Raw genomic sequence first — 72089 nt, 5'->3', positions numbered from 1 at the left:
CTTTATGTTATGTTTCCCGCAGTGCTTTTTGGATGATTTGTGCTTGTTGGTAGAGTTAATATCAAGGAGAGATTGAGTCGGCTAGGCGTTATTTTGCCAACTGATAATATCTGTGTACTCTGTAAGAAAGAGGTAGAATCAGTCAAACATTTATTTCTTCTCTGTGACCTTACATGGCAGGTGTGGTGCAGTTGGTTGCGGTCCTTTGATGAAGATTGGGTTATTCCTGGTATCATTAGAGAACTGTTTGAGAGTTGGATTGGTTGGCATAAGCGAAAACAAAAACAGAAGAGGTGGCTGACTGGATTCTTCGCAGTGATTTAAAATATTTGGGTGGAACGAAATGCTAAGATCTTTAATGATAAGGAAACAGGTGTTGACTTCGTAATAAAGAGAACAATCCAGAGTTACAATGAATAGACTGCTAGTGATTCTGCAGGTTGTTGATGGCATTGTTGACTTAGACTAAAATATTATATTTTTCCATGTAGTTTTGTTGTTTAACTTGTTTGCTCCACTTTACAGTATTGAGCTTTCTTTGTTTAAAAAAAAAATGTTATGTTTCCCGCACCATAGTAATGAACAGTTTTTTGCATCACTTGTTCTCATGCTTACACAGCACAGCAGCAACAACATCACCAGCAGCAGGGATGACATTTCTTCGAGAGAGATTTACAAAATATCAAAGTTTACATCATTTTCTAATTTAATTCAATTGTTTCCAAAATCTAAGAGTTTCTTGACTTTTTCTTCCCAAGGATTTTGACCAAGTCTCGTGGATATTTGTATGACCCTCCCTGGGCGTCAATTTAATTTAATTACATTAATCATCATAACTTCAAATATTTAATTTAATTAGAATAAATATCAAATTATTTTAAATTTTGTTTGATTCATTAAACTAAATTAATTATAACTAATTTATTATTTAATTTGATTGAGATAAATATTAAATTATTTAATAAATAATATATAAAACAAAAAAATAAATAAAATTAATTAATTCAATTTATTATCTTATTATTTTATATATCCCTTTTCTCTTTTTATTTTGTACTTCAGATAATTTGTAATTTTTTTTTATCTTAATTTTGTTAATATTTTTTATGATTTTATTTTATATTAATTTTTTTATTTATTTTGATTAATAATTTTTAAGAATATTATTATTTTATTTAAAGATAATTTAAATTTTTTGTAATATTTTTATAAAAGTTGATTAATAGGTTCTTTTTTAAAATATTTTTTTGAAATTTTTTTAATAAGATCGTATTTTTATTTTTTCTCTTTCATCCTTTGTATTAATTAATTATATTAATATTTTATTATAATACATTTTTTATCTACTCTACACATTATCTTTTCTATCTTCTTTTATTTTTTTTAATTATTCTTTTTACTTTATTTTTAATTGTTTATTTTACTTTTACTTCTCATATATAGATTTATTATAATTCATCACAGGTTCATTTTGAATTTAAGTGATTTTTTACGTTATATTTTACTATTGATGCTTTTATTTTATTTAGTGTGTTTTTTTAGTCTGTGTTTAATATAATAATCTGTAAATATCTATTCTATTATATAAAAATTAAATTTATGCACTTAATGATAAAACTGTCGTGGCATCACTGACATGTTTCTCATGGTGTTTTTCGATTTATTTTTTTAACTCATTAAATTTAATTTATTATAATAAATTAATTATATCAACTAATTAATTTGGTTAATTATTTAAACATCATACAATTTATTATAATTTCCATCAATCAATTAATTGTAATTTAAATTGAATAATTATTTTGTTACGAAATTATTATTTTCTAATTTATTTTTGGGCAATACATATATTAATATATCACAAATTAAGCTATTTTACATTAAATAACTTATATAATGGTCATCTCATTTATTATCATAAATATTGAATTAAATAAGTCATTATTACTTTTGATTTAGAATTATATGAGAATAAAACCAGAGATACTATTTTATTTGACCTTTAGGGTTTAATGGGTGTCACACTCAGATATAAATAGTGACTTCCGAATTTTGGTTTCCAACATACCAAAGCCACATTCGTAACTCCTTTTCCATAAAAGAAATTGCGATGCAACTCTATCAGAGATACATAAGGTTTTCAAAGAACAAGGGAATGATCTGAATTTGCACGAATTCTAAATGTTCGAACTTACGATGTTGTTTCAGTTGGTTATTGTTACGAGAATGAATCTAATCTATACGTGTCTAAGGACTAGAATAGATTAAATATTATTTAAGTAATTTATTTCTAATATTAGTATTTGATTAAATTAGTTTTAGAGAAATTTAAATTATTCACTCAGTTTATATATTGCGACTATTATTTTTGAATATATTATTTTTACATTTTTTAATATAAAATTTCTTTTTTTGTCTGATTTTTAAGTTTATTTTCTTTCTTGGATATATGTATCACATTTTTTTCTCATTTATATTTCAGATTAGTAATGTAATTCATAAGAAAAATATATTTAAAAAAAAGGGAAAAAATATTAAAACATCACTATTTAAAAAAAAAGAAAGATACGTGAAAAAAAGGAAAACGAAAAATTAAAACATCACTATTAGAAAAAAACTATTAATATGCGTATAAATGAGGTCGGAATTGAGGAATATATATGGATATAAAAAATAAAAAATTATTACACGATTGAAGAATAAAAAATAATTATATATATATAACGAAATAATTATAACAAAAAATAATTAATTAATATATGTGATTTAAATATTTTTAATAACCGGTAACATAGAGTTTAACAAAATATAATTCATATATTTTTTATTTATGTATATATATATATAGAATTATTTATGTATATGTATATATATTAGGAAAAACTACCAATTATTTAACAAAATTAATATATAAGGTTATGGAAACTCCCATTAAAATATTACAAGAACAAGACGACTTATATAAAAATGATTCTCATGAATAATAAAGTAAGTTGATTATTTTTCATTATTCTTTCAAGTGATGCTAGGTCCATTTTATAAATATTTTTTTGTTCATATTTTAAGTTTATTTGATAAGTAAACCTTTGCACGAATCAAAGACAGGGTGATTTTATAGATTTATAAGTACTAATAGTCTTTATATTTAATTTGTTTTATAGTGTGATAATAGCCAATATATTTGTTGATAGATTTAACTATTATTATATTATTTATGATCACATTCAGTATATATATATCTGATTTATTGAAAAAAATATATTATTAAAACTGATTAATAACTATTTTAAAATTAATCTAATTAATACTAGATTAAAAAAAATAATGCATAACATGTTATTTTTTTATTAATCAAATTATTATAATTTAAATTAATTTTAAAAAATAATTTAAAATTATAATTTCAATCTTATCACGTGTAACACCTTAACTTCTAGCACGTCATGATCGTACTAAGGGTAAGGCGTTACGACTCTAGTTTCCTTTTATTAGCTATTTAATATTGAGCCTCTACACGTTAACTGATCGATAGATTTTAAGAAAAACGAAATTCCTTTTAAATTGTATATACTTCAGCTCAACTATGTCAGATAAACATATACTCACATAATTAATATTAACTCATAATAATTATTCATACAAGACTTAAATACAAACCTACCCCTCTATAAAAATATAACACTTTACAACATCAAGGGCGAGGGAAATAAACCCGAAAGCAACTAGCCAAACAAGCCTTCTATTCGTCCGTAGCTTTTCAATTAGCCATCCTGTCTGTACCTCTGAAAATGTTTTTTTAAAAAACTTTGGGGTGAGAACAAAGCCACACGTTCTCAGTAGGGAACGTGAATGCCGCAATAAACAGAGTAAATACAAATAGCTAGTTCATATCACAAAAACAATTTCACTTAAAACAGTTTTAAATTCCTTTCTTTAAATCACGTTACTTACACAAAAATCCAGTCACATTAACAGTTCCTTATCCATAAACAACATTCCTAAATACATTATTAAGACTACAACACAAGTAAAATATTCATCAAACACACAAGCAAATCACCAAAACAACAGCTCAATCACAAATGAACAATAAAGCAAACGCAATCAAATGTAAATGCGCAAACAAGATGATGCATGCCTGTTCCTAGCGCAGGCCATGAGCTCATGCGTCGGTTGTCTACCCGCAACCCGACGTACTCGGAGTGAACCCCGAATATGGTCCCTTTACTGTGTCAATTAGACATATTGGCATCACGGTTACCCGTGTCAATTAGGCCTCATTATAATAACAGTTCAATGTGTATCACAGTAAGGAACAGTGCTATCAATTAGGCGAACATTCCCGCATTAGCAATCTCAGGCTATCAGTTAGGCGGGCCCTTTCGCATTAGCAGTTTGGCACAAAAGCCCATTCAATATAATTCTCAACTTTTATTTCATTCCTTGTTCCTCATTCTTTTTCTTTCCCTTTAAGTATCTTTTCCACCCTTTATTTCTTACTTTCTTTCCTTTCCATTATGCCTCCGCATCGTCTTACAACTAAACACACCTCCGCATCACCAAGTTGCTAAAAGTACCTCCACATCACCATGAAACTAGGTGTACCTCTGCATCACCATTTAACTTTAAACGTTTCCTAGGGATAACGTACACACCTTTGTTTAACTAAGTTCATACATTCTGCTAAATTTGGACATATCCTTTAGGTCTAAGCCAAGTTTCACCACGTTTGGATTAGAATTGAATTAAATAGCCAACTTAATAAAATCTGTTGCTGCACTAAAGGGAATTTAGAAAAAAATACAGCAAGCAGTTCTGTTTTTAATAAATCTGTAATAAATTCAATTCTAATCCATTACGGCTAAATTTTGGTGAGGATATACTTAACACTCATAAGTTTTAGGACAAATAAATTTCAGATCCATAGCATCTCGTATGGTTAATTAAAAGTCAGTTGAAAGTGCTGCCCTGTTTCTTTAAATTAGTTCTGAATTTCCTGCAAACAGCCCAACTTCCAAGAAACATAACTAACTCTACAAAATAGAAATGGATGTGAAATTTATACTCACTTAAAATAGACTGATATATCTTTAAAACCCTTTTGGAAGCAACTCAAAATTCCAAATAAATCAAAAGTTATAGCGTCTGGAAGTTGGTACTGCAAAACCAGAAAACCAGAAAATTCTGCAGCAACCACTAAACTTCAAAAATTCATATCTTCCAAACCACTTGGCCAAATTCCCTGAAATTTTTATGGAGAAATCTCGACTTCTTGAAGTTTGACAGAAAAATAATTTGGATAAAGAATTATGTCTAGATTGCTCCCAGTTTTTATTTTAAGCTGCTGCCAATTATGCAGAAAATTCTGCATTAAGTAATTTTAACAACCCTTCATACCATATTTTATATTCAAGCCTAAAATTCCTCTAAAACCATAATTCTAACTTTCTTTAAACTAACAAAATTTGCCCACGAATGCTTAATTCAATATTTCACCACTTCACATTATAGGTGCAACGTAATCATATTATCACAGCATCCATTCTTTAGCATCTCATCTATCACAACATATCTCAAGTTATGATTCATCAAATAAATTTCCAGCAACCATCTCAATATTCCATACTCAAAACCATCATCAACAAGTACTATCATCATGTATCACTTCAAAACACACAACATCATCAATAATTACTACATGAAATCATTAAACCAATCACCAATCACAGCTATGATTCAACTCAATTCCAACAATTATTCACACAAAGAAGCCATAAACTATTTGCAATTACTCATTTAATGTTATTGGCGTTCATACTTTAAAACCTTTATTTTTAAAACAAACCCCCTACCTTGATTTGTCGAACCCGTAGGAACTAACCGCGATAATCCCCTTTCTTTATCCCTTAATTTTCAACAGCGGCAGCAACCCTCAATGCAGCCAGAGCAGCGGCAGTAGCCTCAACTCCTTCAAGGCAGCAACAGCGACAACTGCACCAACTATGATTATCCCGGAAATGCATTAGCAATGACTAGAGCAAAACACATGCTACTGTAATTAGGGCAGGGATATAGCAGAAGGATAAATTGATCACAGATCAAGGAAGAAAGTTACAGGTTTCGGAAATCGAAAAAACTGGAATTAGAACAAGGAGCATGTTCGTCAAATCGAGAAATAGTGGCAGCAGCTAAACGGTGGCAAGAATGGTGACTCCATGGTGGCGTGCAACTCGCCAGCGGCCGTTGCAGTGGCGGAGGTCCCCCTTCTCTCCCGTCATGTCACTCCTTCTCTTTCTCCCCTGTTCATCCGCGACGGTGATGGCTAGGGCTTCTCCCAGCAATGGCTCCTCCGACGATAATGGTTCCATCGACGGCAGCGGCGGCGAGAAAGCACGATGGCGATGCGACAGCGTCACGGCTCCACGATGGAATGGCGAGCTCGACGGTGACGATGGTCTTCGCACAGCAACGGCGCGTCTTTCCTCTGGCTCTCCTCCGCGAACTCGCTCTCTCCTCCGGCGTCACCCTTCCTCTCCTCCCCTCTCTTCCCGCGGCTCTGGTTCCTCACTCTCAATCCCTCCTCGTTTCTTCCTTCTGATTTCTTCCTTTCTTTCTGTGTGGGTGTGGGTGGGATAAAAGGAAAAAGGAATGGTGATGGTGAGTGAGTAGCGGTGAGGAGTTAGTAACGAATTAGTAACGTGGCTCATTGAGTAGCAAACAGGTGTGAAAGGGAGATTACATGTGTAAGTAAGTTGGGTAAGAAAGGTTAGGGTTAGTGAAATTAGGGTCTGGAATTGGAAATTCAGGATTTGAGTAGAGTTTTAATTCAAAACCAGATTTAATTCAATATAATTAATTTTAAGAATATTTATTTATTATTTATTTTTTAAATTACAAATTATTTTTAATTAAATACTATAATTTACAATTTAAAGATAAATAAATACATTTTTTTTTAGTTCATAAAATTAATCAAAACCTTCAATTATGTAATTTAAATTATATATAAAACTCTTTTATCTTTAATTATTAGAACTTTGAATTTTAATTAAACAAAAATCATTAATCTCAGTAAATCAAAAATATCTAATTATAATTAAAATTTATATAAAACAAAATTAATTTAAAACTTGAAGTCTCATAATCTTTCTAAAAATAAAACCATATATATAAATATAAATAACTCATTATTTATTTTCTAAAAATCTGGGTCTTACATCACGTGCACGGTAATTACACTTGTAATAAACAATAATGGAGTGGGATACTAGAAACATGAATTATATATGTATGTTTTTGTTGATACATATTTCATTTTGAAATAACTATCCATTTTCTGAAAAATAATACATTAAAAATCAATGTATCTTGCTAATAGACTTTTTACGCCCATTAAATTTTTCGTATTACAATACTATTTTCTCTTCTAATAATAAACAATAATGGAGTGGGATACTAGAAACAACAACTAATTAATTAAATTAAAATAAACTAAAATATTAATATTCTAAGATATTTTTTAATTAATTAAATCAAAATATTTTAATATGACAATTAGTTAATTAAATTAAAATAATCCCAAATATTAATATTCTAACACATTTTTTAGCTACCTAAATCAAAATATTCTAATATGACAACTAATTAATTAAATTAAATTAATCTAAAATATTAATATTTTACTATATTTTTTAACTAACTAAATTAAAATATTTTAACATAACTAATTAATTAAATCAAAATAATCTAAAATATCTTCTAAACAAGATTACCCAAGATTTAGGAGTGATTCAAGAATTGGATTGATTTTTAACTGGAGTGGTATGAAAAGTTTGTATTTTCTTTAACTTGTCAAATAAAAATCACTTGATGATATCATCTAAATATAAATGCTAATTGGCTTGTATTACAGTTAGCTACATGGAGTAAATTGTATGTAGTGTTTATGTTAGCTTAGTTTGGTAGTTTGCCATCATATTTTCCAGCCGCTAGTGAGGCCTTTTTTTAGAACTCATTCTCCATCTATCTCTCTTTTTTAAACTCTGTTCCAACAATTAATTTTCTCTTTATGCAAGTATGGTGTTCTTACACCTTTATGGGAGTGTCAAATATCTATATGTAAACAACTGTATATCCAGACTTCAGTTTTCCCATCGAATCACACCATATATATTTGCACTATATAAGTTCCAAAAGTTTTTAGTGCCTTAAGATAGATTATTTTGGCTGTGAAAGGTTCACATTAATGTAAGTTATTTTTTAAAAATCAATTGTAATAAACTATTTTTAAAAATAAAAACTTGAAGGTTGAAAGTATAACAAGAATTCAGTGTCACAAAATCCACTCACCAATTACCCGTAAAACAAAAATCAGACTTTGACAAAGTCGTGCTGCAACTTGCAAGTTGCAACGTCAATTTCGGAGAGATAGATAAAGAGTGACAATGCCAACCAGGCAGAAAAAATTGAGATTTATGTGAAATAAAAAAAGTAAATTAAGTACATGTTAAAAAGTAAGATTTTAATAAGATTTAAATAGTAAAATTGTTAGACCTAGTATAAATTTTGTAAAATCGATTTACTCATTTAAAATCGTAATATCGAATAATTTTAAAAGTTAAATTGAAATTCTAACTACTATGCCAACCAGGTTTCATGAAAAAGAAAAAAGAAAATTACGATATAAGTAATGGTGGTACTAAAAGAAAAATTAAAGAAAAAATGTGATATATATTCGTTTGAACTCACTCTCTATTGTTCGTTTATTTTGATCATCACTCTCCCAAGTCCACTCACTCTCTTTGCAATGGATTCATCAAATATTCGTTTCACTAGTCACTATACACGTCTAATTCATGGGAACTTCCTTAAACAATAATGTTCTTTGCAAATTCTAGGCACTTAACTTATAATACTTTCATTAACTTGTAATGTTTACCTTTGTCCTATAGGAAAATTTTCTTTCAATATACTCGTATGATGTGCTCCAAGCACAAAAGATTGATATGAATATCAATCACTGTCCATTCACTAATTTTCCACAAGTAATGCGCGTAACTTTTTGTTTTCTTCTATTTTTTTTCCCTTTGCTTAGACGTGATGCTTTTTGTTTTTCAGCTAAACATAGCTATTCAAGTCGTGATCATGAAGAAGCTAAGAAGATGAAGACCATTTCTCCCTCATTCATTTAGCATAGTAATCAATTTTTGGATGGTGGCTTTTGATTGTTAATTAGTTTAATCAAGTTGTGGACTAAAGAGTGTAAAACCAATTTTTTATACATTAGTAGATAAGAGAATTCATCATCGTAATAGCATCTATATAGTTACCTTTATAATATCATAGAGAATAACATATATAAACTTAACTTTCATAATGACAATCTCATAATTTTTCACATCTATATATGAAGAATGAATAATCTTGATATAATTTTAATAGGTATAATTCCACAACATCCAGATCACACCAAACACTACTTAGCATATTGTCGAACACTTGGCATGCAAAAGCATAAACAACACAAAAATAGCACTAACAAGTATTCTTTGCAACACCAATTTAAAATTCAGCACCAATGACATGAAAAATCAGCAGCATTTCATAGTGACTCAGCAAAATATCAGTTAATCAATCCAAATAAATTGAAATTCAAACTCAAGAAGCTTTTAATAGCTTGTTTAACTATGTATAAACTAACATTAATTCTAATCAGAAAATCCTAATTCTAACCTAAACTCAACTAACAATAGCAAATAATCTTAACTAAATCAAATTAACACTAGAATCAACATATAACTAATCCTAAATTAACTAAAACATAGAAGAAAAGGTAATCTGAGAACCTGAGTCGAAGAATAGAGCAAGAGCTAGGAGAGAGGGATGCAGTGGCAATGACCAGCCGCTGCTGCGTCTGAACTCGCTAGAACTGGAGTGGCTCTGTTCTGATTCTGCGACTGAAAATGAGGGAGGCAGGGGCGAGCTAGAGAGCCACAGTGCAAGGTTGTAAGGAGGAGAAAAAGATGGTCGCGACGGCGCTGGATAGGAGCCAGTGGCGAGACAAAGAAGGCAGAAGACAGGAAAAGAAAGAGAGAAGGGTTTTCCCAGGGTTGTTCGGCGAAGGTGGAAGAAGAAGAAGAAAGAATGGGAGAAGAAGAAGAAGATGACAATGGTGGTTCTGTGGTTCTGACGGAGACATTGGGGATGATGATCGATGGTGGCGCTGTGTTGGTGGTCAAAGAGAAGCCAGGGTTGGAGAAGGGAGAGTCATTCAGATTTCAGAGCTGTGAAGTTGGTCGAGTGAGTGACGGGAGCCCTTAGGGCTTTTGGCTCTCTTGTTGATTTGATTGTGGCCATTGGAAAGAAAACTGCCGTTATTTTGGTTCTTTTTGTAGTTGAAACACAAACCGCGCCTATAACAGTCTAATCTTATCAATTTGTGGCAGTTTGATAAACAGCTACCAATTAATCGCCACTATCTTCAGCATTTGCTGTAGTGAATATATGGCCATATATACAAGAAAATAATAGTTATTCCATAATTCAAATGAGTAAAATATTATATTCATTTAAAAGATCTTAATAACAAAATGTTTGCTTTTTAGAAAAAAATAACAACTTTTTCAAAAATTTTTTTTTATCAAACTAAGCATTAATCTAAGCATTAAAAACACATATGTAATATGTTCTCCCCTATTAGCTGTCAAATCTAGCTAGGATTCAAAAGGAAAATTAAGTTTAAAAGGAACACATTGCTCTCATATTTTTTTGTTATATTTTTAAATAAATAAATAAACAATAAATACAAATACAAAGTTTCTCCTTCTTTCATCACTATATCAACATAATTGTTAACAGTTTATTACATTAAGGAATAGTAAAATATTTTTTGTTTCTTAGAAATGTAGAAGAAGAAAATTAGACAAAGAAATGTTGAACGACAACTAAAAAGAAAACTTATACAAAAAGAAAATTCTTGTGGTACTTCATAAGATTATAGAATAAGTAATCATCTATTTATAATTTATAAATTATAATTTATAAAAGTTGATATCAATTTTCTATACAATGAATTTTGGCTATTTTGTTTTTTTAATGGTGTCACATCTACACTTCTAAATACATAATAACTTATGAGAATTAGTCAATCATCTTAAAAAAATTTAAAAACTCTTACATATTATTATTTAATTGAAACATAAATTACTAATTAAATACAATAAATATATAAATAAAGTGTCATAATAATTATAATTATAAGAAGTTTAAGTTACAAATATTAAAATTTCACATTATTTAATTTTTATATATTGTATACGACTCTTATTACTATACTATTTAATCTATTTACAAATCATATTGCATATAGCTTTTATTACTATTATTACTTCATTTTTTAATCTCTCGTATATAAATTGTTAAAAATTACTTTTTTCTTTTTGTGACTGAAAATAACACAAAGAAAAAGGACCTAAGAGAAAGAGTAGGACTCCTCTCTAATAATAATGTCTAAACTATTAGAGGGCATCAACCACTTCAGGTACACCTGCTTGTTAAAAGCAGTAGTCTTAGCCATTAAATCAGCTGCTCTGTTTGTTGTGCGCTGTATGAGTACTACCGTAACTGTCCAATTATACTGGAGCATCTCTTTGATTTTGTCAAGCAGATCAAAGTCAGTCCTAATCATGCTGGTTATGTCTCGCGAAACAAGAAGAAACGCATCAAGATTATCAGTTTCACATATGACCTCTTTGCACTCGCAATCCCAAGCCATAACAAGCCCTCTTCAAATAGCATGAAGCTCACAGTAGAAAACACTAGAAAGAGGTCTACTGGCAGAACAACCTTTTATCCAAATTCCCATGTTGTCTCTAATAATACACCCAAAGCCAGCTAATTGCTCATTTTCAAAAATGCTTGCATCGCAGTTCACTTTACAGACATTCATCGGAGGTGGTTCCCAGTTTATATTGCAAAGAGGAAGGAGTAATATGTTTTCGGGTAGTAATGACATTGGAAAAATCTCGAGCAGCATGTTTAGCCAAGTGAACAATTTTCTCCCTACTCTATGGATCATCTTGATGGAGGATGTCATTGTTCCTATCCTCCAAATCCATCAAAAGGCCGCTGCAAAGAGGAACTCATTTTTGTTGAGGTTAGAACGAATCTAAGCCACAAAATCCAAACCAGAATCCACAGCGGTCATTAATCTAAATCTGACGAGCTTTTTTGCAAGTCCTAAAGCAATGGTTAATATCCTCTAGAGCAAGATAACATCTCTAACAAAAATTAGAAGTAGCAAGACCTCTTTGAAACCGGTAGCTAGATGTGGGAACTCCGTTGTTGAGGCAAAGTCAGAGCAGACACTTTATCTTCTCCGGTATTCTCAAGCGCCAAAGCCAAAGCCAATTTTCATTATCATTCCAGCCAAATTTCTTCTTCAATAGCTATTCATACCCGCTTTTAATCGAGTAGGTGAGAGTATTTGAGTTTGTTCAAAACCAACCTGTTTTATCCCCAGCTTGCTTGATAGGATCAAAGAGCATCAAATCAAGTTTAATTTCTTCCGGAATCATTGTGCAAAGAATATCCCACCGCCAATGTCCATGGTGCCAAACATCTTCTAGCTTCAAGAGAAAATCAGAAATGTGAACAAAAGGAACCAAAAGAGCTAGCGTTCCAGATGGTCCCAAGCATGATACTAAAAGAATTGAGACATCCTGCCTATACACCATTCAAAATCATCAGGAAACTTTTCTATTGTCTTATAAATTGCTCACCAAGTGCTTGAAACATTATTAGAAAAATTGGATGAAAAGCAAGAATCCCCAAATAAATATTTTACCAACATAATCCTTAACCAAAGCTTATCTTTATTATGCAGTAATTGCTAAACAAGTTTTTCTAATAAAGCAAAATTCACACATTGAGTATCTCTAATTCCCAAACCTTCATATTTTCTTGGAGTGACAACTTTGCTCCACTTGACCAAGCTTAAGCAATGCTCCCCCACTTTTTCCTTCCACAAGAATTGATGTCTAAACACAGAATCAATCTTTTGACAAATCGAAGTAGGAAAAAGAGTCACTTGCATCTGGTAAATAAGAAGAGAAGAAGCAATAGATTTAATTAAGCAAAGTCTGCCTGCTCTGTTAAGGAGTCGACCTTTTTAACTAGCCAGCCTATTCTTGATCTTCTCTAAAGAGTCTGAAAAAACAGACCTGGCAGCTCGAGGATGATTAAGGTTCACCCCCAAATATTTGCCTAAGTCACTAGTAAAATAAATATGAGAAACACCAAATAACATTTCCTTCCTTTTATTAGAGATTTTTCTAGAACAAATAGTTTTGGATTTTTCAATGTTAACCTTCATACCTGAAACTTTGCAGAATAACTCCAAGGTGTACACGACATTCTGAATTTGATTTTTCTCCGCTTTACAAAAAAAGAGGAGGTCATCTGCAAACATCAAGTGAGAAACTCTAGGTTCCCCTCTAGAAACAGCCACACCATCCCAAATGCCTTCGTCAACTTGTTTGGAAATGAAGCACGCCAATCTCTCTATGCACAAAACAAATAAATAAGGAGAAATTGGATCTCCTTGCCTGAGTCTTTTGCGAGGTTAGAAGCTATCCAATCTATTCCCATTCTAGAGGATGGAACAATTTGAGGCCTGAACATAATTCATTACAAGCTAAATAATTAGAGAAGGAAAGCCAAAAGATTCAAGAGTGTGCTCAAGAAAATTCCAATCAACTCTATCATAAGCCTTTTCTAAATCAATCTTAAAAGCCATAGCTCCTTTTCTAGACTTTGTCCGCTTAAGAAAGTGAAGAACTTCTTGGACGACAATAACATTATCAGGCGCTCCTCTACCATGAATAAACCCTCCCTGAGTTGGGCTAACAATCTCATCCAAAAAAGGTCGTAATCTATTAATCAGCACTTTAGTCACAAGCTTATAAATGACATTATAAAGGCTTATTGGCCGAAAATCTTTCAATCAAGTTGGAGGGTCGCACTTAGAGATAAGAACAATCAAAGTTTCCAACAAAGAATGACTTAACGTCTCCCCTAAGAATGCTTTCTGAACAGTACGCCACAACTCATGACCCACCACATCTCAATATTCCTTGAAGAAAAATACTTGAAAACCATCTGGCCCAAGAGCTTTGAACGAGCTCATATTATCCAGAGCTTTTTTAACCTCCAACATTGTCACTGGTTTAGACAAATTATTATAAGCATTTTGGCTAAGAGTTGGCATAGGAATTTCTCCCATGCAATTAACCTCAACAGGCTCAGTAGAGCAAAAAATATTTTTGAAGAAATGAACAACCTCTCTTTGCGAAACTTTTGGATCATCAGACCAGGACCAATCACTTACTAGCAACCCATGAACCTTGTTAGATTTTCTTCTAATGATGGTTTGCATATGGAAAAAACTAGTATTTCTATCACCATACCGAACCCATTGATCTCTTGACTTCTGGTAGTACCAAAGCAACTCTTCCTGAGCCAACATTAGATTATACTTAGTTCTCAATTCTTCCTCTTTATGTTTCGAAATTGAATCATCGTCAGCTTCTATTTTTCGTTGGATACAATTCAAATAAGCCTCCAATTCCCTCTTTTTAATAAAAATATTGCCAAAGACCATAGAGCTGAAATCCAACGAACCTTCTTGAACCCGTAGCAACTTTCTATGGATGCCAAAAGCTGTACTATCTCAAGATTTCTGAACAATGGCCTTGTAATCAGGATGCGTCGCCCATGCCGCTTGGAATCTAAAAGGTCAATTTCCTTTCTTGACAGGAACTCCTTGACATCAGATAAGCAGGGGACAATGATCAGAGTGAGAACGGTTGAGAACTTCAACAAATGCTTTTGGAAAAAGAAGGCGTCATTCTATAGTACTGACAAACCCCAACTTGAGGGTTTATCTTGTGCTGATTTCAGGGGTTTTATCAATGATTCCACACACTTTCTATATGAAAATACAAGATTTTGCATTCCTTTCCTAGTTTCGCCTCATGAATGAAAACATGCTTATTTCGCACTAAAATAGATACATTTCTAATCTTCTCTTGATGCCATTCGATGCCGTAACTTGTGTGTTAAGTGGTTTCAGGATATAGAGTGGGAATGGACCGAAAGAGAAAAGGAAGACGGGTACAAAGGAAGGAAGCATGAGGATTAAGCCTTGGAGGTTTTCGCATGGGCGCGTGCGCGCACCTTGCGCGCCCGCGCGGATAAGTGCAACGTGGAGCCAAAGCCAAGAGCCGGCTTGAGAAGCGGCTAAGCCAGGATCTTCATGGGCGCGCACGCGTACATCACGCCTCCGCGCACATTTCAAGACGTCTCAACGGCGCGTGCGCGCCGATTTGCGAATATGATTTTTTAAGAAGTCACGTGACTTAGGCATGGAGGCAGTTAAGGATCCCACTCTTAGAGAAACACCTTGGCGGGAAAAGCTTAAGAGGACCAAAGGAACAAGGGTTAAGGACACTTTTAGTTCATTTACTTCTAGATCTAGATATTTTCCTTCTCTTGGGGAGAAGAGAGAGTTAGTTACACTTTTTGGGAGAAGAAGAGGGAGATTCCAAGCTTCACTAGGGTTCATCCTCATCTAATTTCTGAATTCTCAATGACTTTTTGGTGAGATCCATTACAATTCTCACTCCACTTTGTTCATGTCATAGATTTTCTTCTCCAATTTCAAGTAGTAGATACAATTGATCAATTCTCATAGATCTAGAATTCAACTTTGTAGTTTTGGATTTCATCTCTATTTTGGATTTTCATTGCTACTCTTTGAGACTTGTTGTTAGATCTTTGTGTTGCAACACTTTCAATTTGACTTTTCTTCTCATTTTACTATGACTTTCCTTCTTGCTCATCACATGTTTGATAAAATGACAACACTAGCCATGGAGTAGAATTTTCACACTTGGCATAGGGTTTGGTCTTTGGAAGAAGTTGAATAGTTGTATCAATAGTTGATTTAGAATTAGGGATTGCTAGTTGGCTTGGAGTGCACTAAAGCTAGATTCCCATAAGGTGAAGCTAGGACTTGTGACTCAAGTTGATTACTTTCATTTGACCTCCCTCTACACCTAGGGGATAACTAAATGAAGCAAGGCCTAATTGTTATCAACATTGTATGGACTATAAGGATAGAATTTCCAATGCCAACCCTAAGCCAAGTCTTTTGATAATTGATTGTTCGTTTCTCATTACCTTGCTAAAACCCTCAAAGAATTCCAACAAAGCTTACTAAATCAATAAGATGTACACTTTGGCAATTCCAAGGGAGAACGACTCGGGAGACTAGTACTCTCGGATATAGATTGTAGATTTGTTTGATAAAGGATTTTGCGTCGGTTTAGACTATACTACGATTGATCATTTGATAATTTCTATACCGGCAAAAATCTATTTGTCAAAATGGCACCGTTGCCGGGGATTTTGCTTAGTGTGCCATGTTATTGTTTTGGATTAAGCATGTATATATGTACATAGTTGCACTTCATTGTAAATTGCTCAATTGACTAACTCCTCATCGTTACAATGAATTCCATTTCTCCTTCATTGCATGACGCGTTCACAACCGAATCCGAGCTTAATCCCTTTTGATCCGGAAATAGAACGAACTTTGTTTCATATTAGACAAGCTCGGAGGCGGCTAAGATTTGGAAAGGGTGAAGAGGTTTTCACCACCTCAACCACCTTACTAGAAGTGAACATTGAACCGTCACTCAAAGAAGGCATTAATCATACTCCCATCAAACTCACTAACAATTCTTCTTTTGTTTTAGGTACTAATACCATGGACGCTCCACGGAGAGTTACCATCAAGGAAGCGGGTGCACCGGATTATGTCCTTCAACCCCTTCATGTAACTCACCCCAATTTGAATGCGAATTTTGAATTGAAGACCGCTTTGATCAACCTCCTACCCAAGTTTCACGGGCTTCCCGCACAAGACCCTATTCGACATCTCAAGGACTTCCACCGCATATGCTCGACTACTAGACGGGAAGGGTCCGATGAAGTTGCTATATGGTTGTTTGCTTTCCCTTTCTCTCTTGAGGACAAGGCCAAAGAATGGTTCTACACTCTCTCTAGTGAAGTTACCTCCGATTGGGACCTACTTAGAAGGGGGTTCTTGGATAAATTCTTGCCCCCAGAAAAGATGGATAGGCTAAGGAAGGAAATGTCTTGTATTGTGCAAGGTGAGACGGAACCACTCTATGAGTATTGGGAACGGTTCCGCAAACTGCTAGATGCATGCCCTAATCACATGCTCGACACTCAAGTATTACTTGGATACATATGTCAAGGGATGCGAGAGCAAGATAGAACCCTCTTGGACACTTCTAGCAATGGTTCTTTGTCCAAATATAAAACCGCGGAGGAGGCATGGCAACTTATTATTGACTTAGCCGAATCCAATCAACATATGAGGCGAAGAGTCAACCGTCCAAGGACCGTGAACGAGGTATCAACTAGTAGTGAAGCCACCGCTCTAACTCAATCCTTGAATGAGATAACATCCGTCTTGAGGCAACTCCAATTGAACCAACAACAACCACAACAACCTCAATCATATCAACAACACCCTCCACCATCTCAACAACACAACCAACAACAATTGGTCCCTCAAAGAGTATGTGGCATTTGCTCTTGCTACTCTCACTACACGGATGAGTGCCCAAACCTTCAAGAAGACAACACTTTGGCGGCCACCCATAATTTCTATGACCGCCCTAATCAAGGGTACTACCAAGGAGGTAATCCTAACCAAGGGCACCCTTATCAAGGAGGAGGCTACAACCAAGGAAGTGGACACAATAATCAAAATTGGAAAGACAATCATCAACAAGGGAATAGGGATAACAACAACAATGGAGGAGGTCAAAGATGGAATAACAACTCGCAAAATTTCTCACAAAACCGACCATACAACTTCCAAAATCAACCATACAATCAACAAAACCCACAAAGAAACTACCAAACATATCAACCACCACATCAAAGACCACCACCCAACCAATCACAAACTCCTCAACTCACATATGCAACCACCCCCTCCAACCAATACGAAACACTCCGGACCATTATCCAAGGCCAAAAGGAATTACAAAACACACTTGCTTCCGGCCTCACCGGCCTCACCTCTACACTACAAGCTCTTCTTGCACGCATGGACACACCATCGACCCCCACTCCTCAACCCCCAATCCAAAGTGTCATTCCCTCTCAACCTCAACCAAACCCAAAAGGGGGCATCAACGCCATCACCCTTAGATCCGGTACACAACTAAAAGAGAAGGAAGCAAAGGACCCAAGTCCTATCACAACCACCCAAGGGGGAGAGAGAATAGATATAGAAGAGGTAGTGGAAGAGGAGACACCACAAGCCATAGTTGAAGATGAAGCCCAACCAACAAGGGAGACAACCAAGGCCAAAAGAACCTTGGAAGAAGAAATTGCTCAACCACTTCCATTTCCGACACTTGCAAAGAAAGCTAAGAAGCGCATGGAACTCGACCCCAAAATGGTAGAAATGTTCAAGAAAGTTGAGGTAACCATCCCCCTCTTTGATGCCATCCATCAAGTTCCTAGATATGCCAAATTCCTCAAAGATTTATGCATAAACAAGGATAGAATTCTTGAATTGGAAACCATCCCATTGGGGAGTTCTATCTCCGCTTTGATGGGAACATTACCGGAGAAGTGTGATGACCTGGGCCCTTGTATGGTCACTTGCACCGTCAATGGAGTTCAATTTAGAGATTGTATGTGTGACCTCGGAGCATGTGTTAGCATCATGCCGCTCTCCGTTTATCGGGTATTGAACTTGCCCCCACTAAAAAGGTCGACGGCAAGATTTGTCCTAGCGGATAAAAGCATAATAACCGTAGCGGGTGTTGCAGAAGATGTATTGGTGAATATAAAAGGGTTGGTGTTTCCGATTGACTTCTATGTCCTTGAAATGCCGTCAAGCGAAACCGAGAGAGCATCCTCTATCCTACTTGGAAGGCCCTTCTTGAGGACTTCTAGATTTAAGCTTGATGCTTACTCGGGGAACTACTCATTTGAAATAGATGGAAGAATTGTAAGCTTTAGCCTAGAGGAAGCAATGAAGCATCCACCGGAGAACCACTCTCTATTTCGGTGTGACCCAATCGATAACATAGTAGCCGAAGTGCATCTTGCAAGATTAGATGAGAAGTGCATGGTCAAAGAAGCAAATGAAGAGTCGAGCGAACTAAATACCACACACCATACAAACCACCCGAAAACTCAAACTTCAAGGAATGACAAGAAGATGGAATTGAAGCCACTACCACCTCACTTAAGGTACTCATACCTTGATGAAGCCCAAAAGCTACCCGTGATAATTGCACAAGAGTTAACTCCTCAACAAGAAGAAAAATTGCTGAATGTATTGAGGAAAAACAAAAGGGCAATTGGGTGGAGTTTGGCGGATCTAGTGGGAATAAGCTCCCAAGTATGCGAGCACCGCATATTTCTTGAAGAAGGAGCAAGACCGGTCTGACAACCTCAAAGGAGACTTAACCCAACCATTCTTGAGGTGGTGAAGAAAGAAGTCACTAAGCTACTTGAAGCTGACATCATCTATCCTATCTCGGATAGCGAATGGGTAAGCCCGGTCCAAGTAGTGCCAAAGAAGTCCGGAGTGACAACAATCAAGAACGAAAGTGGTGAACTAATAGCAACAAGAGTGCAGAATTCTTGGAGAGTATGCATAGACTACCGAAGATTGAATGCGGCCACAAGAAAAGACCATTTTCCACTACCATTTATCGATCAAATGCTTGATCGGTTAGCCGGTAAATCATACTATTGTTTTCTTGATGGCTACTCCGGATACTTCCAAATTCATATTGCTCTAGAAGACCAAGAAAAAACTACATTTACTTGCCCCTTTGGAACGTATGCTTACAAGCGTATGCCATTTGGCCTATGCAATGCACCGGCAACGTTTCAAAGATGCATGATGAGCCTATTTGCGGACTTTCTAGAGCAATCAATGGAAGTTTTCATGGATGATTTTAGTGTGTATGGTGAGTCATTTGAGCATTGCTTAGGTAACCCTGAAAAAGTCTTAGAAAGATGCACCAAAACAAACCTTGTCTTAAATTTTGAAAAATGTCATTTCATGGTCAAACAAGGCATTGTTTTGGGACACATAGTATCAAAGGAGGGCATCTCCGTAGATCCGGCAAAGATAAATGTCATATCCAGTTTACCTTACCCCTCCTCCGAGAGGGAAGTCCGTTCTTTTCTTGGACATGCAGGATTCTACCGGAGATTCATCAAGGACTTTAGCAAGGTAGCCTTACCTCTCTCTCGATTACTACAAAAAGACACCGAATTTGAGATGAGCAAGGTATGTATGGAAGCATATGACAAACTCAAGGTAGCATTGACACAAGCCCCTATTGTGCGAGGACCCAATTGGACTCAACCCTTTGAAATCATGTGTGATGCTTCGAATTATGCGATAGGAGCCGCGTTAGCACAACGCGAGGGTAAGATCCCCTATGTCATAGCTTATGCTTCCAAAACATTAGACGGAGCCCAATCCAACTACACTACTACCGAAAAGGAACTTCTAGCTATTGTTTTTGCTTTGGACAAGTTCCAAGCCTATCTTCTTGGTTCCAAGGTAGTAGTATATTCGGATCACGCGGCACTAAAGTACTTGTTGGCAAAAAAGGAATCAAAACCGAGATTAATTCGTTGGGTGCTCTTATTACAAGAATTTGACTTAGAAATCAAAGATAGGAGCGGTGCCCAAAACCTAGTGGCGGACCATTTAAGTCGCCTCGAACACACAAAAGGCGACACCACTCCTATCAATGATTCCTTTCCTTTAGATGCTTTGCATGCAATCTCGGAAGTGGTTCCTTGGTATGCCCCAATAGCAAACTATTTGGTTTCACGCACTTTTCCTCCCAATCTCAACAAACACAAAAAGGATAAGCTGAAAAGCGAATCCAAATACTATATTTGGGATGATCCCTATTTGTGGAGGTGTGGAGCGGACCAAATAGTGCGACGGTGCATACCTCAAACCGAATTCCAAGCAATCTTGGATGCTTGCCATGCTTCCGAAGGAGGTGGTCACTACGGGCCCCAAAGAACGGCAAGAAAAATCCTTGATTGCGGATTTTGGTGGCCAACTCTTCTCAAAGATGCTTCTCTCTATTGCAAATCTTGTCCCCAATGTAGTAGGTTTGGAGATATTTCCAAGAAGGACGAAATTCCCCAACAAAATATGCTTTTTTGCGAAATCTTTGACGTATGGGGAATCGACTTCATGGGACCATTTCCAAATTCCAATGGCTTTCTCTACATCTTGCTAGCCGTCGATTATGTGTCAAAATGGGTGGAGGCAATCCCCACCCGAACGGATGACGCTAATGTTGTGTATTCTTTTGTGAGGAACAATATCATTTGTCGCTTTGGTGCCCCAAGAGCAATCATAAGTGACCAAGGATCCCACTTTTGCAACAAAAGAATAGACGGCCTCATGAGAAAATATGGCATCATCCATAAAGTCGCCACGGCTTACCACCCTCAGACAAACGGCCAAGCCGAAGTCTCTAACCGGGAAATCAAGCATGTGTTAGAAAGGATTGTAAAGCCAAATAGGAAAGATTGGAGCATCAAACTCTCCGATGCACTGTGGGCCTATCGAACGGCTTACAAGACACCCATTGGCATGAGCCCCTTCCGGCTTGTATATGGTAAAGCATGTCACTTACCGGTAGAGATTGAACACAAAGCTTATTGGGCCGTAAAGGAGTGTAATATGAGCTTGGGTGGGGCCGAAGTAGAGAGAAAGCTTCAATTGGCAGAATTAGAATGTTTGAGATTGGAAGCTTACGACAACTCTAGACTTTATAAGGAAAAGTTGAAAGCCATCCATGACAAGAACATTAGGAGAAGAGAATTCGGACCCGGTGACCTAGTCCTTCTCTACAATTCAAGGTTGAGATTACTACCCGGAAAGCTTAGATCAAGGTGGGATGGGCCCTACCAAGTGGAGAAAGTAGAACCTTATGGAGTCTACCACTTGCGCCACCCATCAAGCCCGGACATCTTCAAGGTAAACGGGCACCGTCTCAAATTGTATCATGGTGAGCAAAGGAAGAACGCCAAGGAATTTGAAGTGTTCCTCTTGAGGGATGCAACTCTTGAATAAACACTATAAGCTACTGAAAGTCCAACTTAAGGACGTTAAACAAAAGTGCTAGGTGGGAGACACCCCACCATGGTAAGATCTTCCCTTGAGACTTGTACATAGACACTTGACTTCATGTTTGTTAGCTAGATTTTAATGACAACTCCCCTTCATTTGTTAACTTCATTTGCTATAGTGCTTAAGTGGCTGTATGGAGGGGGGTTTTGAAATGTCAAAAATGGTGCAAATTTAGAAAAAAAAACCCACCCCTCTGCGCGTGCGCGCACATGGCGCGTCCGCGCACATGAGCGAAATCCGCCAATCGACGCGCAAGCGCATGGTGCGCGTCCGCGCCGATTGCCTTGTTTCCCCCCTAGTACATTTTACAGAGAGTTAAGCCATTCTCAAGCCTACACTAAGCCACCAGCCCAGCACCTTTGCCGCGTGCGCGCACCTGGCGCGCACGCGTCCATACAAAGCGAGCACAGAATGCGCGCGCGCGCCACAGTCGCGCACGCGCCCTTTCACTCTGCACTCCTCTCTGGGCCATTTCACAGAGAGTTGAGCCCCCTCCAGGCCCCTCTCGTGCTTGGGGCACAACCACGTGGACGCGTACACGCACTGTGCGCGCGCGCGCCAACACACGCTAAAGCAATCTCTGGTACTTCGTCCAGAGAGTTATGCCACCCCTGTGCCTCTCCTGTGCCCCCAGCTCAAGCGCATGGACGCGCACGCGACATGTGCGCGCGCGCGCGCACCGCGCGCACGCGCCGGTGATCGACGCCACCTTTAAGAAGGCCACACTTACCCCTTCATTCTCATTCCACTCCTCTTCTTCTCCCATATCCTTCTCCATCTCACAAGGTATTATACTAGGCTCCCTCTTAGTCCATTAATCTCTTGTAGTTCTTATTCATTTAGTTGCACCATCTTGTAGGTAGCTTTCTTCTTCTTTTCTTTCTCTCTTCCTCCTTTTTCTAGTCACCTCCTTCTTTCTTCTTTGTTCTTCATGAGCACTTAGGTCCCAAACTCACTTACATGAATAGATGAATGGTGTTACTTGCTTTTCTTGCAATCAATATGCATTATAATCATTAATAATGGATTGTGGAAAGTTACATTGCTCTCATTTTCACATAATCACATATTACTTGAGGGATGCACACCAAGTGTTCGATGAAAGGCACACTTAAATTTTGGACTTATTGTGACTACCTTGCCTCTCAACCAATCACTTTTGAGTGCATCCCCACTTTCCACAAACCATTCATCCCCATTTATGGTCCCTAAGGGTGTGTGCTTCTCATGCCTCTTCCTTGCATGCTTAAACTACCCTTACACCACATGAAACTTATTTGCCTTGCTCTTCACACATTATCCTAGTTACGTGTTGCAGCTGTCATGTAACGAAGATACCCATATTCTATGGCATAACTTTCATTACATAGAGCTCATGTATCTCCACTTCTTTGGGTTTGATATTTTTCCTTTCTTGCTTCCACAGGATGGTCATCAAAAAGGACAACGGGAAAGGACCCAAGAAGCCAGCTTCCAATAAAGCGCGCCAAGAACTAACGGCCAGGCCCCTCCTGAAGAAGACCAAGGGCCCCGTTGACGTTCTAGAGAAGGACAACCCTCCTAAGGATTCAAACAAGTTTCCCAACCGTTACTGCGAACTTGTTTACTCCAGAATGATTGAAAGGAATTACCATCCGGAACTCCTCCTAGTCTTATCGGCTCACCTCAGTCCGATTGTGATGCCACAAATTGACCGGAGGCAATGGAGGTTCCTCTTGAGGCAACCAACGGAGGCCAATCTCTCTTGGGTGGTGGAATTCTACTCCAACTTTCACTCACCTCATCTCACATCCATATTTGTGCGCCGAAAACAAGTGTCGGTCACAGTGGAAGCCATCCGAGAAGTCCTTGGGATTGCACCGTCAACGGATGCATATGACGCCTACCAAGAAGTCTTGGCTACATGCGTTGACCGCGCATTCGATTGGAGCGCGATCCTCCGCGTCATTGCTTTACCCGACGCATTTTGGATTCGGGGGACCATAAAGCGAAGACCCAAGGGTTTAGATGTTCGCCACCTCACTCAAGAAGCCACGGCTTGGGCCCAAATTCTAGCTCACTACGTGCTCCCGAGCACACATGGGTCATCCATCACCGCCGAGCTTGCCTTATTGATATGGTGCATCTTGACCGAGAAACCGGTCAACGTTCCGCATGCCATCCGCCAATCCATGGGGCGCATTCATGCCAAGGGAAATCTACCATTCCCCGCTTTGGTGACGGCATTAGTTGCGAAAGCCGGCGTCAACCGGGAGACTAAAGATAGGCGAACCTCAATCCCGGTCGATGGTGATATCATTCCGACCAAGAGATGCCTCAAGCCTCCGGAAGTCACCAAGGACATTGAACTACCCACACCAACTGGCCACGCTACCACTTCATCTACATCACAAAAATCGGCCGCGCGCCCAACGCCTTGAAGACCTTCACAACAAATTAGACCGTTATGAGAGGCGTAACCAACGCCGCTATGCTCATGTCAAGAGGCTTCTAAGCATGATCACCCCACCAATGGAGGAACCCAATATCTCCACCTCCACCGCAACTTCAAGCGGAGATAGCAATGGCATTGGAGATGTGGCACACTCGGAGCTCAATCAACTAGCGCGCCTAACCTCTAGCACGGAGGACCGTGCTAAGTTTTAAGTGTGGGGAGGTCGGCCGACCGATCTCCGTAGGTAACATCTGAATAAATCTGAATAAATTAGGATAGGTTGCATGATTAGGTTTTAGTAGGATAGGTTGCATGATTAGGTCTTAGTTGGCACCATTCGCATGATAAGTCTGCTTGGTTGGAACAATGAAATTCTCTCTTAGGAAACCAACACTTTGGGACAACCATGGCATTGTAAATTTTAAATGCTTTGATGCCAAAGTTGCATGAAGAATTATATTTTGGAACATGGTTTTGAGCTAAGAACACAAGCTTGTGAGATTTGAGCCTAATGGTGTGGTTACATCTTATAACCCCTTATTTTTCCTTCTTGTGTGCATTATTCTCCTTCTATGATTGTGATCTTTGATTTGTTTGACTCTTTATGTCCATTATTCGGTGTATTCATGTATTTATATGATTGAGGCCATCATTTCATCAGCTCACTCACCCAAATGGCCTTACCTTCTATCTTCCTTTGTTAGCAAAATTTGAGCCTATGATTAACCCACTTTATTCTTAATTTAGCACATTACAAGCCTTAAAGCGGAAAACAATAAAAGTCCTTATTTGGATCTTTGATTAGCTTAGGCTAGTGTGTGTGAGTATCATTCAAGTGTGGGAACCTTGGGACATTGGGTGAATAAGAGGGTATTTTGTATTATTAGTGAAAATATTGGGAATTGGGTACATACGCATGTATTGATCAAATGAAAAACCTTATGCATTGACGCTCTTGTATATAGAAAAAAAAATGAGAAAAACAAAAGAACAAAAGAAAAAGAAGAACAATATGGAAAAGAAAAGAAAAATAGAAAAAAAAGAAAAAGAAAAAAAGAAAAAAAAAATAATAATAAATAAGGGACAAAATGCCCCAAAGTGAAGCTCAAGAGGAATCAATGCATAAGTATTGTGAAACGAAAAGAAAATGCATGAGTATGTGGAAAAGTGAGGAATGGGTAGTTAGGCTAGTACTTAATTGTATAGGTCATTATATAGGTTAGGAGGGAAAGTTTAAGTTAATCAAAGATTCAAATCCTAAGTCCACTAGCCATATATGATCCTACCTTGACCCTAACCCCATTACAACCTAAGGAAAAGACCTCATGATAATTGTGTGCATGCATTGAATAATTGTTGATTGTTAGATGCAAAACAATTTTTAGAAAGCATGATTAGGGGAGAATTGAGAGAATAAACCCCAAACACCGAGTGATTAGAGTGCAAACACCTCCGACGAGGGTTCAATGCTCAATCCTTTGATTCCCGGCTCTCGCGAGCATTCCTCATGCAAAGTTGCACATATTGCATTTGATGCTTAGAAAGTGGCAAGTCCTATGCTTTGACCATCATTATACCCCATGTGCTTGCATATGTCCTAAGAAGGTTAATTTGCTCCCAACCAAGTGGATAGTGGCACTAGTCATAGTTGCATGCATATAAGTAGGTTACACTTCATGAGTCTTATACTTTTGCAATCCCTCGGTCTTCTGTGTTTCTTTGTATTTCTCTAAGCATGAGGACATGCTAGGATCTAAGTGTGGGGAGGTTGACAAACCCCAACTTGAGGGTTTATCTTGTGCTGATTTCAGGGGTTTTATCAATGATTCCACACACTTTCTATATGAAAATACAAGATTTTGCATTCCTTTCCTAGTTTCGCCTCATGAATGAAAACATGCTTATTTCGCACTAAAATAGATACATTTCTAATCTTCTCTTGATGCCATTCGATGCCGTAACTTGTGTGTTAAGTGGTTTCAGGATATAGAGTGGGAATGGACCGAAAGAGAAAAGGAAGACGGGTACAAAGGAAGGAAGCATGAGGATTAAGCCTTGGAGGTTTCCGCACGGGCGCGTGCGCGCACCTTGCGCGCCCGCGCGGATAAGTGCAACGTGGAGCCAAAGCCAAGAGCCGGCTTGAGAAGCAGCTAAGCCAGGATCTTCATGGGCGCGCACGCGTACATCACGCCTCCGCGCACATTTCAAGACGTCTCAACGGCGCGTGCGCGTGCCTTGCGCGTGCGCGCCGATTTGCGAATATGATTTTTTAAGAAGTCACGTGACTTAGGCATGGAGGCAGTTAAGGATCCCACTCTTAGAGAAACACCTTGGCGGGAAAAGCTTAAGAGGACCAAAGGAACAAGGGTTAAGGACACTTTTAGTTCATTTACTTCTAGATCTAGATATTTTCCTTCTCTTGGGGAGAAGAGAGAGTTAGTTACACTTTTTGGGAGAAGAAGAGGGAGATTCCAAGCTTCACTAGGGTTCATCCTCATCTAATTTCTGAATTCTCAATGACTTTTTGGTGAGATCCATTACAATTCTCACTCCACTTTGTTCATGTCATAGATTTTCTTCTCCAATTTCAAGTAGTAGATACAATTGATCAATTCTCATAGATCTAGAATTCAACTTTGTAGTTTTGGATTTCATCTCTATTTTGGATTTTCATTGCTACTCTTTGAGACTTGTTGTTAGATCTTTGTGTTGCAACACTTTCAATTTGACTTTTCTTCTCATTTTACTATGACTTTCCTTCTTGCTCATCACATGTTTGATAAAATGACAACACTAGCCATGGAGTAGAATTTTCACACTTGGCATAGGGTTTGGTCTTTGGAAGAAGTTGAATAGTTGTATCAATAGTTGATTTGGAATTAGGGATTGTTAGTTGGCTTGGAGTGCACTAAAGCTAGATTCCCATAAGGTGAAGCTAGGACTTGTGACTCAAGTTGATTACTTTCATTTGACCTCCCTCTACACCTAGGGGATAACTAAATGAAGCAAGGCCTAATTGTTATCAACATTGTATGGACTATAAGGATAGAATTTCCAATGCCAACCCTAAGCCAAGTCTTTTGATAATTGATTGTTCGTTTCTCATTACCTTGCTAAAACCCTCAAAGAATTCCAACAAAGCTTACTAAATCAATAAGATGTACACTTTGGCAATTCCAAGGGAGAACGACTCGGGAGACTAGTACTCTCGGATATAGATTGTAGATTTGTTTGATAAAGGATTTTGCGTCGGTTTAGACTATACTACGATTGATCATTTGATAATTTCTATACCGGCAAAAATCTATTTGTCAAGTACAGCAAGCTCTATCCAATCTCTTTGCAATTTTTTTGTTTCCTTAAATTTTATGAAACCAAGTAAACCGTCTCCGAGAGGTTGCCAGATCAAAAAGACCACAGGAATCTAAAGTGCTTGCAAAGATACTACTGCGATTCGAATAGAAATTACCACCTTTCACCTCATGAACACTCAAAATATCATTAAAATCCCCTACTACCACCTACGGGTCCTGAATGCCCAAGCCAATATCAAGTAGATGACTCCATAAATCTGCTCTATTAGCGGCTTGAGGGCTACCATAAACCACACTGCAAATCCATCTTCTCCCACCACTATCAATTTCCAATGTTACAAATTGATTCATAGTCCAAAGAATTTTACAAGAAAATTTTAAATTAGCAGAGAGGAACCAAATTCCTCCCTTATACCCAATAGTATCTATAATCCTACAGGATAATAGCCTAATCTCCCCCAAAAATCTTTCATAGTTTCAAACCCAATATGAGTTTCCACCAAAATAAAAAAAGTTGGTTGAATTTATTGTCATCATATACATCAGAAATACTAATATACACAACATAGCCAAAGACATAAGCTAGCTAGATCCAGAGCATGCAACATTATATCAAAGTAGAGTCCAGACAGATTATTTCTATTCCTTTGAATCACTAACTGAAGAGATGTCACCAAAGGATAACTTTGAACTGTTATGAGTTGTAGTATCTTCAACATTCTCTTCTGTGAGTGCATCAAGTGGGTAGAAGTACGGTTTTGGAGGCATTTCTAAGTCATCATCTTGTTCTAGCATCTCCACAACTCTCTTCATTGAAGGTCGATCATTAGGCCTTGTTTGTATACACCACAATGCCACAATCATCATTCTTTTTGCCAACTTCATCTCTTCATCTGTGTCATTTTCTATTGTTATTTCCCTTCCATCCTGCAATTCATCATAAACCCAGAAGGGAAAATATATTTGGCTGGAATTTTCAGTCTGTGCATTCAAATTCTTCCTTCTACTAGCCATCTCCATTAACAACATCCCAAAGCTATAGACATCGGCTTTGTATGAGATTGCGCCAACATTTCTGTAGAAAAGCTCAGGAGCCATGTACCCTATGGTTCCTCTTGCTGCAGTCAGAGACACAATGCTTTTATCAGTGGGAGATAGCCTTGCAAGTCCAAAATCAGAGACTTTTGGGTTGAAGTTCTCATCCAAAAGAATATTGTGAGGCTTGATGTCAAAGTGCAGAATTTTCATGTCACACCCATTATGCAAGTATTCAATTCCACGTGCTACTCCAAGGGAAATGGTGTAGAGCTTTTCACAACTTAAGGAATCATTCTTCTGAGGGGAAAATATGTATTTTTCTAATGATCCATTTTCCATGAGCTCATATATGAGAGCACGCTTTGATCCCTCTACGCAGAAACCAATAAGTTGCACTATGTTGACATGGTGAATTCTACCAATAGTAGCAACTTCATTGATGAATTCTTGGCCATTGGATTTAGCCTTATTCAACAACTTGACGGCTACAAGGCGGCTACTTCGAAGTTTTCCTTGAAAGACAGAACCGTAGCCTCCATTCCCCAGTTTTGTTTTGAACACTCCTGTTATGTTCTTGATATCCCTGTAGGAATATCTAATTGGCATAATACTATTGTCGCTTTGAAGAAAATCTTCAATAGTCGGATACACAGATAAATGCCTCCGTCGCCATTTATATATGCATAAAAGAATGAGGAATGGAACTCCAAATAGTACAGATTTGGCAAGAACATACAGAGCTGCAACAGCTGTAGGAAGATAGAAAAAGAGCAAATAAATCATAAGGTGTCTCAGTTTGGCACTCTTAAATTTTTGTAATTTAATTCGTAAATTAGTGTTTCTTCTCAATTCTGCTGCTAAATTCTGGTGATGTTCATTTTCCCATGAGGTACTTGTAGAGGAAGAGAAGGACTTACTTGCTGCAGAGCGCAGAAGAAGTCCAATCGATTCTATTATACCTGCCAGGAACATACCGGGAAAAGAGAAATTATTACTGCCTGACATTAGGTTCGGATTATGTTAAAAACACATGATCTCATGTTAATTTAAATAAACATGTATCATTTTGAGATCGAAAAAAGGTAAATTAGAAAAGGCAAACATAGATGCTCAAAATAAGCAAATTAAATTAGCAGAGAGACGAAAGATGTAACTCGATTTGTAGAGTGCTGGAAACCAAGAAAGTTCAAAGCCATAAAGCAGCAGAGTACGGACGCCAGTGCATGAGTTGCTTTCACGTTCAGCAGGCCACGATGAGGGATACATCCACTCTATGCGGCACGAGTCTGCAACCGCGAAATCCCAGAGGCGTTTGTGAAAAACACTGACGAGGTAGAAAGCAGTCCCAAGTGCATCGGAATCATTCGTCATACAAGTAGCAGTAGCAGTTGCGATGACGTCATTTGGACACCTCAAATATACCACCACGAGAGTCGTCAATTCATGATAATCGTAGCTTAAGGGATACAGTTCATATCTATGATAATCGTAAGGTAAGGAATAATAAGGAGGGCGAGAAGTGTAATCGTGGCTAATATTGGCATCCAGGAGCCGGATCGTGTAGTTGTTGTAATTAATTGACTGAACATTGAACTTTCTTGATCTCCAATACAGGACCAACTGGTGATCCTCCTCGCAAGAGAGGGTGTACCTGTGGTCACCACATTGGCTTGGACTGTCTTCTAGCCTGAAAGGATCGCTTATGTTATGCTTCCCGCACCATTGAGATAGACACTTATTATGTGCTGCGCCGGCGGTGGTGGCGGTGGTGATGAACAAGCACAGGCACGATAACAACAACACAACAACGGATGACATTTCTTTGGTCATCAGTAGAGCAGAGCAGCTGGCCGTGACTAATCTCACTTGATAAAGGAGGACTAACCATGGAAACTTACATGCTCCTTCATCCAAATCAACTGTTGTTGACTATCACTATCACGGTTCACCCAGTCAACTCAATACTTAATTTTAAGCTACTTAATGCTAATTGAAGTTGTGGACTCAGTCAGTTTTTCAGATCCTTTTAAACTTGAGACATCTCTGAATCCGCATCGTGATTAGAGTTTAATTACATGGATAGTTATTTGATCTTAGTCTCCACTTTCCTCCTTTCTTGCTTTGGTGTAGTTCATGTTGGCTCTAATAGTGATACTACCTGTCCGGATTTCTTGTGCGGAAATCAAGAAATTCGATTCCCTTTTAGAATCAAAGGCCGTCAGTCACAAAGCTGTGGCTATCCGGGCTTTGATTTGGTTTGCTCAGGTACTAGTGATGATGAGAAACTGTTTCTTGAGCTCCCTGAATCAGTGACCTTCAATGTCAAACACATTGACTATATAAAACAAACAATTGAATTAACCCCTCCATCTTCCTGCCTTCCAAAGCAGCTCCATAACCTCAGTAATATCTCTGTCTTAGTTTTCCCTTTCCAGCGCATGCTAGTTGAGGAGGGTGATGACTATCACTTCTTCAACTGTTCACCAGTGGCAATGGACACATATATAAACAATGACATCATGATTCCATGCCTAAGCAGCTCAACCAGTCAAGTATATGCCATTTCATCTTGGAATTCTATCCATGACCTGACAACCCTGTTTCCTTGCACCAAAATGTTCAATATTTCATCCCTCCCAGATGCACTTGTTCCAGCTCTGAAAGATACTCTTGTTTTGTTTTGGTCTGAACCAAGCTGTCAACAATGTGAATCGGAGGGCAAAAGGTGCAGCTGGAACAACAGCACCAAGAATCAACTTGATTGTCTTGCTAATGTCATCCACAGGGGTACACATGCTTTTCATACTTCCATTCTTTCTTCAACTGAATTCTTAAGCTCAAACTAAAATCCTGGAGGTTTATCCAGCTTTTACTTGACTAATATGACATTCATTAATTGTTGTTGAAACACGTGGAAATGTTATGTTTAATTCCAATGCAATTGATTACTAAGTTTTGCCTGTATTCTTTGCAGATTCATCAACAGCTCTAGTAACCACAATAGGTTAGCTCTCAGTTCTTGTTATGCTTATATAAACTGCATTTGGATCACATATTACCGAAAATCATCCAATATCGTGTCTAAAGAATTTCCAATTTTTATCAATTCCAAACACATCCAATACACTTGGATCATTTTCTGAAGATGTAGTTTTGATGAATGCAGGATCAGTACTTGGATCGTTTTTGCTTGTCCTACTGACCGGAGCGATTTATTACATCTATGACTCTTGCATAATGCAAAAGGAAAAACAAGCAATTATTGAAAAATTTCTTGAAGATTACAGGGCTCAAAAACCAACCAGATATTCTTACACTGAAATCAAGAGAATCACCAACAACTTTGGGTACAAGTTAGGAGAGGGCGCCTATGGAACTGTCTTCAAAGGAAGCATCTCAAAAGAATTTCCTATTGCGGTGAAAATGCTGAATAATTCCCAGGGAAATGGGGAGGAGTTTGTCAATGAAGTTGGTATAATTGGTAGAATCCACCATGTCAATATTGTCCGGTTGGTTGGTTTCTGTGCTGATGGGTTCAGAAGAGCTCTTGTCTATGAATTCTTGCCGAATTCTTCGCTGCAGAAGTTCATAAATTTGCCCGACAACAAGCAAAACTTTTTGGGCTGGAAGAAGTTGCAAGAGATTGCTCTAGGTGTAGCTAAAGGAATTGAGTATCTTCACCAAGGTTGTGATCAACGCATTCTCCATTTTGATATCAAACCTCAAAATGTGTTGCTAGATCACAACTTTACTCCAAAAATTTGTGATTTCGGTCTAGCTAAATTATGCTCCAAGGATCAAAGTGTAGTGTCAATGACAGCAGCTAGAGGAACTTTGGGGTACATTGCGCCCGAAGTTTTCTCAAGGAACTTTGGAAATGTATCTTACAAGTCTGATGTTTACAGTTATGGAATGATGCTGCTAGAAACAATTGGAGGAAAGAAGATCACAGAGGATATAGAAGAAAACAGTAGCCATGTTTACTATCCAGAATGGATGCATAGTATTTTAGAAGAGACTGATGAAATCAGAATTCATATTGAAGATGAAGAAGATGCTAAAATTGCTAAGAAACTAGCAACAGTGGGACTTTGGTGCATCCAATGGCATGCAGTGGATCGACCATCAATGCAGACAGTGCTTCAAATGTTGGAGGGAGACCAAGACACATTACCAAAACCTCCTAATCCTTTTGCTTCCACAGGGCCTTCAAGAAAATATGCTAAAATTAGTGTGCCTGCAAGACAAATTACCCAAGATTTAGAAGTGATCCAAGAGTTAGATTAACTTTTAACTTGGAGTGATATGAAAAGTTTGTATTTTCTTTAACTAGTCAAATAAAACTCACTTGATATCATCCAAATATATTTGGCTAATTGGCTTGTATTATAGTTAGCAACATGGAGTAAATTGTATGTACTGTTATGTTAGCCTAGTTTGGTAGTTTGCCCTCATATTTTCTAGCAGATGGTGAGGTCTTCTTTAGAACTCCTTCTCTGTCTCTTTTTGTTTTAAACTCTGTTCCAATAATTACTTTTCTGTTTTTGCAACAAGTATGGTGTTCTTACACTTTTATGTGAGTGTCAAATGTCTGTAATTCTGTATGTAACAGTAACAACTGTATATGAAGACTTTAGTTTGCTCATCGAATCACACATATATTTTTGCACTATATAAGTTATAGATTATTTTGGCTTTGAAAGGTTCACATTCACCAGTCACCGTACATATGAAACGTGACTCTTAATCTATTCACTTAATAAAGGAGTTGACTTGTGTTGTGCCTGACCGATAAAACAAAAATCAAAGACTTTGACAAGGTCGTGCTGCAACTTGCAATGTCAACTTCAAAGAGATAGATAAAAGAGTGACAATGCCAACCAGGTTCCATGAAGAACAAGTGCTTTGCTTTCATGGGTAAAGTCTCCAGCCTAATTTATGAGTCTTTCTTATACAATAATGTTCTTTGCACATTCTACGCGCTTAACCTATAAGCTATAATAGTTTCATTAAATTGTGATGTTTACCTTTTTTCGGACAGGTTTTTATAGTTTTAGTTGTTTATTTTATTTTATATACTTTTGATGGATATCTCAACTAATTAAAGAGACACTGATTAAAATGTGAAGATAATCATGTAATCTAGAGGACATAGGAACAAATTTATTGTCATCATATACATCAGAAATACTAATATAGACGACATAGCCAAAGACACAAGCTAGCTAGATACAGAGCATGCAACATTATATCAAAGTAGAGTCCAAATAGATCATTTCTATTCCTTTGAATCATTGACTGAAGAGATGTCATCAGAGGATAATTTTGAACTGTTATCAGTTGCAGTATCTTCAACATTCTCTTCTGTGGGTGCATCAAGTGGGTAGAAGTATGGTTTTGGAGGCATTTCTAAGTCATCGTCTTGTTCAAGCATCTCCACAACTCTCTTCATTGAAGGTCGATCATTAGGCTTTGTTTGTATACACCACAATGCCACAATCATCATTCTTTTTGCTATCTTCATCTCTTCATCTTTGTCATTTTCTATTGTTATTTCCCTTCCATCCTGCAATTCATCATAAACCCAAAATGGAAAATATATCTGGCTGGAATTTTCAATTTGTGCATTCAAATTCTTCCTTCTACTAGCCATCTCCATTAACAACATCCCAAAGCTATAGACATCAGCTTTGTACGAGATTGCGCCAACATTTCTGTAGAAGAGCTCAGGAGCCATGTACCCTATGGTTCCTCTTGCTGCAGTCAGTGACACAATGCTTTTATCAGTGGGAGATAGCCTTGCAAGTCCAAAATCAGAGACTTTTGGATTGAAGTTCTCATCCAAAAGAATGTTGTGAGGTTTGATGTCAAAGTGCAGAATTTTCATGTCACAGCCATTATGCAAGTATTCAATACCACGTGCTACTCCAAGGGAAATGGTGTGGAGCTCTTCACAACTTAAGGAAACACTCTCTTTTGGTGAAAATATGTATTTTTCTAAAGAGCCATTCTGCATTAACTCATATACCAAACAACGCTTTGATCCCTCCACACAGAAACCAATGAGTTGCACCACATTAACATGGTGAATTCTTCCAATAGTAACAACTTCATTGATGAATTCTTGGCCATTGGATTTGGCCTCATTCAATACCTTAACAGCTGCTAGACGACCGCTTCGAAGTTTTCCTTGGAAGACAGAGCCATAGCCTCCATTTCCTAGTTTAGTCTTGAACTTTTCAGTTATGTTCTTGATTTCTTTGTAGGAGTATCTAATTGGCATGATGTTGTTGTCACTTCGCAGAAAATCTTCGATACTGTCGTATATGGATAAATGCCTTCGTCTCCATTTATATATGCAGAAGATAATGACGCATGGAGCTCCAAGTGCAAATTTGGCAAGAACAAATAAAACTGTAAAAGAGAGAGGAAGAGTAGAGAAATAATAAAAGTCACTCACTTTAGCACTTCTAAATTTGAATGGCAAAATTTTAAACTTATTTATGCTATGTCTCTTTGTTGTTGTTTATCATATTTGCTGCTAAATTCTAATGGTGTTCCCTTCATAAATTCCATGATGTCATCAACATAGACTTATCCATAGATTTCAATCCGAAATAAAATAAGTACGTAGCGCAAAGGAAAAGACAAGGCTTACCCGTTCCAAGCACATACATTGAGTCTAGTACTGCAAGAAACAAACAGGGAAAAGATTAAATTAGTATTATAGTAAGCTAATGACACTAGAATTCTTAAGTGAGAAAGTATAGATAAACAATGTAAATATTTTTTTTTTTCAATTAAGAGTGAGACTCGAATTTGGGATTTTTAAGTGAATATAGATAGACTATGCCATTTGAACTATAGCTTACTGATATTTGTATAATTACCTTTAAAATTTATTATTTTTGACAATTACTTTTAGTTAATAATCTAATTTTTTTAGTTTAGTAATTTGACAGCATACTTTAACATATACTTTTAAATATTAATAATTAATTGATCACTCAAAATATTAAATTCTAATGGCTATCTATCATTGGTGCAGATATACACTTACAAATAAGTGACGGCTCATCAGTATAACAAATGACTTTGTTATGATCAGCTAGCATGGCCTCATACTTGCAATATACTTTCAACCAAGAAAGTTCAAACCCGTAGAGCAGCATATAATGGATGTCTGTGCATGAATTATTTCTGTGTTTGATTTCAGCCGGCCATGAAGTCACATACATCCACTCTATATGACAGGAGTCTACGAACGCCAAATCCTGGAGAGTTTTATCAATATCACTGACATATAATGTACTCCCAAGCGCATAAGATCCATTCATGCAAGTTGCAGCAGCAGAAGAAGATTCTACTCCATATGGTGGGCACCTCATCAAATATACCATCTGCTTTGTCAGTCTAATAACATGATAAAAATGCTGTTTATAGAACCTATCTTGATATGGTTCATCTTGGGCTCCGGTGAAGTTGGAGGGAGTTAAAGAATAAGGAAGGGGGTAAGAGAGATCATGACTATGCAGAGCAACATTAGCATCTGCTAGTCGAATTGTGTAGTTGTTGTAGTTAATTGATTGCACTTGGAACTTGATCGATTTGAGATAGAGAAAGAGTTGGTTATCATTCTCGCAAGAGAGGGTGTACCTGTGGTCACCACAGTGGCTTGGACTACTATTATTCAGCCTGAAAGGGTACCTTATATCATGCCTCCCACACCACCCAGATGAACACATTCTTTTGTCTGCATAAGCTTCCTCGGTAGTCCACATGTTGCCACCACTAAAAACATTGAAAACGAATAAGGAGATCCCCAGCAGCAGTAGAAGGGGTACCAAAGATGAAAAAAGGGATAACATTTTCTTTAATTTGGTCTACACATCAATAACAAGAGACTACAGATATAACAAGAATTCACTTGCTTCACGGTTCAGCAGCATCCATAATTGTCCATAAGGATTAAGGAGGAGTTGACTATCACTATCACACAAGTCCACTCACTAGTCATCACCATTAATTTGTTCACGCAACATTGTCACTCTTTTGTGAATCACATACACACACATACACATCGAGATAGCCAAGTAATACTCACACTCATTTAGATATGTCCCGTTAAGCATTCTTACCTTTGCATCATTATAATGTGAAATGTAGCATAGAAGCAAGCAAATCAAAGAAATCCGATCCTAGGCCTAATAGCATCATTGACCTTTTTATTATTTTATTTTTTGCAAAGGTTTCAAGAAGGATTAGTTCCAATGGTTTTCCTATTATTTTAACGATTCATCACTACTATAGGTATTAGTATTACAATACTTTTTTCTCTTCTAATAATAAACAATAATGGAGTGAGATACTAGAAACATGAATTATGTATGTTTTTGTTGATACATATTTCATTTTGAAATAACTATCCATTTTCTGAAAAATAATACATTAAAAATCAATGTATCTTGCTAATAGACTTTTTATTACGCCCATTAAATTTTTCGTATTACAATACTTTTTTCTCTTCTAATAATAAACAATGGAGTGGGATACTAGAAACAACAACTAATTAATTAAATTAAAATAAACTAAAATATTAATATTCTAAGATTTTTTTAATTAATTAAATCAAAATATTTTAATATGACAAGTAGTTAATTAAATTAAAATAATCTCAAATATTAATATTCTAACACATTTTTTAACTACCTAAATCAATATATTCTAATATGACAACTAATTAAATTAAATTAAATTAACCTAAAATATTAATATTTTACGATATTTTTTAACTAACTAAATTAAAATATTTTAACATAACTAATTAATTAAATCAAAATAATCTAAAATATCTTCTAAACAAGATTACCCAAGATTTAGGAGTGATTCAAGAATTGGATTGATTTTTAACTAGAGTGGTGTGAAAAATTTGTATTTTCTTTAACTTGTCAAATAAAAATCACTTGATGATATCATCTAAATATAAATGCTAATTGGCTTGTATTACAGTTAGCTACATGGAGTAAATTGTATGTAGTGTTATACTGTTATGTTAGCTTAGTTTGGTAGTTTGCCATCATGTTTTCCAGCCGCTAGTGAGGCCTTTTTTAAGAACTCATTCTCCATCTATCTCTCTTTTTTAAACTCTGTTCCAACAATTAATTTTCTCTTTATGCAAGTATGGTGTTCTTACACCTTTATGGGAGTGTCAAATATCTATATGTAAACAACTGTATATCCAGACTTCAGTTTTCCCATCGAATCACACCATATATATTTGCACTATATAAGTTACAAAAGTTTTTAGTGCCTTAAGATAGATTATTTTGGCTGTGAAAGGTTCACATTAATATAAGTTATTTTTTAAAAATCAATTGTAATAAACTATTTTTAAAAATAAAAACTTGAAGGTTGAAAGTATAACAAGAATTCAGTGTCACAAAATCCACTCACTAGTTACCCATAAAACAAAAATCAGACTTTGACAAGGTCGTGCTGCAACTTGCAAGTTGCAACGTCAATTTCGGAGAGATAGATAAAGAGTGACAATACCAATCAACCAGGCAGAAAAAATCGAAATTTTATGTGAAATCAAAAAAGTAAATTAAGTACGCGTTAAAACGTAAAATTTTAATAAGATTTAAATAGTAAAATTGTTAGACCTAGTATAAATTTTGTAAAATCGATTTACTCATTTAAAATCGTAATATCGAATAATTATGATTTGGACTTTCATATTGCATATCCTGTTTTCCATGATCATATTTTGTGCAGGTGTCCCCATGATGACAAAAAGGGGAGAAAATTTAGGTTCCAAAATTGAAATTGGAACGAAACAGGGGCTGGAAAAACAGGGGAACAAGGGTTGAAATTTTCAAAATTGAAAATTCATGATCACCCTTGTTCAAAGAATGCATGTTGTTATTGCATTCACTATGGTTGCTGCTTAAACTGCATTTGGTTTTGGTTTATCATGATTAGTTAATCCTCATTTGGCATTTGGTTTATAATGATGTTTGACTTATTTTGATGCCAGGCTGCTGATTCATCATTGATAAACTTGTTGGATTAAAAACTTATTTTTGGCAGTTCCTTTAAATTGTGTAATGTATTAAAACTGCCTTGTTTTGATCATGTGTCCGTCAAATATTTTTCTCATCATTTTGTTTTGCTCTGATATACTAACAGGAAATGTTTGGAAAATATTTGGATAAATTTTTGTTGTATGAAAAAGTTTGAGCAGTAAATCAGTTTATGATATCAAATGAGTTTTGATTATCAATTAAAACTGCTCATAAATCAAGCATTTAGCATCATAAAATATGCTAAATAACATTGTTACTTGAAACTTGATTTAAATGTTACAGTTTAGTGCTTCTCTTGGTAAAATAAACATACATCAAGGGGGAGCTATGTGACATCAAGAAAGGGGGAGAAATTCAAATTCAAAGGGAGTATTCTTTACTCAATATCTAAATTTCTTTCCATTTCAATTTTAATAATGTTTGTCATCAAGGGGGAGATTGATGAGTTTAGAAAACTCTTATTTAATTTTGATGATGAACAAACATTATTAAAATATTTAACTACAAAATTATTAATTTGATCTTAATTCATATTTGCTTAATTAATAATTTTGTTGTGCAGATTTTGTGTTGGGCCGAAAAATAAGTTTATGGCTTAAGCCCAATAACCAGCCCTGTTTAATGTTTTATACTAAGGGGCTGAAACTTTAAATTGATGGGCCAATGTTGATGACAACCAAGCCCATGGTTAATTTTTTTGATAAGAGCTTCCTTTGCTTGATCCGAAACCAAGTTCATCAGGAAAGCAAATGTTAACCAATCAAGCCAATTTAAATTTCAATGTTACAAGCCCAAATTCTATTAATGATAAATGGTTTCAATCTTGGTCCGAAATCAAGAAAAAATGAAAGCAAAGTGCTTCCAACGGAACCAAGCCTTTAACCATGTGATGGATTTCAAAATCTATTATATTGTTAATTAATGCATGGGGATGAGAGAGAAAAATTCAGCTAAGTTGATTGATGGCTATTTTGACAAACACGCCACTCTAAGCTAGGGAAGTAAAAGCAAGCTATTCTCAATTAATTTGTTTAACCACTTTGTATTGCTTTTCTTCAGATTATTTTCTTTCTCTCATCTCTTTCTTCTTCTTTCTTCGGTCCTTGTCCAGGAAGCTATGGACGCTATGCTCATCAACAAAGAAAAAGAAGAAGCTGCATGCATTAAGACCATCAAGCTAATGATGACAAGAAAACATACTAAAATAAAAATGAGCTGTGGCTAAGATACTCACTAAATATGGTCAGATTTAGTGAGGTTATCTTGAGCTCTTAATGCTCAAAATGGAAGGCAAAGATTCGGCCAGCAAGGGAGATTCTTGAAGCATGGCTTGTCTTTGATTCTGCTCAACCACCACAGGAAGTAGCTAGAGTGGCGAAGTGATGGCTGAGGCAGAGATTGAAGCAGATGAAGTCATTATCATCATGAAGCATCAAGGGTCAGAAATCCATCTTGGAGAGCAAGCCAAGGATGGAGAGCTCGGATTGATGAAGGGTGATGATCAAGAAAGGACTAGAGGTAATTGCATGTTGGGTTTTGCATGGTTATCTCTTCTCTCTCTGTGTGGCCGAACCGGTTCTGTTTATTGAAGGAGGAAGAAGTTGGTTCGATTTTGGCTTCAATAAGTGGAGGCTCCCCTCTTTTATAATAAGGGTGGACAGCCACTGTTTGAAGCAAGGAGAAAATTTGAGAGTGCAAGGCACAATGTTCTCAGAGCTACCTGAGCTAACAGTTTTCTCTTCTCCTTCAATGTATTCTGTTTTGTATTTTTCTGGTTAATTTTGTCATGTCTTGAGTCTCATGGAAAAAGGCAAACAGTGAGGTTTGTATGAAAAAGCCATAGAGCGGAAAAAGGCAGAGAGTGCAAAATTAAAAGAAAAAGCCATAGATGTCTTAGAGTTCCTTTGTTCATCTATGTTGTGTTTCATGATTCTGTGGGAATCCCCTTGTAAGTTGGGTTAGCACTTTACAGGTTGTAATCAGATTGATTATAGTGAAATTCCATCATGTTTGTGATGGAGACTGGATGTAGGCTGCACTGCACTTAGCAGCTGAACCAGGATATATCTGGGTGTAATCTTTCTTCTCTCCTACTCCATTTCTATTTCTACTGCACAGGAGCAAAAACTAAAATGTCTCGTGCCAAGTGACGAGACAAAACAAAAAGTCTCGTGGCAAGTGACGAGCAAAAACAAAAAGGCTCGTGTCCAGAGACGAGCTAAAACAGAAAGGTCTCCTCTGAGTTCAGCAAGTGTAATCAAGCAAAAAGGGGGCTAAGATTCAACCCCACTTCTCTTAGCCACTGAAACCATCAATTGGTATCAGAGCTTGGTCTCAAAGAGATCAAGCTTTGCAGCTTGGAGTAAAGATCCTTATGACGGAAAACAGTGGCGCAAATGTGGTGTCCTATAATCTGACTGAAGGACAATCAAGTAACAGACCTCCTCTTTTCAATGGGAAAAACTATACCTATTGGAAGGAGAGGATGAAGATATTTGTACAAGCAGTGGATTACAGACTTTGGAAGATTATTCTGGAAGGACCTCAATTTCCAACTATCACGAGTGCAGAAGGAGTAGTCTCTCTCAAACCAGAAGCAAGATGGACTGAGGAAGATAGGAAGAAGATAGAATTAAATGCCAAGGCAGTAAATCTGTTAAACTGTGCTATCAGCTTTGAGGAGTACCGACGGGTATCAAGATGCACAACGGCAAAGGAAATCTGGGACAAATTGCAAATCACCCATGAAGGAACCACCATTGTAAAGAAGACTCGGACAGACATGTTGAATCGAGAGTATGAAATGTTTGCAATGAAGGAAGGAGAGTCCATTGATGAACTGTTCGAACGGTTCAACTCCATTATTATTGGCTTAGATGCTCTTGGAATCACACATTCAGAATCTATGCTAGTGAGAAGAGTGTTGAGATGTCTTACAAAAGAGTGGGAAACAAAAGCTTTAATTATTTCTGAGAGTAGTAACTTAGACTCCATGACAGTTGATGATTTGAGAGGAAATCTTCTTGCTTTTGAAAATACCTATTTGAAAAAAGATACAAAAAAGAAAGGAATTGCTTTCTCTTCTATGACTAACCCTCTGGATGATGAATCCAGTGATAATTCTTCTGAAAATGAGTTTGTGTTGTTTGCAAAAAAATTCAGGAAAATGGCAAAGCTCAAAAGCAAAGGCAGCAGCTCAAGGAGAGTGAAGAAAGACCTTAGCAAGGTAACTTGCTACAATTGCAAGGAAAGAGGGCATTTCAAATCTGATTGTCCCAAGTTGAAGAAGGAGGATAAGCCGAAAAAAGGAAAGAAGAAAGGATTGATGGCCTCATGGGAAGACTTGAAGAATGACTCCGATGATGATGAGGAAACCGAGACCAAGTCACAAACATGTCTCATGGCAAACCACATAGATCAGGTAGTCTTTCATAACCCTAACACTGAAGATCTTCATCTTATGATAGACCACCTTTCTGAAAAAATAAGATGTTTTCTGCTGGAAAATCAAGAACTTGAACAGCAAATCACCATTCTTAAGGCTGAAAACAGTTTTCTAAAAGAAAAAGTGAGAGAGACCGAAACTGCTTGTGATCTTGTTGAAGAGAATAAGCAGTTAAGAGCCCAAGTCAGAAGCTGTGAAAGTAACCATTGTGTTCTTGCATATGTAGATTGTTTTAAGCAAAATGAAGGGTTGCTTAAAGAGGTTAAAAGACTTAAGGAAGACTTAGCTAAGTTTACACAAAGTTCTGAAAATCTTAATCAAATTTTGGCTAGTCAAAAACCTCTTTATGATAAAGCTGGTTTGGGGTTTCATAAATCTGAAAAATCACATTTTGAAAATATTGCTTCATCATCTAGTGATACAAGATTTCAAGATCCCACCTACTTTGACAAAACAGCAACTCCAAGATTTTGTAGGCTATGCAATCGAAATGGACACTTTCCCATTCAATGTTTTTTTGGTGAAAGAATGGTGGGTGATAAAGTTTATAAAATTGTTTTTTATTACAATGGCTTAGGACATAGAAGATGGTTTAACGTAAAAGGATCCAAAAAGATTTGGATACCTAAGGTTACTTAAGCTTGTTCTGTAGGTGTGCCTAGCATCCAAAAGGAAGGAAAACATGTGGTATATGGACAGCGGATGCTTTAGGCATATGACCGGAAAGACAACCTTCTTCATAAAGCTTGATGAATATGATGGAGGGCTTATCACTTTCGGTGATGATGCAAAAGGAAAAATTGTGGCTGTTGGGAAAGTGGGTAAAAATTTCTCATCTTGTATAAATGATGTTCTCCTTGTACATGGTTTGAAACATAATTTACTTAGTGTTAGTCAACTTTGTGATTTGGGTTTTGAAGTTATTTTTAAGAAATTTGTTTGTTTAGTTGTGTGTGAGAAAACTGGGAATGTTCTTCTTGAAGTTAAAAGATGCAACAATGTGTATGGATTAACTCTTGAGGATTTAAAGGAACAAAATGTAACATGCTTTACATCTTTTGAATCTGAAAAATGGCTTTGGCATAGAAAGTTGGGACATGCTAGCATGTATCAAATTTCTAAGCTAGTCAAAAGAAATTTGGTTAGAGGAATTCCAAACATCAAGTTTGACAAGGATCTTACTTGTGACGCTTGTCAATTGGGCAAACAAGTAAAATCCTCTTTTAAATCCAAAGATGGAATCTCAACCAAAAGTCCATTGGAAATGTTACATATTGATCTTTTTGGTCCTACTAGAACTCAAAGTTTAGGAGGTAAACACTATGGTCTTGTGGTGGTAGATGATTACTCTAGATTTGGTTGGGTACTTTTCCTTGCTCATAAGAATGATGCCTTTCATGCTTTTTCCACCCTTTGTAAGAAAATTCAAAATGAAAAAGATTTGAAAATTGCCCATTTGAGAAGTGATCATGGAAGAGAATTTGAAAATCAAGATTTTGAAAAATTCTGTGATGACTTAGGAATTTCTCATAACTTTTCATGTCCTAGAACCCCCCAACAAAATGGGGTGGTTGAAAGAAGGAATAGAAACCTTCAAGAAATGACTAGGGCTATGCTATGTGAGAATGAGATTCCTAAATTCTTATGGGCTGAGGCTGTAAACACAGCATGTTATATTTTGAATAGAACTATCATTAGAAAAGGGTTAAAGAAAACTCCTTATGAGCTATGGAAAGGAACCCCTCCAAATCTTAAGTATTTTCATATTTTTGGATGCAAATGTTTTGTACTTAATAATAAAGAAAATCTTGGAAAGTTTGATCCAAAATCTTATGAAGGAATGTTTGTTGGATATTCCACCACAAGCAAGGCCTATAGAGTTTATCTCAAGGAGCATAGGACAATAGAGGAATCCATACATGTTACTTTTTGTGATTCTAACTTAATTCCCAGTATTGTGAAGGATAATGATTCAGATTGTGAAGAGGCTGCAACAAGAAAAGAAAATCCCAAATCTGTGCAAAATGAAGAATCTGTCAGCCTGGTTTTATCTCGTCAGATTGAAGGAGAAACTTCCATTTTATCTCCTGAGCAGACACGAGAAACTGAAATAGTGAGACCACCAGAAGTTCATCAAAATTCAACACCTGGCCGAAAACCTAGAGAATGGAAGTCTATGAGGGATTATCCTCATGACTTCATCATTGGTGATCCCTCTCAAGGAGTAACTACAAGATCCTCTACCAAAAGGAAAACCGAACCTAGCAATCTTGCTCTCTTGTCACAAATTGAGCCCAATAATGTCAAACAAGCTCTTGAGGACCCATCTTGGGTTAAGGCAATGCAAGAGGAGCTTGCTCAATTTGACAAGAATAAGGTTTGGACACTAGTACCTCATCCGGATGGTAAGAAAGTTACTGGTACTAAGTGGGTATTTAAAAACAAACTTGGTGAGGATGGACAAGTTGTTCGTAACAAGGCTAGATTAGTGGCCCAAGGTTACGATCAAGAAGAGGGTATAGATTTTGATGAGTCTTTTGCTCCGGTAGCTAGAATGGAAGCAATTCGGTTGCTTCTTGCCTATGCTGCCCATAAAGGTTTCAAAATGTTTCAAATGGATGTTAAATGTGCTTTTCTTAATGGCTTTATTGATAGAGAAGTGTATGTGGCACAACCCCCGGTTTTGAACATAAAGAGTTTCCAAATCATGTTTTCAAATTAACTAAGGCTCTTTATGGTCTTAGACAAGCTCCAAGGGCTTGGTATGAAAGGCTTAGTGCCTTCTTGTTGGAAAATCAATTTCAAAGGGGTACCACCGACACTACTTTATTTATTAAAGCATCTAATGATGATATACTCCTTGTTCAAGTTTATGTTGATGACATTGTATTTGGATCGGCCAACATTTCCTTGTGTGAAGAGTTTGGAAAACTCATGACTAGTGAGTTTGAAATGAGTTTAATGGGAGAGCTTACTTTCTTTCTTGGCCTCCAAATTAAACAAACTCCTAGTGGTACTTTTATTTACCAAGGAAAGTATGCAAAAGAACTTATCAAAAAGTTTGGCCTAGAAAATTCCAAATCAATGGGTACTCCTATGCATCCCAATACTAAACTTGAAAAGGATGATGATGGCCAAGATGTGGATGAAACAAGGTATAGAGGAATGATAGGATCACTCATGTATCTTACCTCCTCTAGACCGGATATAGTCCAAAGTGTGGGTGTATGTTCAAGGTTTCAATCTCACCCAAAAGAATCTCATCTTACGGCCGTTAAACGCATCATTAGATACATTAAGGGAACTTGTAATTATGGGCTATGGTATCCTAAATCTGATGACTTTTGTGCAGTAGGGTTTTGTGATGCAGATTATACGGGAGATAGAGTGGATAGAAGAAGCATCTCCGGCATGTGTTGCTTCCTTGGAAGCTCACTCAATATGTAGTCAAGCAAGAAACAAGCCACAGTGGCTCTATCCACAGCTGAAGCTGAATATGTTTCTACATCTGCATGTTGCTCTCAATTAATTTGGTTAAAAACACAATTGGAAGATTACAAATTAAAGATCAATAGTATTCCTTTATTTTGTGATAATATGAGTGCTATAAACATTTCAAAAAATCCTGTCTTGCATTCAAGAACAAAGCACATTGAGATAAAATATCATTTTATTAGGGAACATGTGCAAAAGGGTACTATTGATATTCAATTTGTAAAATCTGAAGACCAAATTGCTGATATTTTTACAAAACTCCTCTGCGAAGACAGATTCTGTACCTTGAGAAAAAGTTTGGGAATGTTTGATCTAAGTTTTATTGAAAATTTGTGAGTGTATGACTCTGTTCAGTTTTGCTCGTAGGTTTGGACGAGAAAGAAAATAATGGCATGATGAAAGAGTTGTGGTCAAGGGGGAGGCAATGCAGAATTCAAAATTTTATGGGCCCCACCAAAATTCCTTGACCCCACCATAACAGTTTGGTTAGTTATCTCTCCATGCAAATAAGAATCTTCTTCCTTATGTCACCATATCTTCTTGGAAGTGGTTATTGTCAAATCAAACCCTTCTTTCCATCTAATCCCTTGATTTAAGGCAACAACTCTTCAGTTTTTTGAAACCCCTTTGGATAATAACCGCTATCTTAATGGGTAATAACTTCTCTCATTCTCTTTCCAATTAAGCATTTAATGCTTCTCTAACCTCCCATCACTCACCTCAATATTCGGCCACCTCTTCTTCTCCAAATTCCTTCTCCATTGATCTTCATCATTATGAAAAAGAAAACAGCACCAAGGAAGAGTGAGAGAATTCGCCAATCTCAAAAACCTTCTACACCCCAAACACATACACACATTCACATCCATTCCACCTCTTCCTCTTCTATTTCACCCCCTCCAAGAAAACCGAGACTATGAGGCGCAAAGTTATTGCTCAAAAATCATCTGGAAGAAGGAAGAGCGAGAAAGCGAAGGAGCCTAGCATAGAAGAAGAAGTAGAGGAGTCTCATACTTCACATCTTTCATCATCGCCGAAAAGAACCACCCCACATGCATCCGGGAAGAGTTCAAAGAAGACGAAGGGTTTCGCGCTCCATGAGACCAGAGAACCTATGAACCTTGGGTCTATGGAGTTCAAGAACAAGTTTCACAAACCACACTCACATTTTGATCCTTCAAGATTCTCTACGTGTGCTTCCTTCGAATTTCACAATGAAGTCCTGGAGATAAGGCATTTGTGCCCTTCTTACCTAGTGAATCTTAAGTCTCTAGCCTCCAAAGGAATCGATCTACAACCCATGTTTGATGGTCTCAAATGGTCACCCCTGCTCCATATTCATAAAATGGTGTACCCAGGGTTAGTCAGGCAGTTCTATGCAAATCTGAGGTTTATTGATGGTAGCCTTCATTCTTATGTGAAACGGGTTCATATCACCCTGAATTCTGAAACCATCTCCTCTGCCCTTGGATACATTGATGAAGGGCCCAAGGCTTACATGAGTGATAAATGGGACTCACATGTAGAAGTTACATACAAGCAGGTGCTTCATCAAATCTGTGAAAATTTGTCTGGCCTAGATGGAACTGTTCCGACTCATAAGGCTTTGGGTCCAACTAATTCTCTGCTGCACCGCATCATAACTCACATTCTCACTCCTCAAAGTGGTTCTCACAACAGGGTAACCGTATCTGACTGTCTCATAATATTTGCTCTTGTTACTTCATCTTCTATTTCATTTAGCTATATTATGATTCGTCACATGTGGGAGTCTGTGAAAAGTACAAAAAAGGCTAATCTACCTTATGGAATGTTTCTTACGTGTATTTTTGAGTACTTTAAGGTAGATTTAACCAATGAGGATGTAGAGAACAAGGTCTCCATGACCAGAGGAGGCGGGGCTGCAAAAAGGGGAAAGAAATCAATGGCTTCTGATGACGACTTTGAAGGCCACCTAGAATCCTCAAAGACAACTGGTTCCCTCAGAGATATTCTCACAGAATTCACCAATATGTCCGATCTCATGGTTCAATTTCACAAGTCTGCTCGCAAACTTGCTTATGAAAATGAGTTGGCATGGAAGAAATGCCAAGAGAGGGTAAGTCTAATGTTGGAAAGCCTTGAAGAAGAAGCTGGCAGTGATGACGGAGCGGAGGAACCTGACTTTAATCTTTCTGATGATTAACTTTCTGGTTACTATTTGATATTGGCACACTTTGGCTCAATTAGTTACTTGTTTTGTTAGGGTTGCAATTGACAATAGCTACCTAGGTGATACTTTGATGACATCTTTTGGTTATGATTTGGACTTTCATATTGCATATCTTGTTTTCCATGATCATATTTTGTGCAGGTGTCCCCATGATGACAAAAGGGGGAGGAAATTTAGGTTCCAAAATTGAAATTGGAACGAAACAGGGGCTGGAAAAACAGGGGAACAAGGGTTAAAATTTTCAAAATTGAAAATTCATGATCACCCTTGTTCAAAGAATGCATGTTGTTATTGCATTCACTATGGTTGCTGCTTAAACTACATTTGGTTTTGGTTTATCATGATTAGTTAATCCTCATTTGGCATTTGGTTTATAATGATGTTTGACTTATTTTGATGCCAGGCTGCTGATTCATCATTGATAAACTTGTTGGATTAAAAACTTATTTTTGGCAGTTCCTTTAAATTGTGTAATGTATTAAAACTGCCTTGTTTTGATCATGTGTACGTCAAATATTTTTCTCATCATTTTGTTTTGCTCTGATATACTAACAGGAAATGTTTGGAAAATATTTGGATAAATTTTTGTTGTATGAAAAAGTTTGAGCAGTAAATCAGTTTATGATATCAAATGAGTTTTGATTATCAATTAAAACTGCTCATAAATCAAGCATTTAGCATCATAAAATATGCTAAATAACATTGTTACTTGAAGCTTGATTTAAATGTTACAGTTTAGTGCTTCTCTTGGTAAAATAAGCAAACATCAAGGGGGAGCTATGTGACATCAAGAAAGGGGGAGAAATTCAAATTCAAAGGGAGTATTCTTTACTCAATATCTAAATTTCTTTCCATTTCAATTTTAATAATATTTGTCATCAAGGGGGAGATTGATGAGTTTGGAAAACTCTTATTTAATTTTGATGATGAACAAACATTATTAAAATATTTAACTACAAAATTATTAATTTGATCTTAATTCATATTTGCTTAATTAATAATTTTGTTGTGCAGATTTTGTGTTGGGCCGAAAAATAAGTTTATGGCTTAAGCCCAATAACCAGCCCTGTTTAATGTTTTATACTAAGGGGCTGAAACTTTAAATTGATGGGCCAATGTTAATGACAACCAAGCCCATGGTTAATTTTTTTGATAAGAGCTTCCTTTGCTTGATCCGAAACCAAGTTCATCAGGAAAGCAAATGTTAACCAATCAAGCCAATTTTAATTTCAATGTTACAAGCCCAAATTCTATTAGTGATAAATGGTTTCAATCTTGGTCCAAAATCAAGGAAAAATGAAAGCAAAGTGCTTCCAACGGAACCAAGCCTTTAACCATGTGATGGATTTCAAAATCTATTACATTGTTAATTAATGCATGGGGAATATGAGAGAGAAAAATTCAGCTGAGTTGATTGATGGCTATTTTGACAAACACGCCACTCTAAGCTAGGGAAGTAAAAGCAAGCTATTCTCAATTAATATGTTTAACCACTTTGTATTGCTTTTCTTCAGATTATTTTCTTTCTCTCATCTCTTTCTTCTTCTTTCTTCGGTCCTTGTCCAGGAAGCTATGGACGCTATGCTCATCAACAAAGAAAAAGAAGAAGCTGCATGCATTAAGACCATCAAGCTAATGATGACAAGAAAACATACTAAAATAAAAATGAGCTGTGGCTAAGATACTCACTAAATATGGTCAGATTTAGTGAGGTTATCTTGAGCTCTTAATGCTCAAAATGGAAGGCAAAGATTCGGCCAGCAAGGGAGATTCTTGAAGCATGGCTTGTCTTTGATTCTGCTCAACCACCACAGGAAGTAGCTAGAGTGGCGAAGTGATGGCTGAGGCAGAGATTGAAGCAGATGAAGTCATTATCATCATGAAGCATCAAGGGTCAGAAATCCATCTTGGAGAGCAAGCCAAGGATGGAGAGCTCGGATTGATGAAGGGTGATGATCAAGAAAGGACTAGAGGTAATTGCATGTTGGGTTTTGCATGGTTATCTCTTCTCTCTCTGTGTGGCCGAACCGGTTCTGTTTATTGAAGGAGGAAGAAGTTGGTTCGATTTTGGCTTCAATAAGTGGAGGCTCCCCTCTTCTATAATAAGGGTGGACAGCCACTGTTTGAAGCAAGGAGAAAATTTGAGAGTGCAAGGCACAGTGTTCTCAGAGCTACCTGAGCTAACAGTTTTCTCTTCTCCTTCAATGTATTCTGTTTTGTATTTTTCTGGTTAATTTTGTCATGTCTTGAGTCTCATGGAAAAAGGCAAACAGTGAGGTTTGTATGAAAAAGCCATAGAGCAGAAAAAGGCAGAGAGTGCAAAATTAAAAGAAAAAGCCATAGATGTCTTAGAGTTCCTTTGTTCATCTATGTTGTGTTTCATGATTCTGTGGGAATCCCCTTGTAAGTTGGGTTAGCACTTTACAGGTTGTAATCAGATTGATTATAGTGAAATTCCATCATGTTTGTGATGGAGACTGGATGTAGGCTGCACTGCACTTAGCAGCTGAACCAGGATATATCTGGGTGTAATCTTTCTTCTCTCCTACTCCATTTCTATTTCTACTGCACAGGAGCAAAAACTAAAATGTCTCGTGCCAAGTGACGAGACAAAACAAAAAGTCTCGTGGCAAGTGACGAGCAAAAACAAAAAGGCTCGTGTCCAGAGACGAGCTAAAACAGAAAGGTCTCCTCTGAGTTCAGCAAGTGTAATCAAGCAAAAAGGGGGCTAAGATTCAACCCCACTTCTCTTAGCCACTGAAACCATCAATTGGTATCAGAGCTTGGTCTCAAAGAGATCAAGCTTTGCAGCTTGGAGTAAAGATCCTTATGACGGAAAACAGTGGCGCAAATGTGGTGTCCTATAATCTGACTGAAGGACAATCAAGTAACAGACCTCCTCTTTTCAATGGGAAAAACTATACCTATTGGAAGGAGAGGATGAAGATATTTGTACAAGCAGTGGATTACAGACTTTGGAAGATTATTCTGGAAGGACCTCAATTTCCAACTATCACGAGTGCAGAAGGAGTAGTCTCTCTCAAACCAGAAGCAAGATGGACTGAGGAAGATAGGAAGAAGATAGAATTAAATGCCAAGGCAGTAAATCTGTTAAACTGTGCTATCAGCTTTGAGGAGTACCGACGGGTATCAAGATGCACAACGGCAAAGGAAATCTGGGACAAATTGCAAATCACCCATGAAGGAACCACCATTGTAAAGAAGACTCGGACAGACATGTTGAATCGAGAGTATGAAATGTTTGCAATGAAGGAAGGAGAGTCCATTGATGAACTGTTCGAACGGTTCAACTCCATTATTATTGGCTTAGATGCTCTTGGAATCACACATTCAGAATCTATGCTAGTGAGAAGAGTGTTGAGATGTCTTACAAAAGAGTGGGAAACAAAAGCTTTAATTATTTCTGAGAGTAGTAACTTAGACTCCATGACAGTTGATGATTTGAGAGGAAATCTTCTTGCTTTTGAAAATACCTATTTGAAAAAAGATACAAAAAAGAAAGGAATTGCTTTCTCTTCTATGACTAACCCTCTGGATGATGAATCCAGTGATAATTCTTCTGAAAATGAGTTTGTGTTGTTTGCAAAAAAATTCAGGAAAATGGCAAAGCTCAAAAGCAAAGGCAGCAGCTCAAGGAGAGTGAAGAAAGACCTTAGCAAGGTAACTTGCTACAATTGCAAGGAAAGAGGGCATTTCAAATCTGATTGTCCCAAGTTGAAGAAGGAGGATAAGCCGAAAAAAGGAAAGAAGAAAGGATTGATGGCCTCATGGGAAGACTTGAAGAATGACTCCGATGATGATGAGGAAACCGAGACCAAGTCACAAACATGTCTCATGGCAAACCACATAGATCAGGTAGTCTTTCATAACCCTAACACTGAAGATCTTCATCTTATGATAGACCACCTTTCTGAAAAAATAAGATGTTTTCTGCTGGAAAATCAAGAACTTGAACAGCAAATCACCATTCTTAAGGCTGAAAACAGTTTTCTAAAAGAAAAAGTGAGAGAGACCGAAACTGCTTGTGATCTTGTTGAAGAGAATAAGCAGTTAAGAGCCCAAGTCAGAAGCTGTGAAAGTAACCCCCTTCCAGAAATGAGCTAAAACAGAAAGGTCTCCTCTGAGTTCAGCAAGTGTAATCAAGCAAAAAGGGGGTTAAAATTCAACCCCCTTCTCTTAGCCACTGAAACCATCATATACATTAGTAGATAAGAGAATTCATCATCGTAATAGCATCTATATAGTTACCTTTATAATATCATAGAGAATAACATATATAAACTTAACTTAAATTGCAAGAAAATAATAGTTATTCCATAATTCAAATGAGTAAAATATTGTATTCATTTAAAAGATCTTAATAACAAAATGTTTGCTTTTTAGAAAAACATAACCACTTTTTCAAAATTTTTTTTATCAAACTAAGCATTAATCTAAGCATTAAAAACACATATGTAATATGTTCTCCCCTGTTAGCTGTCAAATCTAGCTAGGATTCAAAAGGAAAATTAAGTTTAAAAGGAACACATTGCTCTCATATTTTTGTGTTATATTTTTAAATAAATAAATAAACAATAAATACAAATACAAAGTTTCTCTTTCTTTCATCACTATATCAACATAATTGTTAACAGTTTATTACATTAAGGAATAGTAAAATATTTTTTGTTTCTTAGAAATGTAGAAGAAGAAAATTAGACAAAGGAATGTTGAACGACAACTAAAAAGAAAACTTATACAAGAAGAAAATTCTTGTGGTACTTCATAAGATTATAGAATCAGTAATCATCTATTTATAATTTATAAATTATAATCTATAAAAGTTGATATCAATTTTTTATACAATAAATTTTGGCTATTTTGTTTTTTTAATGGTGTTACATCTTCACTTCTAAATACATAATAACTTATGAGAATCAGTCAATCATCTTAGAAAAAAATTTAAAAACTGTTACATATTATTATTTAATTGAAACATAAATCACTAATTAAATATAATAAATATATAAATAAAATGTCATAATAATTATAATTATAAGAAATTTAAGTTATAAATATTAAAATTTTACATTATTTAATTTTTATATATTCTATACGACTCTTACTACTATACTATTTAGTCTATTTACGAATTATATTACATACAGTTTTTATTACTATTATTACTTCATTTCTTAATCTCTCATATACAAATTGTTAAAAATTATTTTTTTTGACTGAAAATAACACAAAAAAAAAGGACCTAAGAGAAAGAGTAGGACTCCTCTCTAATAATAATGTCTAAACTATTAGAGGGCAGCAACCACTTCAGGTACACCTGCTTATTAAAAGCAGCAGTCTTAGCCATTAAATCAGCTGCTCTGTTTGTTGTGCGTTGTATGAGTACTACCGTAACTGTCTAATTATACTGGAGTATTTCTTTGATTTTGTCAAGCAGATCAAAGTCAGTCCTAATCGTGCTGGTTGTGTCTCGCGAAACAAGAAGCTAAGAAACGCATCAAGATTATCTGTTTCACATATGACCTCTTTGCACTCGCAATCCCAAGCCATAACAAGCCCTCTCCAAATAGCATGAAGTTCACAGTAGAGAACACTAGAAAGAGGTATACTGGCAGAACAACCTTTTTATCCAAATTCCCATGTTGTCTCTAATAATACACCCAAAGCCAGCTAATTGCTCATTTTTAAAAATACTTGCATTGCAGTTCACTTTACAGACATTAATCGGAGGTGGTTCCCAGTTATATTGCAAAGAGGAAGGAGTAATATGTTTTTGGGTGGTAATGACATTGGAGAAATCTCGAGCAGCATGTTTAGCCAAGTGAACAATTTTCTCCCTACTCTATGGATCATCTTGATGGAGGATGTCATTGTTCCTATCCCTCTAAATCTATCAAAAGGTCGCTGCAAAAAGGAACTCATTTTTGTTGAGGTTAGAACGAATCTAAGACACAAAATCCAAATCAGAATCCACAGCGGTCATTAATCCAAATCTGACGAGCTTTTTTGCAAGTCCTAAAGTAATGGTTAATATCCTCTAGAGTAAGATAACATCTCTGACAAAAATTAGAAGTAGCAAGACCTCTTTGAAACCGGTAGCTAGCTGTGGAAACTCCGTTGTTGAGGTCATCTGCAAACATCAAGTGAGAAACTCTAGGTCTCCCTCTAGAAACAGCCACACCATCCCAAATGCCCTCATCAACTTGTTTGGAAATGAAGCACGCCAATCTCTCTATGCACAAAATAAATAAATAAGGAGAAATTGGATCTCCTTGCCTGAGTCTTTTGCGAGGTTGGAAGCTATCCAGTCTATTCCCATTCCAGATGATGGAACGATTTGAGGCCTGAACATAATTCATTACAAGCCGAATAATTAGAGAAGGAAAGCCAAAAGATTCAAGAGTGTGCTCAAGAAAATTCCAATCAACTCTATCATAAGCCTTTTCTAAATCAATCTTAAAAGCCATAGCTCCTTTTCTAGACTTTGTTCGCTTGAGAAAGTAAAGAACTTCTTGGGCGACAATAATATTATCAGGCGCTCCTCTACCATGAATAAACTCTCCCTAAGTTGGGCTAACAATCTCATCCAAGAAAGGTCATAATCTATTAACCAGCACTTTTGTCACAAGCTTATAAATGACATTACAAAGGCTTATTGGCCAAAAATCTTTCAATCTAGTTGGAGGGTCCCACTTAGGGATAAGAACAATCAAAGTTTCCAACAAAGAATGACTTAACGTCTCCCCTAAGAATGCTTTCTGAACAGTACGCCACAACTCATGACCCACCACATCTCAATATTTCTTGAAGAAAAATACTTGAAAACCATCTGGCCCAGGAGCTTTGAACGAGCTCATATTATCCAGAGCTTTTTTAACCTCTAACATTGTCACTGGTTTAGACAAATTATCATAAAAATAAATTAAATAATTAGAATGTTTAATCATCCTACTTCACGTTGATGGGCCCCTATCTCCAAGCTTCTTCTCTTGAACTTGTGCCACAGAACCATCATTTTTCTGTTGAGGTTGGTTCTCTGGGTTTGTTGCTGCACCGGTTTTATCAAGCTCTTTTTGTGCTCGAGAATCCATTAATAATGCTTCAATAGGTAAGTTTTGAAGCGAAATAGGATGCCGTCTTTTGTGCCCTGCTTTAAAAAAGGGAGTGCTCTAATCCTTGAAAGCCACCTGTACTGTTCCCAAAGAGGTAAGGGTGGATGAAGAATTCTTCTTTTTCTTGGACCCCACCTTTGCATTTGATGAGGACTTCACCTTTGCATTTAATGAGGATCCAGCATGCATGTTAGTAGGCCTAAGAGAAAATTTCTTACTCACCAAGTTAGACCATATTGCTACGTTGACTTTTTTTGGTACTACTTTTGGGACTTTACTCACTTTTTCCTTGCCTTTTCTACTAACTGTAACCCATTCACCCTCTTTTGCACGAGTATCTTTATCCATGCGTGATTCTTGCAAATTATCATGTACAAGCTAAGAACCATTGCTCCATGCTTCTCCATAATTGGAATTGATTTGGCATTAATTCCAAATTCAAAATTTTAATTTTAATTTTTTACTGGGATTTGACTACCTTCCACCGTTTTTTCGTTGTTATCAGAAATAGTGACGGCAAATTTTTCTCCTTCACCGTGCTTTCCTTCTCAATGCCATTGTTATTCTCTTTTGCACATTCTCTTGTTACGTGCCCAAAGTAGCTACATTTTTCACAAATTAAATTCAAGTGCTCATATTCTATGTCATACATATGACCATCAACTTGAATTCTCTTTATGACTGGAAGTCCCAAGTTGATTTGCACACATGCTCTTGCATACTTTTCCCTCCCGTAGACTTGGTGGCTAAGTCGATGCGGATCGATTTTTTAACCGCTGACGCAATCATTTTCATGACTTTTTCTTGATAGTAGTTAATGTTTAAACCTGTGATCCTTATCCAAACAATGGTAGACCCAAATGTGTTTTTACAAGGTCTGAATGAAGAATTCCAAGATTTAACTGCAACATAACTACCAGTAATTATCCACGGTCCTCCAAGGAGAACTTTTTCTCGATCCTCCAAAAGATCAAATTTGACTAAAAAATACTAGAGAATCATTAGAATTTATTTTTTGACAATCATTTGTAGTTATTAATCTAATTTTTTAGTTTAGTAATTTAACAACATACTTTAACATATACTTTTAAACATTAATGACTAATTAATCACTCAAAATATTAAATCCTAATGGCCATCTATCATTGGTGCAGATATACACTTAAAATAAGTAACGGCTCATAAGTATAACAAATGACTTTGTTATGATCACTGAGCATGGCATCATAATACTTGCAATATACTTTCAACCAAGAAAGTTCAAACCCGTAGAGCAGTATATGATGGATGTCTGTGCATGAATTATTTCTGTGTTTGATTTCAGCAGGCTATGAAGTCACATACATCCACTCTATATGACACGAGTCTCCGAAAGCCAAATCCTAGAGACTTTTATCAAGATCACTGACATAGAATGTACTCCCAAGCGCATAGGATCCATTCATGCAGGTTGTTGCAGCAGCAGTAGCAGAAGATTTTACTCCATATGGTGGGCACTTCAAATATAACATCTGCTTTGTCAAGCTAATAAGATCAAAATGCTGGTTATGGAACCAATCATTATATGGTTCATCTTTGGCACTGCTGAAATTGGAGGAGGTTAAAGAATAAGGAATGAGAGAAGAGTGATTATGGGTATGCAGGGGAACATTGGCGTCAACTAGTCGAATTGTGTAGTTGTTATAGTTAATTGACTGCACTTGGAACTTAATTGATTTGAGACTAGAGAAAGAGTTGGTTGTGATTCTCGCAAGAGAGGGTGTACACATAACATAAATATTAATATTCTAACATATTTGTTAATTATCTAAATCAAAATATTTTAATATGACAACTAATTAATTAAATTAAAATAATCTAAAATATTAATATTTTATGATATTTTTTAACTAATTAAATCAAACTATCCTACCATAACAACTAATTGATTAAATTAAAATAATCTAAATATCTTCTAAACAAGATTACCCAAGATTTAGAAGTGATTCAAGAATTGGATTGATTTTTAACCTAGAGTGGTGTGAAAAGTTTGTATTTTCTTTAACTCGTCAAATAAACTCTGTTCCAACAATTAAATTTCTCTTTACGCAAGTATGGTGTTCTTACACCTTTATGTGAGTGTCAAATGCCTATATGTAACTAATGAAAATGCTAGAACTTGATAAGGGGATCGAATCAAGTGATGGAAATTTTTAGAATTTTTTAACTTTAAGATTATTCATTTATTAGTAATATATTAAAACAGAATATAAGATAGTTTTCACATTTATTCTTAATCTCCTTAGTTTCTATCATGATGCCACATAAGATTTAGTGACTTTAAATTTATTTTTAGATTTTTATTCTTCTTTCTTTAACTATAATTAAAAACAAAAAAAATACTATAAAAATTATCATGAAACCTCATTAAAATTATGAAACATTACAAGAAATAAAATTCAATATAAATGAATATAATTTCACCTTAAGCTTTCATTAAATTTTTGAAATATTACACTTTAAAAAATTTAATGTACAATTACCATATCTTACGTTGATCTTAAGGTCACATTACAAAGAAAAAAAAATTTCTTAAGATGCTACAAAAATGATCAAATGTTACAAGAAACCAAAATTAAGGGTTTATTTGGGTGAACTTCTAAAAAAATATTTTTTTTAAGTTATCTTTTTTCAACAAATCTTATAAAAAAGTAAACGTAATTTTATATTTGGATATCTTATATAAAAAGATCTTATAAAAAAGTAAAAATATTTTTTTGTTTATTTATTATGTAAAAATATCTTTTTTTTTTAAGAAAAAAGATCTTTAAAAAAAATATATAAATAGTACCTTCTCAAAAAAAATTTATATTTTTTTAGTACTTTTACTTTTACTACTAAAAATTTATCAAACACGCTAAAAAATATATAAAAAAATTATTGAAAATTTTTTTTTATCAACTTAATGGCACTCAAACAAACACTAAATGTACAAATTCTTTTAAAATTTCACAAAAGTTAGATATTTAGAATAATCAATCTACTTTAAATATAATTAAAAATAACATAATTCTATATTATGTAATAAGATATTACTACGACAACTATAACGGTCATTTTAACGGTCACAAATAACAAACAACAACAACAACAAAGCCTTGTCCCACTAAGTGGGGTCGGCTACATGAATCAAACGACGCCATTGTGCTCTGTCATGTATCATGTCTACAGAGAGACCGTTTACATGTAGATCTCGTTTGACTACTTCATGGATGGTCTTCTTAGGTCTTCCTCTGCTTTTCGCCCTTTGTCCATCTTCCATCTCATCCACCCTCCTGACTGGATGTTCTATCGGTCTTCTTCCCACATGTCCAAACCACCTGAGACGCGATTCAACCATCTTTTCCACAATGGGTGCTACTCCAACTCTCTCCCTTATATCTTCATTCCTTATTTTATCCAATCGCGTATGACCACTCATCCATCTCAACATCTTCATCTCTGCCACACTCAACTTATGTTCGTGCTCCCCTTTAGCCGCCCAACACTCCGTACCATACAGCATAGCCGGTCTTATAGCGGTGCGATAGAATTTACCTTTAAGTTTTAAAGGCACTTTTTTGTCGCATATAAAACCAGATGCACTCCGCCATTTTGACCAACCTGCTTGGATCCTATGATTTACATCTTGTTCAATCTCTCCATTATCCTGTATGATGCACCCAAGATACTTAAAACTTTTAACTTTTCGCAGGATGTTTTCTCCAATCTTCACCTCTATATTGGAGTTTTCCCTTCTCAGACTGAACTTACATTCCATATATTCCGTCTTGCTACGGCTTATGCTCAGACCATACACTTCTAGAGCTTCTCTCCATAGCTCCAACTTCTTATTTAGGTCTTCCCTTGACTCTCCCATAAGGACGATATCATCGGCAAAAAGCATGCACCATGGCACAGGCTCTTGGATGTGCTCTGTGAGTACTTCCAAGACTAATGTGAAAAGGTATGGACTTAAGGATGATCCCTAGTGTAGTCCTATACCAATAGGGAATTCCTCTGTCACACCACCTTGAGTCTTCACACTAGTTGTGGCCCCATCATACATGTCTTTAATTGCCCGAATATATGCGATCCTTACTCTCCTCTTTTCTAAAACCTTCCATAAGACCTCCCTTGGTACCCTATCATACGCTTTTTCCAAATCAATAAACACCATGTGTAGATCCCTTTTATTACTACGATACCTCTCCATCATCCTTCTTAATAGGTATATCGCTTCAGTGGTAGATCTGCCTGGCATAAATCCAAATTGGTTCTCTGTTACTTGTGTCTCTTTTCTCAACCTCCGTTCTATCACCCTTTCCCATAACTTCATAGTATGACTCATAAGCTTAATCCCTCTATAGTTTCCGCAACTTTGTATATCCCCCTTATTCTTGTAGATAGGTACCAAGGTGCTCTTTCTCCACTCATCAGGCATCTTCTTTGACCTTAAAATCTCATTAAAAAGCTTGGTTAACCAGTTGATGCCTTTTCCTCCAAGACCCTTCCAAACCTCAATCGGGATATTATCAGGTCCTACTGCCCTGCCATTTTTCATCTGCTTTAGAGCCTCTTTTACCTCGAAGTCTCGAATCCTTCGATAGTAGTTAAAGTTTTGATCTTCTTCCCTTGTGCATAATCGACCAAGGCTCGGAAGAGTCTTCTGTCCCTCATTAAATAACTCGTAGAAGTAGCTCTTCCACCTTTCATTAATCTTCTCCTCTTGAGCCAACACCTCTCCATTCTTATCCTTTATGCACTTAACCTGATCCAAATCTCTCGTTCTTCTTTTCCGACTCTTTGCGATTCTATATATACCTTTTTTTCCTTCTTTCGTGCCCAAAGACTGGTAGAGACCCTCATATGCTCTTGTTCTTGCTTCACTTACAGCCACTTTTGTCTCTTTCTTAGCCGCCTTATATTTTTCCCAGTTATCTGCATTGCGGCATAAAGACCACTCTTTAAAGCATTCCCTTTTTATCTTTATCTTTTCTTGTATACTCGCATTCCACCACCAGGAATATAAATGTATGTATATTTAAATAAATATTTTTTATTTTTATAGTCTTATTGTGTTTTATTCTTCTTTCTTAAAAAAATATAAAAGGTAGCTTTCAAATTATTTTTAGCTTTTTAGGTTTCTAATATGATGTCATATTAGTTGAAGTGGCTCCAAATTCATTCTTAGCCTCTAGGTTTCTATCTTCTATCTTCTATCTTCTATATTTGTATTATATCATAGGATTCTTATAATATATTAAAACAGAATAAAAGGTATCCTCCACATTCATTCTTAACATCCTTAGTTTCTATCATAATACCACTTAAGATTTGATGGCTCTAAATTCATTCTTAGGCGTTTACTCTTCTTTTTTCAACTACAATAAAAAACAAAAACAAACTATGAAAATTATCATGAAACCTTCCATTAAAATGATAAAATATTACAAGTAATAAAATTCAATGTAAATCAATGTAATAATTTCACCTTAAGCTTCCATTAAATTTTTGAAATGTTACACCTTAAAAAATTCAATATACAATTACCAAATTCTATATTGATTTTAAGGTCACAATACAAGGAAAAAAAATAATTTTTAAGATGCCACTAAAATTATCAAATGTTATAAGAAATCAAAATTAAATGTACAAATTCTTTTAAGATTTCAAAAAAGTTTAAAATTTAGAATAATCAATCTACTTTAAATATAATTAAAAAATATATAATTATACATTATATAATAAGATATTTGTTTTATTCTTCTTTTTTAAAAAAAAAATATAAAAAGTAACTTTTAGATTCATTCATTCTTAACTTCTTAGGTTTTTAACATGATGTCATATCAACTTAAGTGCTTTCAGATTCATTTTTAGTCTCTTAGGTTTCTGGCTTTTATCTTCTATCTTTGTATTATATCATAGAATTCTTATTATAGAATTCCTTTTAACCTTAACTTTTCATATTCTCTTATACTTTATTTTTATGTAGGTTACATCATATTACTTTTAATGTTAATATTAATTCTTTTTAATAGATATAAATTTAAACAAAATCTAATTTCTTCTCTTCTCTTTTCATATTCATCCCTCATTCTTATATTTATTATAGAAAATAATATTCACTTCACACATTTTAATTTCTTTATCTCCCCAAAAAAACTCATACATCTTTCTCTTCCCCCTCCCGCTCCTCCCTCTCCATTCTTACTAATTTTTTGCACAACTAGAATTTGGTCGATGAGCATAGTTTTTATTTTTATTTTTAAATTTGCTAAACATATGTATTAGGTCGTTGTGTGATTGTATTCATTAATTTTTCTACTTCCTTGTGTAATTATATTCATAATAAGTTATATAGTGTATTTGTCACCTATATATCATTTCTTTTTTTTTTTTCAATAATTTATATTTTTTTAAATATCTTTTAGTTGTAATAATATTGTTAAAAATACAATCAGGAATTACAAGAGGCTTTTGCGATATTTTGAGGTGATGTCAGGGTTGAGTAATGATTTTGACAAATCAAGCTTGATTCCAATTAATTGTGAGAGCGAGTAGACGCGAAGAATGTGTAGTTTGTTGGGAGTGCAAGAAAGCATCATTGCCAGTTAAATATCTTGGTGTTCCACTTGGAACAAATCCGAGACTTGTCAAGACTTGGAAGCTGATTATAGATAAGGTGGAAGATAAACTCAGTTTGTGGAAATCAAAAACATTAAATAAAGCTGGTATGCTGGTTCTTATTAAATCAGTACTTAATAGTTTGCCAATGCCAAAAGCAGTAGTAGAGAAATTAATTTCACTGCAGAGGAGATTTCTGTGGAGTAATGAAGATGGCAAGCAGGGGATACCATTAGTGAAATGAAAATAGTACAAGCTCAAAAAAAGTTAGGAGGTTTGGGAGTGGGAGATGCAGTTATTCGGAATACAGCACTGTTATTCAAATGGTGGTGGCAATTTTCTAAGGAAGATTGTTCATTATGAAAGAAGATTGTATGCTCTTGTAATAACCTAAATCCCAATGTCTTGCTATGTCATCAGTCTGTACCTGCTAAAAGGAGACTTTGGAAGGATATTTGTCAATTGTAAATTAAGGAGCAGGAGGTGAAGGAGAAGATGATTCGGGGTTTATCTTTGGAGGTGGGGAATGGTAGACAAGTCCGGTTTTGGGAGGACAATTGGTTACCCTCTGGTGTGCTGAAGGACATTTTTCCAAGACTTTTCTCGATTTCAAATCAGAACGGATCTGTTGTAGGGGACTGTGGATTCTGGGATGGGTTAGTATGGATTTAGAGCTTTCAGTGGAGAAGAAAGCTATTCCAATGGGAGTTGGAACTAGTTAACCAACTTCATGAAGTTCTACGATCAGTCAAGTTAACGTACAACTGAGAGAGAGGACCGATTGGTATGGAAATTTGATAAATCAGGCATTTATTCTACTAACTCCTTTGTACAGATTTTGCAGGCAGAAACACTTCCAGAGGACATTATGAGTTATAGTTTCACTAGTTCCATTTGGAGAGGTCTAGTACCTCCACGAATTGAGTTATTTACCTGGTTTGTATTAGTTGGTAGAGTCAATACTAAGGATAGATTACGTAGGTTAGGCGTTATTTATCAGCATGATAGTGTGTGTGTTTTATGTAAAAAGGATGTTGAGGACTTTCACCACTTGTTTCTTCATTGTCAGTTTACTTGGCAAGTATGGTGTGCCTGGCTGTTTGATTATGGTAGATTGTGGGCTATCCCAGGGACTATTAAGCAACACTTTGAAAGCTGGACAACAGTGACTGTGAGAAAGGAGGAGCGAAATAGGTGGCTAATTGGATTCTTTGCTATCATTTAGCACATATGGATGGAAAGGAATAACAGAATCTTTAGGAGTCAAGAGGCAGAACTTACGGATGTTATTAATAGGTCGTTCATGAGCTACAAAAAGTGAAATAGAGTTGATCCTAATGGTTATTGATGGCAATGCCGGAGATGATTATAGATTAATTTTGATTTCTGTTTACTCTGTGTGTACTGTGTTGCTCCACCTTGTTGTGTTGAACCCTTTACTTCAAAAAATATATTGTTAAAAATACACATTGTTATGATTCATGAAAATTAAAATTTGAAAATCAAATGTCTTTTTGAATTATCAAAATATTAATAATATTTATACTTAGCTTGTACTTTATCTAATAGTTTTATCATTGTATTATAGTATTTAATAGTATTCAATCAATAGGACTAAAGGTGTAAGAAAATGGTCTTATAAAGAATGAAAGTTTTAAGATAAATCACTCATGACTTGATTCCTAACTTTCATGAATAACAACTTAAGAACAAGGTAGTGAAATGTAATCTATCTATCTATTAGTAATATATTAAAACAGAGTCTAAAGTAGTCTCTACATACATTGTTAATCTTCTAAGTTTTTACTATTATGCTACGTCAGTTTAAGTGACTAATTAGTACATGTTATTTAATTAAATTACTTTTTAATTCTTCTATTTTCTATTTAAAATATTTTTAAATTTTTTTACAAAATAAAAAATCTGTTACTATTCTTATATTTATTATGCAATAAAAAGATCCATTACTCTATGTCATCCATTGCAATAACATAAAACGTTTATACCACCATAAAGAATAACATCTATATAACCAATCTAGCATTGATCTTATAATTTCACATACTAAATGATCTAATTCTACAAAAAAAAGTTATAGTATAAAAATATTCATATTAGTGATCTAAATTCTAAATTTCTAATATTGCATATTTTATTTGGAGATTTTATTTTATGAAATATTTTTTTATTTATCTAATATATCTACCTATCTATCAATTTATTATAATGTATAAAAAAATTAAATAATAAATTAATAACACAATAAATACTTCACATATTAGATAACTTCTAATATTATCAAATAAATATTTTAGTCCAAACATAAGCAGAGGAAAAAAAACAAGCATCACCAACGCAACAAAAAGGAAGCCACCAAAAACAAAAAAGAAAAATAGAAAACTATATTGAGTAATTTTTTTAAATTTACTACTTAATACATTTCAACTTTTGACAATTTCAAATGGTAATTCACATTAATAAACCAACATTCATCTAATTTTACGCAAATCACCCAAAATGAAAAATGTAATATGAATCGTCCTAATCACATCTCTATGCAAATTGAATGAGTCAGACTAGATTTAGTTCTCTATATCAATCGAAACAGTCTGGTTCGATTTATATATATTTATATGCTTTTCAGTAAATCTGATCAGGCTGTTTCGATTTATGCATGTATGCATACTATCCTAGTAAATCTAAACAGAGTGTATGGTTTATGCATGCATGCTACCCAAAATACTTGCATTGCATGGACCTGACTTCATAAGCATGATTGAAAGAGTTTGGTTCTTCGATCTTCCTCAACTAAAGTCTTATGTATCCTTAATAGGGTTGAATTGCACTCCTGACTCCTCTGATGGGAAAAGAAGTACGGAGGCGACTATGATATATTAGGGACCAAAATCCTGAAGTCACTATTTATATTTGAGCATAGCATCCATTAAACCATAAAACTCAAATAAAAATAGTATCTAAAGCCCAAATAAAGATAATATATGATTTTATTCTCATTTAATTCAAAATCAAAAGTAATTATGACTTATTCAATTTAGTATTTATAACAATAAATGAGATTACCGTTATATAAATTATTTAATTTAAAATACTATAATTTGTTATTATAATTAATATATGTATTGCCTACAAACAAATTAGGAAATTAAATAATTTCCCAACATCAAGTTAGTTTCAAAAACTAAGGGTGTGTTTGGTTTGCGTTTTCATTTTCTATTTTTATTTTTTAATATTTTCTGTTTTGTGGATTTTGTGAAGGAAAAAGTAAAAACAGTAAAAATAATAAAATTCTATTTTTTGTTTTCACATCCTATTTTCACTTTTTCTTTCACAAAATTCAAAAAACACTGAAAATAAAAACAGAAAATGAAAATACAAACCAAACACACCCTAAGTTTTTTGTTCTATTTTCACAGAAGCAGATTATGCAAGGAATTTTTTTCGTTTTATCTCTAAAATTAGAACAGAATAGAAAATGAGAGAATTAGGCAAGCATGTATTCTGGTTCGATTTTTTTGTGTGTAATAAATCCTACATCCGTTTCCACCACAACCATGGTGAATTTTTTACTATAATCAAACTAATTGTATACACCAATACCAATGAATTACAACTTAATTAATCTAGTATCAACCATTAAACTTCTAACCCAAACCTAGTAACTACAAAGTGTTATCTCAACTTGGCAAAGAAGAATCCAAATTGATTCAACGGCCACCAAGTGCTATCCCAACTTGGCAAGGGGAATTGGTGCACGGATTCCCATACTCCGTACAACTGAACCAGCAAGTGCATTGGGTCGTCCAAGTAATACCTGAGGTGAGTCAAGGTCGATCCCACGAGGATTGTCGGCTTGGATCAAGCAATGGTTATTTTGTAAATCTTAGTTAGGCGGATAGAAAAGTTGTTTAGTTGTTTAAGCGCATAAAAGTAAAATAAAAATAACATTACTCAGGTGGTTGTGAATCTAATGATAAGAAGATGGTTAAGGCTTCGGAGATGCTTTGCTCTTCTGGATTAATACTTTCTTACTATCTACTCCAATTGTGAATGATTTCTTCTATAGCAGGCTGTATGTGATCAACGCCGGTTTGAGCAGCCGCCAATCTTCCTATAGGTTGAACACCAGGTTTAGTGCGCATCTAGTCTGAATGAGGGTGAAGCTCCTGCAGTTCATTCCCTTGGTGATCCTACTCAAAAACGCCACAGACAAGGTCGAATCTTTCGGATCAGAGAATGTTGCGCCTTGGTTCTAGCCTTTACCATAAAGACCCTAATCGCCCCATACCTCGGCTAAACTGGTGTCTCGAGAAGTCCCCAACGAAGTCATGGATTAGCCGTCTAAGAGATGTATAATCAAGCTAGTAGTTCATTGATATCCAATGAAAGACGCTCGCTAAACCCATGTAGAATAGAGATAACTTTTGACGGTTCAACTCATTCATAAGGTTGAAAAACGAAGATACATCTTAGGAGAGGATCAAACACGAATTGAAATAGAACAATAGTACTTTTATCAATCCATAAAATTCAGCAAAGCTCCTAACCTTAACCTAGGAGGTTTAGTGGCTCATATTGTACATAGAACAATGTAAAATTGCATAAAGTGGTAGAAGAAGATCCTAAACAAGGGTGATCTTCTCCTATATATACTAACCTAATGACTAAGGATTACAAAAATATGATAAAATAGTCTATTAGTGCGAAAATCCACTTCTAGGGCCCACTTGGTGAGTGTTTGGGATGAGGAAAGGAGTAAGCCACGTGCTAGGACTCCCTAGGAGGCGTTGAACGCTAGCTAGGGCCTCCCTTTTGGGCGTTGGACGCTGGTCACCTCCTTGTGCGCATTGGACGCCATAATAGGATTGGTGGCTGGCGTTGAATGCCAGTTTTGGGCCTTCAACTCTGAAGCAAAGTATAGACTATTAAATATTTCTAGAAAGCCCTGGATGTTAGCTTTCCATAGCCGTTGAGAGCACTCCATTTGGATATCTTTAGCTCTAAAAAAGCTCCTTCGAGTGTACAGAGGTCAGATCCTGACAGCATCTGCAGTGCTTTCTCTAAATTAGACTTTTTCTCCAACTCCTCAATTTCAGTTAGAAAATACCTGAAATTGCATAAAAAATACATAAACTCAAAGTAGAATCCAAAAATGTGAATTTTACACCAAAATCTATGAAAACATAATAAAATTTAAACAAAACATGCTAAAAACTGTATGAAAATGATGTCAAAAAGCGTATAAAATAGCTCATCAGGAACCCAACTGGTTCAATGATCACTAACTGTTATTCCAACTTAGCAAGGAGAACTAATTTGAGTTCAACAATAACCAAATATACATAATTTTTTTTTTTACTTTTTCAATGTATCTCTCTTGTCTCTTTTCTCTAATGACTTTTTCATTTTTTTACCTCACCATGATTTGTTATTTTCTCAATTACAAAAAGATAAACATCAAATATTCATAACAATAAAATCTAAAATGAAGCACAAAGTTTAAGGAAAATAATTTTGCATGTATTAGATGATGCTCTAAATTTTTCACTCTATTTTTCTTGTTTTCAAATGTTGTAAAGAGCCAGCTATATAGTGAAAAGCTTGCTTCATTAAATTGGTTCACTGTCTCTTCATTTTCCTTGTTGATTATGCCTGTTGTAGCTGTCTTCCTTGATATGTATTACTTTCCCATTTTACTTCACAACTTTTGCTATTTTTGTAGTTGCTCCACTAACCTCTGTTGTTCATATATTTTTGTTTTTGCTCTACCAACCTCTTATTTTTGATCCTCTGCTACTTGATCTTTTATTGTCCCTAGTGTTGTTGTCCTTGTGTCTATGTTATCTTTTGTATCACAACCCAAAATGAGTCATAATCTATGATGCACGGACACTGACACGGACACGGGACACGACACGACACGGGACACGCCGACACGCAAATTTTAAAATTTTACATGACACGGGGACACGCATACATATAAAATATAAAGTATTTTTTAGATAAACCGTAATGATATTTTAATATTTTATTGATATTAAAATATAAATTAATTTTTTAAATTATTTTTAATGCCTTATTTTAATTATATCAAGTATTTAAAATATTTTTGTTTTAATAAATAATAATATATACTATATCTAAATTTATTTTAAGAATATATATTAAAAATAAAACCGGACACGCTGACACGTGATGGTATTTAGGTGTGTCCAAGTGTGTCCGGAGAAGAATTTTTTATTTTTTATTGAGACACGGTTTGGACACAGCAGACACGCGTGTCGGACGAGTGTCGGTAAGTGTCGTGTCCGAAATGTGTCCGACACGCAGACACGGCAACTCAGCAAAGTGTCCGTGCTTCATAGGTCATAATTGATGCTTAGAGAAATTGTTCCGTAACAAACCTAACAAATTCGAATATAAGCTGAATAAGAAAGTTATAAATATTTTTAATAAATTTATGAATACTAAAATGAATATAGTTATACATTATTTTAACAAAAATATAAAATAGATTAAAATGGTTGGATTCTGCCTATGACATATAGAGCATATAACGTCTAGGACACAACAAGAAATAGGTACCCATTGTAAATCATTACTCTTGAATGGAAATGCTCATACATTTATTCCTGAAAAATATTTTTAGAAAAATAGAATGAGTTTTGTAACTCAGTGACTAGCTAGACAATACATTTATAACCCACATGAGATCATATAAATATTATCATAAAAATAATTTTATTTAAAAAAAATTTATATGAATAAGTGAATCAATAAAAGAGTTCTCATATAAAAATCAAATCAAAAGTCTACACTTGGGTAGCTCCACCTCTATGGATAGCCTTTTTCTCTTGCGTGTCATAACAAAATAACAGATCTAACGTATAACCTACATGTTAGATTAACAATGCCCCTGCTAGCTGAGTCAAATATATCTAAGTTAACGTCATGACAGCCGTTAACTATAGTTTTCTAATACGAAACCTCCTAAACCAATTCAAAACATATAATTTTAAATACAACAAATTTTTTATCTTTTAAATATATAAGGTATCAAATCAAATCAAATGATACTTTTTCATCGAAAATCCGTTTTTAATCATACTTTCCAAATCATAAATACTTTCAAACATATTTCACAATTTCAAAGTAAGTAAATACTAACAAATATTTCAATGCTTCAAAAATAAATTCATATTAAATAAAATATTCTAAAATAACACAAAATTTCATCAAACATGTATACAATCTTATGTGCAGATTGAAAATCTGAATTTCACAAAAATAAATATTTAGTTGTAATAAATCCATTATTAAGATAAAATTCAAATCCTTTGCTAGTAACTTTGTAAGTATAGTCATAAATTCAAGTAGCATATATAAAAATAATTATAAATGCAAAGTCAAATAATTATAAATGTAAAGCTTACTCACAAATTGGTCTCAAGGGACCGAAAAAACCAAATTCGGAGTGCCAAAATAAAAAGTAAAGAAGGTTGAAGTAGAATGGAATGAAAGAGTACAAAATTTGGACCGGAGTAGTAGCAATAACTTTAATTCTCACTATAGCAACATTAACAACAGCCCTAGTAGCAATAACATGGGACAACCAAGGTAACACTTGCAGCGAATCCAATAGCCTACGGTAGTTTAAAACTGAGTAAAAGCAGAAAGGGACATCAAGTAGGATAGGACAGAGTCAATAATAGAGCTTTACAGTGAGACAAGACAGAATAATATTAGTCTTACCAAAGAAAATAAGGGGATGGAGCATCAGCAGCTCCAATGACCCTCTCCAGTGTTGACGGTGAAGGACACAGCAAACAGCGGTGGCAATAGTTCCTCTCCCCTAGCAGTGACTCTTGCAACATCACCACAAGCTCTGACAAATAAGAGAAAGGTAGGGCTCAGCCTCGGCGGAGCAGAGCAGGGGCAGAATGCAAAGCAGGCGGGCAAGGAATCTAGCAGCCTCAACGGCGATCTCCGACGGTGGGAGTTGCTCGACGATGGCGTAGCAGCTCCTCTCTCCTCCACGCGACCTATTTCTCCCTGCTCGGCCCTCACACCTGCTGCCACAATGACGACAATGATGGCAATGGCAACAGAGTGACTCGACAGTGAAGGCCAATCGGCTCCAGAGGCGGGACGGTGACGGCGGTACAACTCCATTCTTCTCTCTCTCTCTCTCTCTCTCTCTCTCTCTCTCTCTCCTCTTCTCTCTTCTTTGTGACAATGATGCGACGGCGATGGCAATGGCGGTAGCAGACAAGCCCCGTTGTGCGGTCTCTCTCTCTCATCCCTATTCTCTTCTTCTCTTTTTCCTATCTTCTTCTGTTCTCTCTCTTCCTCTGATTCTTTTTCTCTCTTTTCTTTCTCTCTTTTTTTTTTCTTTCTTTGTGGTTCTAGAGAGTGAGAGTGAGTGAGAAGGGTTAGTGTATATGTAAAAGGTGAGAGTGACTGTGTGTTTGAAATTAGAGTTAGGGTTAGGTTTGGAAAAAAGAGGAATAAGAGTATTTTAGAAATTTTAATAAAATTAGAGGATAGATTGGTAATTAAAAACCAAATGTATTTCAATACAACTATTTTAAAAATATTATTTATTTACTAACTTGTTAATTATTTTTTAGTAAGTACTCTAATTTTAAATTAGAGATAATTCAACTAAATTTCTTTTAGTTCATAAATTATACTAAAAATTCTCATTATTCAAATTAAATTTTCAAATCCTCATTATATTTTTATTGCTAAAACTTTAAATTTTAAATAAAAAATATTCAATAATTATGAAAATTATATATAACATTTCTAATAAATTTTTAAACTCAAAGTATCATAAAATTTGATTTAATTACTATTAATAAAAAAATTTATGAAAATAAAATCCTAAACAAAGATAATAAATCATAAATCAGGGAGAATGAGAGAAGAAGAGAGCGGGAGAGAGCGTTTGAGGGTGAAACACGGTGAGGAAGATGGCCATGCCATCGAAAGAGATAAGGGGGAGAGCGTGGAAGGGTTTGCATCAGGTGGGAAGGAGGGATCAAGTAAGGGCAACTTTAGTTCTAGGGTGACTTTCAAGATTTCTTTCCGTGACAAGGTTATTGGTTCTACGGTAACCTCAGAGATAAACTGGGCTGAAGCTCTAGATGAGGATTCCATGGCAGTGGTCATCAGAAAACAAGGAGATCCTATGCCTTCGAGAGTTTGCTTCTCCGAAGAGGCTAGAAACATCCTTTCTGAACCATACAAGGAGGCAATTGTGATTAAGGTTCTTGGAAAAAATATTAGTTACATGGCCATGTTTCATAAACTGAAAGGGGTATAGAGGATCACCAGTGGATATGAAATCCTGGACGTGGGGTTTGGTACTTCCTCGTTAAATTTGATCGCATGGACGATCGAGAGAAGGTTTTACTAGGGGGGCCATGGATGATCTTCGGTCACTATATTGCCATCAAGCCATGGACACCGGATTTTAAACCTTGTGAGGACACTTTCGGGGAGACTATGGTTTGGATTCAAATCGCTGGTTTGAGCATTTGGTACTATCAGGATAAAGCCATGATGAGAATTGCCATCAAGCCATGGACACCGGATTTTAAACCTTGTGAGGACACTTTCGGGGAGACTATGGTTTGGATTCAAATCGCTGGTTTGAGCATTTGGTACTATCAGGATAAAGCCATGATGAGAATTGCTTCTGCTGTGGAGACCAGTCAGGGTAGATCTGGCTACTAAGTCAGCGGAGCGGGAGAAATTTGCTCGAGCTTACGTGCAAATTAATCTTGGTTTGCCGGTGGTCCGGAGTGTGATTGTCGATGAGTTTGAATATAAGGTGAAGTATGAATGCTTACACCTTATTTGTGACAAGTGCAATTGTTTCAGGCATTCATCAACTGACTGCAGAATGACCCCGATAGAGTCAGAAAAGGTGGATCGAAAGGAAACATCAGTGACCGAGACGACGGCC

General features: G+C 35.8%; 3 protein-coding genes, 1 long non-coding RNA gene and 1 pseudogene across 4 annotated transcripts; 1 reads left to right on the top strand and 4 right to left on the bottom strand.

The window, feature by feature from the left end:
- Nucleotides 1-3589: 3589 nt before the first annotated feature.
- Nucleotides 3590-6878, bottom strand: LOC107605933 (uncharacterized). Its single transcript, XR_015892245.1, has 3 exons — nt 6116-6878; nt 5853-6000; nt 3590-3782 (listed from the first exon to the last, which is right to left on the bottom strand). It is a non-coding gene; the product is annotated as an uncharacterized LOC107605933 (long non-coding RNA).
- Nucleotides 6879-28371: 21493 nt separating this feature from the next.
- On the bottom strand, nt 28372-30913 carry LOC107607710 (rust resistance kinase Lr10-like). Its single transcript, XM_088493706.1, has 3 exons — nt 30238-30913; nt 30001-30042; nt 28372-29832 (listed from the first exon to the last, which is right to left on the bottom strand). Exons 1-3 carry the CDS (start codon nt 30911-30913, stop codon nt 28685-28687), a joined length of 1866 nt encoding a protein of 621 aa, XP_088349832.1. The 3' UTR covers nt 28372-28684.
- Nucleotides 30914-31025: 112 nt separating this feature from the next.
- LOC107605931 (rust resistance kinase Lr10-like) lies at nt 31026-33753 on the top strand. The gene is made up of 3 exons (XM_016307878.3): nt 31026-31870; nt 32058-32087; nt 32250-33753. The coding sequence occupies exons 1-3, from the start codon at nt 31159-31161 to the stop codon at nt 33368-33370; spliced, it is 1863 nt and encodes a 620-aa protein (XP_016163364.1). The 5' UTR covers nt 31026-31158; the 3' UTR covers nt 33371-33753.
- Nucleotides 33754-34234: 481 nt separating this feature from the next.
- On the bottom strand, nt 34235-36997 carry LOC148554156 (LEAF RUST 10 DISEASE-RESISTANCE LOCUS RECEPTOR-LIKE PROTEIN KINASE-like 2.1). The gene is made up of 3 exons (XM_088493702.1): nt 36144-36997; nt 35742-35771; nt 34235-35497 (listed from the first exon to the last, which is right to left on the bottom strand). Exons 1-3 carry the CDS (start codon nt 36949-36951, stop codon nt 34362-34364), a joined length of 1974 nt encoding a protein of 657 aa, XP_088349828.1. The 5' UTR covers nt 36952-36997; the 3' UTR covers nt 34235-34361.
- Nucleotides 36998-56595: 19598 nt separating this feature from the next.
- LOC148554155 (uncharacterized) lies at nt 56596-57223 on the bottom strand (annotated as a pseudogene).
- Between the last annotated feature and the right edge of the window lie 14866 nt (nt 57224-72089).

The sequence above is a fragment of the Arachis ipaensis genome, chromosome B7 (assembly GCF_059453495.1).
Source record: "Arachis ipaensis isolate K30076 ecotype BB chromosome B7, ASM5945349v1, whole genome shotgun sequence".
NCBI lineage: Eukaryota > Viridiplantae > Streptophyta > Magnoliopsida > Fabales > Fabaceae > Arachis > Arachis ipaensis.
Note: the sequence above shows the minus strand (reverse complement) of the source record. Positions and strands in the feature narration are given on the sequence as shown.

Coding starts and splice junctions, on each gene's coding strand:
- LOC107607710 (XM_088493706.1), bottom strand. CDS start 30,913: ATGACCAAAGAAATGTCATCCGTTGTTGTGTTGTTGTTATCGTGCCTG. Junction 30,043..30,237: donor TCCAGCACTCTACAAATCGA/GTTACATCTTTC, acceptor TGTTCCTGGCAG/GTATAATAGAATCGATTGGA. Junction 29,833..30,000: donor TCTTCTGCGCTCTGCAGCAA/GTAAGTCCTTCT, acceptor ATCTTCCTACAG/CTGTTGCAGCTCTGTATGTT.
- LOC107605931 (XM_016307878.3), top strand. CDS start 31,159: ATGGATAGTTATTTGATCTTAGTCTCCACTTTCCTCCTTTCTTGCTTT. Junction 31,871..32,057: donor TGCTAATGTCATCCACAGGG/GTACACATGCTT, acceptor TATTCTTTGCAG/ATTCATCAACAGCTCTAGTA. Junction 32,088..32,249: donor AGCTCTAGTAACCACAATAG/GTTAGCTCTCAG, acceptor TGATGAATGCAG/GATCAGTACTTGGATCGTTT.
- LOC148554156 (XM_088493702.1), bottom strand. CDS start 36,951: ATGTTATCCCTTTTTTCATCTTTGGTACCCCTTCTACTGCTGCTGGGG. Junction 35,772..36,143: donor TGATGAGCCGTCACTTATTT/GTAAGTGTATAT, acceptor TGTTTCTTGCAG/TACTAGACTCAATGTATGTG. Junction 35,498..35,741: donor AATGTATGTGCTTGGAACGG/GTAAGCCTTGTC, acceptor TCTCTTTTACAG/TTTTATTTGTTCTTGCCAAA.